Source organism: Folsomia candida, unplaced genomic scaffold (assembly GCF_002217175.1).
Source record: "Folsomia candida strain VU population unplaced genomic scaffold, ASM221717v1 Fcan01_Sc029, whole genome shotgun sequence".
Classification (NCBI taxonomy): domain Eukaryota; kingdom Metazoa; phylum Arthropoda; class Collembola; order Entomobryomorpha; family Isotomidae; genus Folsomia; species Folsomia candida.
The window spans coordinates 1,366,070-1,423,111 of NW_019091221.1; the positions used below are offsets into that span (position 1 = coordinate 1,366,070).

A 57,042-nucleotide genomic window follows, 5' to 3' on the forward strand; every position below is an offset into this window, starting at 1 on the left:
ATTAAATTTCCTAGTCCATAGATTTTCCTGTAATAAGGCAGGACTAGACATATTTTGTTAGGGCTGTATAACAAAAAGGGACTGTATTTGTGTTTAATATTTTGAAGTAATAAATCGGGATACCCTCTGTTCTTAAATTTAGAAAATACATTTACAAGTTCGGTTTCTGTGTTCTTTGCTTTTGAACATATTTTCTTAATTCTTAAATCTTGGCTAAAAGGTAATGATTCAATTAACAATTTAGGGTAGTTGGATTCATATTGTAAAAAACACTTTAAGCCCTTGGCTTTGAATATAAGGATGTTACAATTTTGTTCTGTCTGCTTAACGTGCTCGTAAAATCTAAGAAAGTGGTTGATTTGAAACTATGGTCGCCAGTAAAATTTCGGTATGCATCCTTAAATATATTTTCACACCATGTATAAATATCCGAGATGTTATCACGATTTACCAAAATAAACCGTCATCTACAAATCTTTTTCGCATATAATCTCAGGATGTTAGATAAGCGTTCCTTCCATTTCATACCACGCTGTAATTTGTGTAACCGTAACTAATGGATCGCGACAGCTATTTCTACACGTTTATTAGCCGACCAGTGAAAGTATTCATAGATTAAACTCTTTATTATGTACAAATTCAAACCATTTGTCACAATTTTTTTAACAATTTAAACAATGTAGCCATACACAAATTATGTAGTGTACTACGGTTCATTCAAAAATAATATGCAGTAAAAAATCTGAAAGGTTACTTGGCGGATGATTTTTTTCCGTGACTTCCCAGTTTCTTTAAGAATACATTATTTTCCACCTTTCACACAATTTTAAGTTGAAAAGTACAATAAATATGCATAATCAAATCGCTGTCAATGGCTATGAGCAACTTGAGCCATTTGACATTTTAAAAGATTTTTGGGGACTTTACTGCAAATTAATTTGAAAGAACAAAACAGAGTAATTTGATTTCTTTTTTTCTTTAAATGCGTAGAAGAGTTCTATACAATTTAGTAATCATTAACTTGCGAGATCAAACAATACAATACAAACCAGAATACATATTAGTGGTACTTTCGTTAATATTGCCTTGCATTTTGCATATGTGGAGTGGAGTATGTTCACATTACAAATTATGATTTTATCAACCTGATAAAAAAGATAAGAGCGAAAAAGGGCAATGCTTAAACATTGGGAACGTTTCCCTTACCCAGATCTGACACTAACCTATCATACATTAGTGTATACTTACTTTTGTCAATAATTTCATACATATAAAATCGGGTCACGAGTCGCTTTTCCAACACTTAAGGTTAATAAGCATCATCTGACAAGATAAATTCAATTTAATAAATGTTAAAACCTTAACCGAAAATATTGTACTAATTAATCAGCTCTCAACGTGTAAAGAAGTCAAAGTAATTATCAATTTGACGAAATTGAGTAATAAAACTGTTTTATAATAAAATGGATGAGTTTTGCGGGTCACTTTTTTGGGTAAAATTCTAATTTTTTATTTATTTTTTATTAAAAAAAATGTTCAATTTGACTTCAATTAATTCTTTTAGGATCGGAAGGTCACCTGGGACACGACCGACCCATATTTCACACCTTGCTTCGAAAACACCGTTCTCACCTGGCTCCCTGCAGCCTTCCTCGTTTCATTTGCCTTCTTCGATATAAACTTCTCCTTAAATTCCAGGAAAAGGGAGGGCCTGCCCTGGAACCCGATTAACATTGGGAGATCCTTATTAAGCATAGGTCTCCTCGTGGTGGGGGTGGTTCACTTAATTTTACTACAAAAATATGAGGAAACGAGTAAAGTTGAAAATGTGGCTGTGATTGTGAGATTAGTTTCTTATGTGAGTTTGTAGATAAAAATAATTTTTTTAAATGGATGCAACAATTATAATTTGAATATTTTTTTTGTATTTTTAGATTTTAGCATTATTTCTCTTAATTCTTGGCAAATTGAAAGGGATCCGGGCATCCGGGACTCAGTTTTTATTTTGGTTGTTAGTAACACTTACTGAGGGGATTTTATTTAGAACGGCAGTAAGGAAATATGACGATACGGTGGAAGAGGTGAGTTATTGAACGTTATTCTTCTCACAATGGAACCTTTTTTCAAGTTACACTGTGATCGCCTAGCGAGTTATGTCAAAAAATTTAGCTAAAAATTAGGATCACATGACAATTATCTTTCTGTTGAATGGCCTTTTGAAGAAAAATATTGACGGTTAAGCTCAATTTTGGAGAAAATTTTCTTGCTTTTTCCTCCTCGGGGCGAAACCCAGGGAGGAGTGCGACCTTTGACCCCCAATATTTTTCTTCGAAAGGGCTATTCAACGGAAAGATAAGTGTCACGTGACTCCTAATTTTTGGCTAAATTTTTTGATAAAACTCGCTAGGATATCCAGGTGTAGCTTGGAAAAAGCTGAGAGTTTCTCATGTCCATGTGACTTTAGACTATTATATTGTGAAATACATAATGATCGTCACTTCAAATGTTGAGTGCATTACATTTCCTTGTACGTTCACAGTCAATGCAACGTCACATATACCTCGTGCGGTTTGTTATCTTCCCATTGTGTGCCGGGCAGCTGATCTTCCACTGCTTTTCCGACAGAGATAAGGCCACTTGTGGAGTGGGGAAAAAGAGTCCCATGCCGTTTGAAGTGAGTAATAAGGAAAAACGTTTAAAATGTTGTCATCATTCATTAAATGAGATATTAATTTAAATGAAATGTGCATATGCATATTAGAAGAAAAAGCTACTATTTAATATGATTTTTTAGACGCCATGCCCTGAAAAAGAATCCTCTTTCATTTCCAAAATAACTTATTCTTGGTTCGATTCGATCGCCTGGACGGGGTACAAAAGACCTTTGAACTTTGAAGATTTGTGGGATTTGAACAAAGATGACAGAGCGGATGAGCAAGTTCCAATTTTTATGAAGTATTGGGATGCTGCGGTTGAAACAGCAAAGGCGTAAGATTTTAATTGATTGATCGATTGATCTATAATAATCAGTGTTTCTTTTTGTGCGCACGAAATTATTTTTATGCATGCACGGTGCATAAAAATGCATAAAAATGCATAAAAACGCATAAAAATGCACGAAAATGCACGAAAATGCATGAAAATGCATAATAATACATGAAATGCAACTTATGCAAGGAATTTCATATTTTAAGGAAATTTTATATTTTACTACTCTGTCAAGTTGGAATTTGTACACATATCGAATAACATGAAATTATTATTCGGCAAGAAAATTTCAAACAAATTACAAGTACCGTAAAACCTCTATTTATAGCCCTCTTCTAATTATAGCCGGTCTCCAAATATAGCCTGGTCTAGAAACCAAGATTTGAAAATTTTAGTCGGGTCTCTAATTATAGCCGGGTCCCCAATTATGGCCGGGTCCCCAATTATGGCCCGTCTTGTCCGCTGTGTCCCTGTTCATAGTCCATTAAAGAAAAATGTTGCACATTATGCCAATCAACGAATAAGTTGAACTACAATTTTTTCCTATTAATTTCAGGTTAATAATGGATATAATCATGACAGAACATTTAAAAAACCTGCTATACTTCGTTTCAAGATGTAGATTAAAAGTGAATGGGTTACTTATGGCTTATCGTGCTAAATTAGAAAACTCAAATTGAGTCAAAATGAATAATTTTTGATTTTGTAACATCTAAAATTTTTGGAGCAACAAAATTTAACCGGGTCTCTAATTTTAGCCGGGTCCGTGACCCTAAGTTTTGGATTTTAGCCCCGGCTATAAATAGAGGTTTTACGGTATTTGTTTTGCAAGCCCGTATTCAGCCGTACATAAAAATCGTCATGCATGTTCATTCATTTTCATTTTCAAAACTTTAATTCATTTTTCGGATTGAAAAATGAAAAATATTTTTACACTAAAATACTAAAATGATGAGGAAAATATTTTCAATATACGTCGATTCCTCAGTTAATCGAATATTTAGAAAAATTACATTATTCCAATATTATTTGCATGTAAATTATTTTCGTGCATTTTCGTGCATTTTCATGCACTTTTTCGGATTTTTAGTGGGTGTTATTAAACGTTTAAAAACATTTTCGTGCACTATTTTCGTGCAGGTGTTATTTAACAGCAGAAACACTGATAATAATAATTCTACAACAAGCTCTGTCCTCCTGCTCGATTATAAATTTGAAGATTAAACCAATAATTGGTCCTGCCCCATAATTTCGAGCCACCTGCCGTCAGTTAAGTTATTTGTAACGCCCAAGTTATAGAGATCTCTGTTTGCCCCGAATATATTAAATTATGCGCCAAAACATACCTGGCGTCACCACATTGGTACTTTACGTTTCAATAAAGTACATTGCCGTCCCATGAGCCAAAACTTTATCCAAACCTATTCCATTTGTATTCGAGGCCCGGCTAGCCGGGCTCACTTACTAGCAAGTAATAAATTTAATTCTATTCGATTGTAAATTTAGAAACATCACCAAAACCGGAAAAGCCATACAAGTTTCAATTGTTTCCATCTTGTTCAAATGTTACTGGAAAACGTTATGCGTGGCGGGACTCATGAAACTCTTACAAGATTTGTTACCCTTCATCTCACCCGAATTAATGAAGTAAATGCAAAAAAATAATACTACATAATTTGTGAAATTTGTATGTTTATACTACTGTTCAGCCGATATTAATAGTCTTTAGAAATTTTTCTGAGAGGTTATTTGGTTTTTTGAAAGTAATATCAATCATCTGCCAGGAAACCTCTCAGATTTTTTTCCGACTATTAATATCGGCTGGACAGTACTTTTGAACTGAATTTCTCCACAGATTCCTCGTCGCCCACGTGGCCCCCCAAAGCACCGAAGAATCCTGGAAAGGCTACCTCTACTCCGGCCTTCTCATCTTGTGCTCCATCCTGCAAACGATTTTCGGCGTGCAACACATGAAACGCATGATGCTTCTGGGCATGCGCATCCGTACCGTGCTATCGTCCGCCATCTACCGGAAATCCCTAATCATAACTTCCGCCTCTAAGAGGGATACCACCGCTGGGGAAATTGTCAACTTAATGAGTGTCGATACTCAGCGACTTTTAGACTTAACGGGCTTCTTCTTCATGGCGCTGACAGCCCCAATTCAAATTGGGTTGTCAATCTACTTCCTCTACAACACGCTGGGTGTTTCAGTCTTCGCCGGTTTGGCGGTAATGATCCTGCTAATCCCGTACACGGGATTTACGCAATCCCGCGTGAGAAACTTGCAAATGAAACAAATGCTCATTAAGGATCAAAGGGTTAAACTAATCAACGAAATTTTGGCGGGTATGAAAGTTCTAAAACTGTACGGGTGGGAACAATCTTATGCGGATCAAATAACAAAGTTGCGGGATCGCGAGATGATGTTATTGAGGCGCGCGGCGCTGTACGGAACGAGTACGATGTTTTCCTTTACGTGCGCCCCGTTTCTAGTTTCACTGTCAACCTTCGCGGTTTACGTGCTGACGGATGAAACGCATAATTTGAATGCGGAGAAAACGTTTGTTTCGTTAAGTTTGTTTAATATTTTGCGGATGCCGATGACCATGTTGCCGGCGGTGATTGCAATCATGATTCAAGCGATGGTTAGTGTGGAGAGGATTAATAGGTTCTTGAATGCGGAGGAACTTGAGAAGAATTTAGTGACTAAGGAGAAGAATGAAGGTTAGTTAATTGTTAGACTGTTTCAATTAGTAGCAGGGCTTCATAATTAATTATCAAATTAAATAACATGTTTAAAGAAATTATTAATTACTAATTAACCTTAACTGGTACTACCGAAGCTAATTTTGATTAATAATTAATTAGAAAATCACTAAAGATGACCAAGTAATTGGTCAATTTTCCAATTAGTTACCTAATTAATTGGCTTAATGAGCAGCCTGAGTTTAATTACTAATTACTAATTAATTAGGCGAAATATAATATTTTCCTTCTAATCATCAATTACTAATTAATTCGAAAGGTGGCTAATTAAGAAGCTCTGATTAGTAGTAACCGATTAATTATTTAATTTTTAGCTGAACCAGTTGTGATTAAAGATGCCTCATTTTCATGGACCGATGAAAGTGTGACTTTGGCCGATATCAATTTTAGCGTTAAGAAAGGGTCGTTGACGGCTGTCGGTTAGTTCATTTTATCGAAAATTTTATAGTTTTTTTATTAAAAGGTTAATCAATTTTTAGTTGGAACTGTGGGCTCGGGAAAAACGTCTTTGCTCTCAGCCCTTCTCGGAGATTTAAAGAAACATAAGGGCTCAGTAAATATTGACGGTTCAGTTTCCTACGTAGCACAAACGGCTTGGATTCAAAACGCAAGTTTAAGAGAAAACGTCCTTTTCAAAGATGGTTTCCAAGAAGGAAAATATAAAAGTGTGATTGACGCCTGTGCCCTGGGTCCTGATCTAGAATTATTGGAGAATGGAGACCAAACCGAGATTGGGGAGAAGGGAATTAATTTAAGCGGTGGCCAAAAAGTAAGCATACCTTAATTTTTAAATTTCTAATTTTTAAGGTTCCCATGGATGACGCGTTGGCGTGTAATCTCACTTTATCCCTATCCAAGTGCAATTTTTAAAATCGAATCAATTCCATGAATTTTCCGGTAAACGCAACCTCTGATATTTTAATCTATATAAAACTAATTTTTGGTACTACAAACAAGTCGATTTGAAAAAAATTGCCAGTTCGTTTGCCACTTTTTCATACTAAATTTCCTCAAAAATTAATTCGTTAATTTTTTTAAATCGACTTGTTTATAGTACCAAAAATTAGCTTAGGTTAAAATATCAAAAGTTACGCTTATCTGAAAATTCCTGGAGTTGATTCGATTCTAAAAATTGCACTTGAATACATTGGATAGGAGAAAGGTGAGATTACGCGCTAACGCGTCATCCATTGGAACCTTAATTGAAATTTCTAATTAAAATCGAAATTTTTACAGCAACGTGTTTCCTTAGCCCGGGCAGCCTATAAAGAGAGCGACATCTATCTCTGGGATGATCCACTTTCTGCGGTCGATGCGCACGTGGGAAAACACATCTTCGACAAACTCATCGGACCGCAAGGTCTCCTTAGCTCGAAAACTCGAATCCTTGTAACTCACGGGGTCTCCTTCCTTCCAAAAGTTGACAAAATCGTCGTCCTAAAAGACGGTAGGGTCAGCGAATCTGGAACATTTCAACAACTTCTAAAAAACCGCGGAAGTTTCGCCGAATTTTTAGCGCAACACTTGGACATCGGGGAAGGGGAAGAAATTGACGAAAGTTTTGTCGAAGAAATCGGAGAAATCGTTGGCATGGAGACATTACGTCGAAACAGTTCAAAGGTTGATGCCCTAAAAAGAAGGTCGACCCAGGAAAGTATTAGAAATAGAAAGAAAGGAAATTTAGTAAAATTGGAGGATGAAAAACCAAAATTGATTCAGGCTGAAACCACAGCAGAGGGAAATATTCAGGGCGGGATAATTTTTGAATATTTCAAACAAGGCGGGTTCTTAATCTTCATGGTGGGGATTATGTTCTCCATAACGTCCAATGCAGCTTCAACATATGCAAATATCTGGTTATCGCAATGGTCGAAGCAAGCCACGATCGATGAAATGGAGCGAAATGGAACGAACGATAGAGAAACGACGGACAAATATTTAGGAGTTTATGGCGGCCTAGGAGCCGCGCAGGCGGTTACGGTTCTCTTTGGGGCGGCAAGTATCGCCATGGCAACGTTGAATGCGGCGGAGAAACTGCATTTTGGCATGCTGAGAAAGGTTGTACGAGCACCGATGTGGTTCTTTGATACCACGCCGTTGGGCCGATTGATAAATAAGTTTAGTAAGGATATGGACACGGTGGATATCGTGTTACCCCAGAACTTGAGAGGGGGAAGTACGATTTTGTTTAATACGTTGAGTGCCATTGTCAGTATTGCGTACAGCACGCCGTTGTTTCTGACGTTTATTGCGCCGGTGGCAGTCTTCTATTTTTTCCTGCAGGTGAGTAATGTTTTTAATGAATTTTAACAAAAATTTTGCAAAATTTGAGATTTGGGTTAATTTTTGCAGAGATTTTACGTTGCCACATCTCGCCAACTCAAACGAATGGAATCCGTCTCAAGATCTCCAATTTATTCCAAATTTGGCGAAACAATTTCTGGTTCCACGACAATAAGGGCGTTCGGGCTGCAAGACGATTTTATAATTGAGAGCGATAAAAAGATTGATGATAACCAGCAAGCCTATTATCCCTTCATTGCTTCCAATTTGTAAGTAATAATTTAATTGGATCAAGTAATAATTGATTACAGTTTGGTCATTTGAATTAGAGACTCTTTTAGCATTTTAGAATTTTTTCCAGGGTAGCAACAAATTAGATAAAATTAAAAATCGTGAAGGGCCGTTCGTAGATTTATGGAATGAATTATTTGATAACAAATGTATTTTTTAATTGCATATAATTTGTGAACAGCACTTTTTAGATGTTTTAAATATTTTTCTTAGTTACCAGAAAATTTTAAAATTTACCAAAAGAGTCTCCAATTCAAACGACCCAACGGCAGTGGGCTATCAGTATCACTAATGAATACCTATTTAGATGGATAGCTACACGACTCGAAGCCATCGGAAGTCTAATCATATTTGCCGCCGCAATGTTTGCCGTTGCTTCAAGAGAGTCCATAGATCCAGAGATTGTCGGCCTTTCGATAAGCTCCGCCCTTCAAATCACAGCGCTGCTAAACTTTTTGGTGAGAACGGCTTCCGACTTAGAAACAAATATTGTTGCCGTGGAAAGGATTTCGGAGTTGAATTCGACACCACAAGAGGCCCCGTGGGAAACTGGGCTAAAACCTGCGAAAGAATGGCCAAGTGAGGGGAAGGTGGAATTTTCAAGGTATGAAACGCGGTACAGGGAAGGCCTCGACTTAGTTCTTAGAGGGATCAGTTGCACCTTTAAACCTGGGGAACGAATTGGGATTGGTAAATAAGTACGAAACAGAGGTCGACGCCGACAAATTTTCGGCGCAAGATTTTGGCAATTTTTCGGTGGCGTCAGCGGCGCGGCGTCGCAATATTACAGGAATAGGAAATCAAATTTTTCAGCGGCGGCGGCGCGTAAAATGCCGTACGCCGTATCGGCGGCGTACTATCGGCGGCGTCGACCTCTGCTAAAAAAACTTTTTTCGGTAGAGTTCAAATTGTAAATTGTTACTGACTTTGATTTTATTTAGTTGGGCGCACAGGCGCGGGAAAATCATCTCTAACACTTGCCCTCTTTCGGTTGATCGAACCAACTTCCGGAAAAATTTTGATTGACGGTCAAGACATTGCCGAAATCGGGTTGCACGATCTCCGCAAAAAAATAACGATAATCCCCCAAGATCCTGTCTTATTTTCAGGTATTCTGCGCACAAATTTGGATCCGTTCTCGGCGCATACGGACCAGGAGATTTGGGACTGTTTGGAGTCTGCGCATTTGAAAAGTTACGTCTCCACTTTGCCCCAAGGGTTGGAGTATGAGGTGGCGGAAGAAGGCCAGAATTTTAGTATGGGTCAGAGACAACTGGTTTGTTTGGCTAGGGCACTTTTGAGGAAAACTAAAATCCTGGTGTTGGACGAAGGTAAACAGGTTAAGGTTTCGGAAGTAATAGGGACATATTCAATTTAATTTCCGCCCGCCCTTAATGTTAATCAAATGGCCGTGATTTAGGCGCGTAGGAATTCTATCCCTCTTACTTCCGAAGTGAGCAATAGTCTCGAATTATCTCCAGTTGTATGCATACCTGTTAAATTGTTCTGCTTCATTCAAAACGCCTTCACTTTGAAATTCTATTTGAATTGTTCATTCATTCAACGAGTAATTAATTATTCATTTTTCATTCATTCAACGAATAATTCATTTATTCATTTATTCATTAACCCCATGTATTTAACATCAGGTAAAAATGAACTTATTCATATTGAAATGTTGAATTATTCATTCATTAAGTGAATTATTCACTCAATCGTTCATTCATTTCGGTATAATTGAATGAAGGTGAACAGGTATGGTTGTACTAAACTAATTTGTTTGAAATTAGCAACGGCCGCCGTGGATTTAGAGACGGATGACTTAATACAGAAAACGATAAGAGAGGAATTTGCAGAATCGACTGTGATAACGATAGCTCACAGATTAAATACTATAATGGATTCGACAAGGTATAATTATTTAAGTAGATATTTAATTACTTTTGTTAATTGTATGTAAATTGTGTTAATTCGAATTTAAACTTTTCGATTTGTTTTGTTTTTAGAATTGTCGTGTTGGATAAAGGTCAAATTGTTGAGTTTGACACTCCCGTGAATTTGATGAGCGATAAAACCACAATCTTCTACAGTATGGCTAAAGATGCAGGACTAACGCAATAAGAAAATTATTTAACAGTTAGTTGTAAAATAGATTATTTTAGCGTTTTATGTGCAAACTTAGTTGTGATAAATAGTCGAACAAAATATTTATATAAATTTCTCGATTACGTACAAATTTCCTGAAGCGTACCGGCAAATAATATAATTTTCCGAATTGTACCACACTTTTTAATATATATTAAACAAATTTCAAATATTGCAATAACTTCCTCGATAATTATATCGTGCTGTAATTTTATTCGAAAACGTCAGATATGGAGTATAAGTTGCCCCGTGTGACAAGGGAATTACATACATTAACTATATAAAATGTGCAAAATTTAAGCACATCTCGCCTGACATACAGATATTTATGCGGACAAGTATGCATCATAAATAAACGAAAACCTAAATACAAATGTCTCTTTACAGTGGAAAATTTTAAATGTAAGAAATTTAATTGTCATTTCCAAAATTTCCATTTAAGAAATGACAATTTAATTGGTTGCGAAAGTTTTGTCCTTGAAATTAACCAAAACCGATTTTTCATATTTAGTAAATAAGGTAATTTTCCTAAAATCCTTGGAGCTAATGGAAATGCACGATTTTTTCCACTGCAAAGAGACAGAAAAGCTAACCAGGATTTACATATATATACGTATGTAATTAGGTATGAAGTACAAATAACAGTAATATTCCAGCTTATCTCGCAATTACAACACAAGTTACAAATATGTATTTTACCCAAAGCCAAGTATTTACTCCTCGTTTCATTTTTTTTCATTTCAACTTTTATTCACGTGTAAATGGATATCAGTTAACAATCACTGGATTAGATAAGATTACTAGATTAACTCGTTTAGATTCAGGAGTTCAATATTATTTCTACCACGTTTCTTCACCCAAATCCAAATCTCTTTGGCAAGATGAAATCCTGGAAAAATTCCGACGACATTCACGAGTATAAAATATGCCGATGGTTTCCTATTATACGTCGAGTCAAAAATGTGATCCGTTACGTTGATAGATGCAGCTGTGAGCAAGATGAGAAGATGTAAGGTCCCAAATAGAATGCATGAAAACATCCCGTGACGTAGTTGAGTATAACTTGACACCTACAATGACCATGGGAAAGAATTTATTGTAATTGGTTATTCAATATTGGGAATGGAAGAATATTTAAAAATGAGCAGGGATGGGGGAAATACTTTGTATGTAAAAATACAGTATTTTGATCTTCGTTTTGCCCAGGGTTTGGATTTTCAGGGCTGTTACACCCACAAAAAGTTGAACATCTACCTTCAGAAGACAAATGAAAATACAGGTCTTGTGAAGAAATTAATATTTTATTACTGTCAAAATATGTACCTTATTTTCAGAAAATCAAGAAAAAAATGTGTTGACAGTGATCAAAAAATAATTTCTTCACAAGACATGTATTTTCTTGCGAATATTGTATTCTCCACCTGGATCCTCGACTTTTTGTGGCTGTCTGGGTGGGTGTCAGCCCTGAAAACCCAAACCCTGGGCAGAACGAAGATCTAAATACTAAAGTATTTTGCCCATCCCTAAAAATAAATAAATATTTACTTCCGGTCGAAGAAAGAATGTCCGAGTGAACATAAAATATCCAGCAGGTACAATTAAGGCTGTGAGGAATATGTAAATTGAAAATATTAGGTCCTGAACACAGGTCGCGAGCTGTTCTGAGCAGGGCAATCCCCGTAATTCCCTGAGAAGTTGGCGCGCACTAAAAAACTCTCCGGTGGTCGTGGATGTGTATCCTATTTTTTCAAGGTCTTTCCCCGCTATGGTTCTGAACGAATCGGTGCCCAGGACTCCAGTTTTGTTCATATTGAGTGTCAAATTTTTTATAAATAAATCAACTTCCGTTTCTATGAAAGATATGAAATATCATTAAAAAAGTGTTATTAGGATTATTATGTGAGAAACAAAGTACCAATTTTTGCGATTAAAGCTTTCCTGGAAGTTTCATCATTCTTGAAAACACTTATTGCTGTCAGGACGTGTGCGAAGGCGGTAAGCTGCAAATAAATGCAATTATAAAAAAACTAGGTTTTAAATATCTGTACAACAAATTATTTGTACTTCCGGCTAGGGGTGCAGTTTAGTTAATATTTGGAAAACTTAGGGAGGAACATGACTTTGATTTTGTGTCACTGACATCCTAATTTTCTCAAATTTTCAAGATTAAGTACTTGTAAAAGGGGTGGATAAATCATACATAATTTATGATTCTAGAGCTTTACATGCTCACATTCATTCATTTGCTATTTATTCAATATTCAAAAATTGAATGAATATTGAATGCATATTTTATTATGATTTTTGACTAAATAATTTTTAAACGAATATCTATCCAATTCGCGTGAATGAATATTTTTTCATTATTTATTTTTTACTCAATGCTTTATACAAAGAGAAAGTTGAGTAATTCATCTGATACTGTGAATTTTGAATAAAATGAATAATAAAGGAATGATGAATAATTAATAAATGTTGAATATTTTTTTTACAAATTATCAATGAGTGAATAAGGAATGAATATTTTTTTTCAAGGCTTTGAATAAATTAACTTTGAATGAATAAACATTTTTTGGACATGAATGCCTACAATGTTTCGAGGGTTGCAAGAAATGCCAATCGCACGGCACAAGTAGCCCAACAAAGTGTGGGAAACATTCGCCATCTAGCGGCGCGGTAAAATGAATTATGTATGTGTCGGCTGTGTGGCCGCGGGGAGGAGTTCTTAAACCTAACCCTTTCTTGCGGGTGAAATTGCTTCTTTCTTGCAGTTTATACATAAATTCGAATCCACTTACCATCTCAAACTTTACGATAATCTTGCAACAATTAGCATACTTAAACTTGATATGACTATTTCCCGCCGCCGGTTCAGCCCTGGAGTTAATTAGATTAGGTTCAGAGAAATTTTGAAGATCCATTTTAATACGAGGAAAATTTTTTCCGGTTTAGTGGAGATTAAAACAAGAAAATAGTATGGACAAATTGTTATTTTTGAATAAAGATTAGGTTAATCGTTTTTAATTATCACATAGTTTGTAAATATTTACGGTGTTGGAGTTACCACTTTCTCTCTGTTGCTTCGCCCACGTGTTTCTTCTCAACTGGTGAAAGTAATTTCGGGTTACGTCGGGCTGGCACATTTCCCGGAGAAAGTGCTTACGTGACTCATGTCTGCATGATTCTTGGCCTTCACCGTAACCAAGGCAACGAACAAGTTGCTTACATATGTTTAATAAATTCTTTTTCAATAAAATTAAGAAAATGCATGTTAATTAAGGTGATTTTCGCAAACGCGAAAATCATATTAACGATTGACCACCGTATTTGGACAGAGAGCAGGTGTGGTTTTTCAAATTTGAATAATCTTTCGCAATTGCCTGAGAAAAAAGATATATGACTTGTCAGGATGTAATTCTGAGGCGCTGAGAATCACACCCCCTGAGGTGGTGTTAAAAATTTCGAATGTTCTGTCATTACTTGCCTACGGGGAAATTAAATTGAAATTTTCTTCAAGACAATTTAGAAGAAGTAATGAACGGTTTGTAATTTTAGAATTGCACTCAAGTTTTTTTAGAATTGATGCGACAATATGTATTTGGTAGCCTGAATTATGTCATGAATAAGAAAATACGTACCAACCATGGGTTCATACTTGGGTTATAATTTAACCTCCAAAATTTGCGTACACTCTTAAAAATCTGGTAATGTCATATGCATGGATGGACGCATTTGTTGTCCATGCATTGAGGAAACAACATCAAAACTGTGGCAAAGAGATTTTCATGAAACTCACCACCACGCTCCCCATTCAACGCTCTATTGATCCTCATCCTTCCATCCTTTTTTCATGGAAGTGAAAAATTCAGACAAATTTCGAGAACACAACTTAAATCAGCAGTTTTGAAACATGCGAATTTCCCGGACTGAACTTTCAGGCATTTTTTTATATGGGGTTTAATTTATTTGCTGACAGATTTTGTTTAAATCTCTCTAATACTTACGATGGGATGACGCCAGCGGTCTTGCTCCGATAACTATATAGCCTTAGGTAAATCAAGCACGTTTTTCAGGATTTTTCATAATGCTCAGCTTAAAGGAAATTATGATGGAATCCGTGAGCGTGAATTGGCATTTTCTCCCTCATGAGAAAATTGTCACGGTTAAAATGCAAATTCTCGCTCACGGATTCCATCATATCTTCGTTTAAGCGGAACATAATGAAAAATCCTGAAACACGTGGTCAATTATTTATCTATCGCTAAATAATTATCGTGGTTTCGTCAAAATCGAAGCGAGATCACTGGCGTCATCGCACTGTTAGTGTATCTACAAGCTTACACTCTTGTTTTCGGACACCACATTTTTGTATCCACTATTAGACAGGTTGAGCAAGAGTACATGATTGTATTTTGCGATTGTAAACACAGCGGGAAAATCAAAATTAGTCAAACTTTTAGTCAAACTCAGGATTACAAATCTCCGTCTCCAGGCAGCATTGTATTGTACTCATATACCCAACTTGCAGGAATTTCAAATCTGCCGCCGGAAATTAATGAGAATTACAATCCTCCCATAAAATATTCTTGCTCAACCTCAAGAACATACAATCATAGATTGTGATTGTGATTCTAGCTACAATCATTTTTTTACAATATTGTACTCTTGCTCAACCTGTCTATTAAGTGGTGTATGTATGTAAGTTTATTCCTGGTGGTTTATTTATACCAAACTCTGCCCGCAGTTTAATGATGTGGATTTTTTGTAACCCATCCGTGATGGGCCAGAACTTCTGTTTATACGATATGCATACTAAACATAAGTCTAGTTATATATCATGTGTGACGAGAAATAAGTAATGCAACAAGTAATCTGCACATGACGGATACATTTTGCTATTCCGTGCTCTTATATTTTTAGACATAAGACTTGCATAGTGAATAAAACGTTGGAGAAGGAGCTCGAGCTTTTCAACTTGCCTGCATAAAGAGTAAGCTATAAATCTGTGGCTTTTGTCACTATTATTATAGCTTATTGTCAGTTAAATCCAAATTCTAAGGGAGGTAAAAAAATATGAAAATATTCAATTTTAAAATTCTGTGTATGTATCATATTCATTTGTGAGAGTTGGAGTGAGATAAGAGTTATGAATTTGCACACTGGTACAGACACTCTAAATAAACTTGGTTAAAGCATTTTTCTCAAGGTTGAATAAAATTTGTAATAACAACTATTGAGTAAAATGTAACCTAAGTTGTATACCTTGGGGTAAATTTTATTCGACAACGGGTTTATTTAGAGTGTACATTTCAAATTCTACTGAAGGAATACGTAATAATTTGCGGACTAAGAAGTTATTCCCAAGTAGGAAAATTTACAGCTTGATTTACAAATACGTAAAACTCCAAGTTTGTAAGCCCCTAATATCACCTCATGTTCATATTCTTATAATTTATCAATGGACTAATAAAATTCTCTAATTATGTAGGTCTCATTTAGCTGATTACATCGCCCTCAATTTTCTGACAAATGGGGGCTCGATGGAGTAGATGGGAGGCAAAACCTCTTCCAAATCCGACAAGATTATTCGAATCTGCCGCCACGATAGGATCAACAGCACCACCCTCCACCTTTGTTAACGAAACAATCGCAGTTTTAAATGCAATTCGGAGCGCCGCCCCACTCGCGGGCACCATAATTGGAATAAATTTGGCCAATGGTTTAAGTGTTTTGGGAGCTTTGACCGTATTATTTGGATTCTTTAAGGCACAAGTGGACGACGTCGCGAAAAAGTTGCGTCAATACGTTGACGCCGAATTGTTGGCAGGTGTCCTTACCATAATTAGGGTCAACTGGGGCAAGAGCGAGTGAATTTCATCAAACTTATCATCCATAGAGTTACAAATTATGAACAACTCAATTTCAAAAATTGCAAATTGTGATAAGGCATCGTAAATTAGGTCGTCCAAGATTGTTAGTAAAGAAAATTAAAAATATTCAAATTAGAATGAGTTATTTAAAATTAAGTATGTGAGCGCACTCGCCCCACGGTTTTGCAGAATCTGGGGCAAGTGTGATTTTTCGTGGGGCAAGAGTGCTTATATCAAAAACTAGTCCGATATTTATCCAGAAGCTGCAATAACTGTTTTTAATAACAAATAAGGCTATTACCAACAATTTGTGGAGCTATTTTATCAATTATTAAGTAGCGGAAGCTACTTATTGCGATCGTTTTGTCCGTCCGTCCGTCTGCGGTCTGTAAGCAGGATATCTCCACAACGAGTTAGCATAATCAAACACCGTTTTCGACATTGTGTTTCTAATTTTTAGTTCTCCGCCGAGTTCAAAAATTGGGTCAATCGGACCACACCCCACTGCGCCAGGGGGTGTGGTCCAGATTAAATTTAACTTTAATTTTCATATGGGTGTCATTTTAAAGGAAATTTGACGGAGATTTCAAATATGTTAATATTTTTGACCCCATGACCTTGACGACGAGGTTAAAGATCAAAAAATGCATAATTGTCATATAGGGTGTAATTTTAAAGGAAATTTTACGCGATTTCAAGGACGTTAATATTTTTGACCTCATGACCTTGAGATCAAGGTCAAGGGTCAAAGGGCAAGGGTACATAACATAACACATAATTGTCATGGGATACGGGATAAGGCTTACAATGGAGGTCTCCCAACGTATGCTCACAGATTTGGACGAAATTAGTGTCAATCGATCACAAATATAATTAGTATGAAATTTGCAAATGGAACTATCTGCCACTACAGAAGGGTTTGGCACTTACGTGGATACGAATTTGACCTCGAATAACCCTGGAACAGTTTGTCGCAGCGGGTCAAAATTTTGAACAGAGGAGCATGTTATCCTCAAATAGTTGTGTGTAAAATTTCAACTCTTTACCTTCAAAAATGCCTCCCCCACAGCCCCCAGAAGTTGAAACACTCATTTTTACTCTTTCCAAACTTAAATACTCATACAATCGAATTACTAAGCATTTTAAAAGTGAATAGAAAACAGTTTCGAAATCTACAATCAATAAGCTATTGAAAAATATAGGTGAAAAGCGATAAATTTTGAGTAAAGGGCAACCACCACCCCCTGAAAGAGGGCAAAAAAAGTGTTAATTCCGACCGTGCTTAAGAAAATTGACCTATTGACCTCCAAATACAATCCACCGACACAAAAGTAAATTTCCCGTAAGGTTGGGGTGTCTAAGTGTTCAGTGAAAAGAGAAATTAACACTCTGAAGAAACGACTTCGTCGGAAAAGTCGTGTGCATCAGCTGACCGAAAAACAGGAAAAAAATCGCGCCCGTGTTTACAAAACAAAATATTCGAATTTTCTGTGAAGGAATCAGAGTGAGTTATTAGGGACATTTGACGAAGCACTAATTTCTCTACAAGTTACTAATTAGGTTCGAAGAGCTTACTACACGACAAATGCCGGAAACAATTCACGCAAGTTGGTGCTTTTTTGTAATGAGAACTTTTTTAAACAGTTTATGGTTGTGGGTTCAATGTCGGGTCGTGGTGTCCTCCCACTTATCAAAGTCCCCCAAAAAGTGGATGAATCTTCGAAGTATTATGTGGACCATGTACTGAAACCACTTTTAGAATAACATTTTCCTAAATTGCACGGTAAAAAAATAATTAAGGTGATTTTTCATCATGACGGAGCGTCTTCCCAGACGGCAAAGTTAACCCAAGATAATGCAAAGGACCTTGAATCTAGATTGGGGATAAAAATCATTTTGAATAGTGAAATACCTGTACAATCCCCCGATAAGTCAAATGAACTTATTTGGGGTCGGATACTTGAAAACAAAAAATTTGCGGCAGAGACTAAATTTTTTAGACCGAGTTTGGAAACAGTAAAAATGAGTGTTTCAACTTCTGGGGACAGTGGGGGAGGAATTTTTGAAAGTAGAGAGTTGAATTTTTGCCCAAAACTTGTTGAGGATAACATGCTCGTCTGTTCAAAATTTTGAGCAGCTGCGATAAACCGTTCCGGAGTTATTCAAGGTCAAATTCGTATCCACGTACGTGCCAAACCCTGTACGCAGGTTGGCCGGAGATATTTGCATAAAAAGAAGAGAAAACGCACCAAAGAGCTGGCATATTTATCATTTTCCAAATTTCCTGCGCATTTTTTCTGCTTTGAATGCAAATATCTCCGCCAAACCTGCGCATTGGCAGATAGTTCCATTTGCAAATTTCATACTAATTATATTTGTGATCGATTGACACTAATTTCGTCCAAATCTGTGAGCATACGTTGGGAGACCTCCATTGTTAGTGTTGATTCTGGGACATGATGGCAATTGGCGGATTGTCGCACGGTCAACTTCTTGGTTTGGACATCTATAATAGCTTTACCCATTTGATCCTTTGTCCACCGTCCCCCTACACCCCTGTTGGTCGTCCTTATATAATTTCGCACCATTATAGGTCTGAAATTATAATTTATTTCAAACTCACACTTGCCCCACAGAAAAACACACTTGCCCCAGGTTTCGCACAACTGAGGGGCAAGAGTGAGTCTGTTTTAATTAAGTTTCAAAGCCACTACGGTAATTAAAATATTGTACACAAATTCTATAGCATATGACGATTTGTATTTAAAAATTTGAATTTTTTTTACCTTGTGGTTAAGAAGTAATCAAAATTTCAAAAGATTTCAGCAGGTTTTATTTTGGCATTTCTAAATTCGCGTTTGGGAAAATTGATTTTGCAGCAGCTCTGGGGCGAATAGATATGAAAAATTTTATGAAAAATTACAACAATTAACTGTTTAACAATGTACGCTGCACTAGTTGGCACAATTATTATGACGTCAAAGATATAAATCAAAAGAAAATTTCATCAAAAACACTCTTACCCCAAGTGACCCTAAATCCGAATTATGTCTACTTGAGTAAGCAGTTAAAAAAATAGATAACCCAAATTTCCAACGAAACTCAAAGGTTGTCGAAGCCATTTGTGCGAAAAATTCGGTGATCAAAATTTTGGACTTTTTTACGAATGAGCCCCACCTAAAGGGAAACAGTCTCCAAGTGTCATCTTTATTGTTGGGCTGTTGCCCAGTAGTTGTGGTTATATATGATTTCCTGGTGGAATCGGATCCTGAGTATGAATCGGAGAAAGGTGAACGTCAGGGTATGCTACCCCGGGTTTTTGGGGTATTGGGGTATTGCGGGTTTTGGTGGGTTTTGGGGTAGCAAATTTGGGCAATACCCACGGGTAGTCGGGGTTATCAAATTTTACAAAATATGATAACAGGGCATTGCTAATTAATTCAACATACGTAGGTGTTTTATTATTAATTTTCAAAAGGTATGTTCCGCACTGTTTCTGACCAAAATTGTGATGAAATAACAAACTTCAAATACATTTAGGAGGCTGTGATTTTTTTCAGTTCTTAAGGTTAACGTCAACACTAGCAATAAATCGGCAAACTTTACCTCGACGGAAAAAATGCTAGATTTGCAAATTAAATATCGTAATGTGATTTAATTTTTAATGCTGGATAGGCAATACGTGTCGCAGATTTATGGTTGAATGCTTAAAATGTACAATGAAAACTGCCCAACACGAAACACAAATTCAATTGGGTCAATAATTTTTAATTATGGCGAAACGAGGTCTCGGGCAAAAAGTCGCAAGGACGCTCAAAATCCGCTTCTTCCACAGAAAGGCTCCGGAAACTAGAGGAACCAATAATGAGAGATCCGCGATTGACTGTCCTATATAGCAGATGAGATGGGTGTTCCAAAACCAGCAATTTGTTCCATGTTAACTGAAGACTTAGGTATGAAAATGGTTTCCGTCCGTTGGGTACCAAAATTGCTTTCGGCATCTCACAAACAGGATCGAGTCGACTTTTGCAATGCAAATTTTAACCTATTAAATGAAAACTGGAACCTGCTCAATATTTTATTGGCTGCATATGGTACTTGGGTTTACTATTATGACCCGGTGACCAAATAATAATTCCCTCATTGGAAGCTCGAGGGGTTGCCACCGCCCGTGAATTGAAAAGTGCAAAAATCTGACAAAAAAATTGATGATGACCATTTTCAAGGATACCAAAGGTCCCCTCCTTATAAAATTTATTGCTGGAAATACTGCAATAAATGGGGCCGTGTATGCAGGAACCCCGAAGGAGCTGCGTCCTCCGGTTGAAAAGAAACGTAGGGTCAAAATAAGGAGTTGGCCTTTTTTTAGACGACAACGCGCCACCTAATACCTGGCTTTTTGCGAGGGTTAGTGCAGACGAAAATCGCTTTACCTGCACAAACCACGCCCCGTGCAGTCCAGACTTGTCCCTTAGTAATTATTATTCGTTTCGAAACTTAAAGAAAAACATCAGGGGAAAACGGTTTTCGGATGATAATGAAATCAAGTCGTAAATTTTGGCATATTTTCGAGGTAAATTTTAATGAGTTATTGCTAGTGTTAATGTTAACCCACAGAGCTGAAAAAAATCACAGCATCCTAAAAGTATTTGAAGTTTGTTATTTCATCAAAAGTTTGGTCAGAAACAGTGCGGAACATACCTTTTGAAAATTAATAATAAAACACCCACGTAATTCAACAAATTAATTACGTATTAAAATATAATTAATTAGCAGTTTTGTTGCGAAATTACTGAAAAACTGATCTTTTTCATTAATTTCTGAACTTAATACATGAGACACTGACTCAGTTTGCCCCCAAACCCCCAGTACCCGCAAAACCCAGGTAAAACCCTGGGGTATCGGTTTACAATAGCAAAACCCCGGGGTTTTCCTTACCCTGGTGAACGTTACTCCGAGTTGGTCAAGCTGCTGAGAGAATATTGTAGTTTGTGCGTCCAAGAGCGGAACAGAGTTATAAAGGATGACACCTATGAACGAGTTGGCGTTCGAAATGCGTCATTTATCGCGCAAATGGGGGAAAATATGGCGGACTATGATTCCCTGGAATATTACGCTATTCAGGATGAAAATGATCGTAACAGGGAGTGGGAATACATATTTCATTTTTTTGACACCTGGGAAGGTTTGTCGTATCATTGTTACACAGATGGCAGGTATATTAGTGAGTATAAAGAAAAGGTTAGAAATTTGTATGAAACTGTATTTAATAATGTTTTTGAGCAGGATAGATGTGAGAAGATTGAGAGAATAAAATACAGAAGAATGTAATAATATCTAAAGATTAAATACAAAGAAGCTGTACCCGTTAAGCATTCCTGTTACTTGAGCATATGCAAGTATGTATAATGGGCTTTTTGCCACGCAGCGAGCACTCAACACAATCTGTGGTTACTGATTGTTTTGGATTGCAAGATAATGCAATATGATGGAATTTTAATGAGAAGTTTCATACATAATGAGTAAGGAATCAGACAATTGGAAAGAAGCAGTGACAAATTATTACCACAAAATGGTACCGCAGTGGAGTACATAGATATATGCAAATAAATAACTGTAGTAGGAATGTCGAGGTGCAGTTTCTATCATTTTGGTACCATTTACACAAAAATGCTGGAAATATTTAAACATGCATGGTCCGCAGATGTTGTGTAGGTCGCAGATAAAAATGAGCAATATGTATAAATTTGTTACCACTTGTTTCTTGCATACCTGACTTCCAACATAACTTTACCTGATTAACATGACGTTCCTAGGTACACATGTGAACATAAATGTCTTACTTAATTAATTGTCATTTCATCTCAGGTGGCATTGTTTACGTATGTTTTAAACAAGAATTTGTAGTTGTCCTTGACGGGGTATGTATTGACTCCTTAGACTTCGTCGTATCAGTGTATGTATTTATATTAAAATATGCATGCTAATTTATCCATGTATTACATAATTTCACTAAGCATAATTTATTCAATCCTCCCTGGTTTGTATTCCAATGAGTCCGATGCCAAAGTACCAAACAATAAATTAGTACCAAAAAATCCGGTGTAAACTGTTACACCTGAGTCATGTACATAAACAGTTCGTGTATCTGTACATAAATGTGTACATATATATGTGCAACTGTGTTCTTAGCTCTCCAACTGGGCGTGCTTACCTGGACTGAAAAGTATAAAACCCAGTCTCACTTTTCACTTTATGGCACACGTTGATATTACAACTTACCCCTTGAGACCAGCCCAGTCACCCAAAATAAAACATCAATTAGAGTTTAATTTAATAACGTTCACTTGGTATAATAAAATAGGTACGTACTTACCTGAATGTGCATTAAAATATGCATTAAAATAATACAGAGGGAAAAAACTAACGTCAAGTTTGTATCGTTTTAGCTTACGCACCTTTGAGGTGAGTTGACTTTGTAAATCGTTTCGTAAAAATTTTAAAATTAACCAAAAATAAAATTTACAAACCACTAAATCGCGGTGAGCTAGACAACGCTTTTCTGTGTACCGTGCCCGCAAAAAGTTTACGAACTTTGTTACTTTTTTATACAAGGCTTAATTTGCCTTGGAAGTACTTAAGAGTTAATAAGTTTATGTTCCCTCGAGATTTGGCTAAAAGTTTTTTAAAGTTTACAAACCTTGCGCAGTTAGAAAGGTTACAAACTTTGACGTGAGTTGCCCCATAAGTTAGTACATACTACATATCGGATGCTGCCCAGTTGAAATACTTTAACTGGGTTACATTTGTCTGTAAAGTTACAAACTTTTACACTCGATGGGATCCTCCCCCTGGTGCCCTATGTATAATGCCGCAAGTCGATTTCGATTATCCTTATCCGTTCTCCCGTTACCCGGCTGACAGATACATACATAGACAGACGGACAGATAAAGTCCTCGCATAAAGTAGCTGAAGCAACTTATTAAATACAACTTGTACTTTTAGGATGGCGCACAACCGAAGATATTCCAAGGTCGAGGTGGAAGAAGCTTTTAAGAATATGCCGACCTTTTGTGGCGACCTGATTGACCTCACTGACGTACCGGTACTCTTGAAGAGATTGGACTTTTCCTGCACGGAGGACCAGATGGCGGGATATCTCACCTTTTTGCGGGACTGTCACGGCGGGAAACTTCCCCTGGAGGTGGGGATTGCTTCCTTGGGGGTCGCGGATGACGCCAGGGAAGTCATGCGGGTCCACATCCACGCCCTGGACAGGGACAGGGATGGGTTCGTGGACGAGTTCGAGTTCAAGGCTACTGTGCAACTATGCCTCCTTCATGACCCGTCCTTGGCAAAGGTGAACTTTAACAAGTTCGTTGAGGAAGCGGATACAGATAAGGATGGCAAAGTGAGCATTGCAGAGGCAACCGAGTGGTTTTGTGAACACGGACAAAATTTAAAAATGTGAATTAGTTGAAACGGACATTGTGGGTTGACTTTTTAAAACAATTTATTATCCCAATATTTCGACAATTAACTATTATCTTCTTCAGAGGAGAATGCAGAGAAATTAAAGAAGTTCAGATACATATATTTCGCGTTTACGTGTGTATATAGCATGTTTATTTGGTTCTTAATAAATGTGTGAGGGAGGATAATATGTAACGTGCTTCTATAAATTTTAAAAAATGTGGCAGAAATATTTATGTACATAAATACCAAAGGCAGCCATGAAATTGGCTTTTTCAAAAATTTAACAATTTTCTTATTTCGGAAGAAGTGCACCATGTAAGAATCTCGTCATAACGGGTAAATGGGAAATAAAAAAGTGTGGGTATTCATTACAAGTTTGCATATTTATTCGCATAGTAAAAAAATGCAAAAAAGAAATTTTTCGCAAACTACATAAATACACACTTTGATTAAATGACTTAATGCCGTGGTTGAGATGAACAAGTTGCATACATAGGGGAATTAATTTTAAAGCGAAAGAGTTTATTGTAAGGTTAATTTTTTCCCAACGTTGTTGATACATGATGCAAACTCGTATTGAATACACTCACGATCAGGGAAGTCTCATATTTGGTCGGGTTAAATAAGACGTACGTAAATACGTTTGCTGGTTATGGAGTTATAGATATGTATTGACAAAATTTAAGAAATATTTAGGTTGGTCACCTGTTATAAGGTCACGATTGACATGGCTGGATTATTTGTGGATGTGGTCACGTACCCCATTTTCTGGACATTGTTGACAAAGAATAAAGAAAAAATTAATTTATGGTGGGTCATCAAATTAGGCATAAAAATTACATAAATCCAATCTTTATGGTTCTACGGACTGTGAAAAATTAATACATTGCCGATTCGGCATACATACATAGTTTGGAGTTTTTGTCAATACCACGCAATGTAAAATACGAATCAATTCCTGCCTAAAATTTTAGAGAATCACATTTATTTCTTATTGCCAAATCCACTTCGGTAAAATAGATTTATTATTCTTTTAATAGTAATTCTCTGCCCTATTTCTGCAACATGTACCTATGTCGCGGGCAGACGGAGTGTCATTTTGCTGAAATGGTTTCATGTTTGCTTAAAAAGCTTAAATCGATATTTACATCATTTGTAGAATATGGAGCACATAAATGAATACGATATCGACATGTTCTAATTAACACGCAACTGACTGGAGTAGTAAACAATGGACAAGTTTAGGCTAATTATTTATTTTATTGGGTTTGCAATCCTCCTCGCCTTTGCTTCTTGTTCGACCTGGGGGTTTTCAAACACAAATGTAGCCCAACATACGTAACTTGTTGACGAAGGATAAATCCATATGCATTTATTAATTTTAATCGATGGGATCATACGTCGTCCAGGTTGTAATAATTGACAAGCAAATAGGGAAACACGACTGTCTAGACTTTATAAATATTTTTGACAATATACCCTACCCAGGATTATAATGTTGTCGGAATGTCAATAAAATTTGTTGGCTGTCTAAAACTAAGAAATGTGTTAGTTGAGAGACCAGTTAACAGATTAACGTAAGGATACTTTATACTCGCATTTCTTCCAGTCCGCCACCCAGAAATTGGGTGTTTCCCGTTTCTCGGAAAAATGCAGAATGCAGGATCCCTTCGTAAACACCGGGCTCGTAATTTATCCAAGGTGAGGGAAAGTTTGTGTAATTTAGTGAGGCAATTGTGCTTAAAAATCATGCATTTATTATTTCAAAAATTAGATATCCTGTCAGGGATTGCTTTCAAACAAGGATAAGGATAAATTGGTCATTCTCAATCGGTAGGTGAGGAGTTAAGGGGAAACTATATACAGGGTGGTTTAAATGTTATGTTACAATGGAAAATTTTTCAATGGGAAAAATCCGTAAATTTCCATTACTTCCCGAAATTTTGAGAATTTAGCGAATGGTTCTGTCAAAACTTATGGAACACTGATGACAAAATTCTTAAGATATTGAATTTAAGAGGCAAAATTTCGGTAACTAATGGAGTTTTGTGAATTTTTCCCGTTGACAAATTTTCCATTATAACCCAACATTTAAAATACCCTGTATATATTTAGCCATCCATAAATTACTTAATAAAAAAATCCGGATTTCTTAGACCTTCTCCCAAGCTCCCCTTATAACGTGTCTAGGTACGAAGCCTAGAACTCATTGTAGATCCATCTCCTCCCTTTCGCAGTACATAATTTATGGACGCCCCTTTACAAATTGAGGAGTCTTAAGGTAACAAATTATTATCTTTGCAGGGGAGCTAGTGGTTTGACCAAGGCAGAATTTGTGGCCGTAGAAACTTCCGGCTTGCCAGAAAGTCCTCCAATAAATGATCGAGATCCAACCGAAACTCGACCATATTTACTGAGCAGCGGTGTAATTTGGCGTCTCAAAACGATCCTTACCCTGGGACGGGCTGTATTCATATTTCCCTGGAGCTGGGGTTAATTTCTGGGGGAAGATAAGATCTCTAATTTCGAGATCACGGCCTGGAGCCAGACTTGGGAAAGGATTTGGCTGCTGGGGTCACTCGTGATTTTGTCCTGTTCCAGCGTCCTGACTCTTTTTCAGTCCTCTTTGTTAATCAGGATTGTCCAAAGTTCTCCAGACTCGTATCGGCTCCCGTTCAAGTTATACACGAGCATTTGTTGGCATCTCCACTCCGTCATGCTTGGCGGGCTTTTCTTGATCTACAGTGAGGAGATGAGGAGCTACACGAATACTTTGTTCGCCTTCAATAGGAGACTGGTTGGTGAGTTGGGATCATAGATTTAGAGTAGAATAGATCTGGCTACTTTAAAAAATGCGTCTCAGCATGGAGAAGAATTTGGGGATAACGCATGGTTGCACGTTAGCGCATGGAGTGCTTAGCACGTCTGCGTATCATTAAAAAGATTCACAAAAACTGCGAAAATAATTGTATTAGTTTGAGTTTCTCTCTTCTAATCACAAGCAAATCCAGGTTTTTGGAATGTAATAAAACTTAATAGTGAGGCTTAATTAATTAAAACTGAAAATGTCGGCTTCACATGAGCTGAAATTTTGTCGTTATTGTTTTTTTCGTTTAACAAGCTTAGACCGTAGACACAGACAGGGTTTAGCTCCACCTCAAAAAAATTGCCGAATTTTTACCATTGACTATATGGAAGTGGCCTGATCTATTCTACATACTCTAAATCTATGGGAAACTTAATACATTTCTTACAAGAATTTTGTATCTTTTTAAAACAGCGCGGTACGTCGTGAGTATGACTGATTGGAGGAAAAAAGGTGGGCTCTTTATGAATGTTACACTCCCAATACTTTGTACCCAAATCGTCCTCTCCGCTATGAGATACTGCTCCAGCTACAAGTTGCCGCTCTACCTGACTCATTTCTGGGGAGGAGAAAATGGGGGTGACACTCCCCTCTGGCTCATTGCCTTGGGGGCCGTGCAGGATGTCTACACATCCGGACAACTCGTGGCTGGGACTTTGTTTCTAGGCTGGGCCACAGTCGCTCATGCGACGTCCTTGGAGTTTTGGATGGAAGAAGCGCAGTAAGATAAATATTTGCGTTGTTCAATTAAATCCTAGAATTGACAAGGGAATATGGCGAGGTGTCAGATGAGCTAAAGGTTTCTTAAGAAAATAGGCAAAAGTAAGGGAGTCTTGGGGTCAAATTTAATTCTCATGAAGTTATGAGGATAGATATATTCTTGCGAAGAATGTAGTAGGTCAATTTTACGCGAAGTCTGGAGAAGTAAATATTCATCCAGCACTGTTCTGAACTAGTTTTACACCTCGGAATGTTCCCTCGTGAACCTTTAAAGATGAATTCCACATAGAATTCGGGCGATTTTATCTCAGAATTCGTCCACCATTCGCACAGATGGACAGAACCTGCTGTTACCTCTTAACAAAATATTTATAATTTGTCCTAGTTGCAACAACGAGAGCGACATGACGCGGGAAGATTTACGAGAGCACGACCAGTCCATGGAGCTCTACCGGATGGCGCAACTCCTCTCAAACCTCTTCAACCACACCGTCGGAAAAGTGGCCATCCCGATGTGCGCCTTTTTGAATTTTTCCGCCGCCATTGGCCTCGGCTACCTCACCGTGCGAAGTATGAACCACTTTTTCATCGAGGAGTTCCCGTCCTCCTTCTTCTTCCCGTTCGGCGCAGTGCTCACCCTCTGCTCGGCCTTTGCACAATTCCAAATTGCGACAGTGTTGCATGACATGTCGGCAAGTTTTCTGGACTCCTGGTCCAACACGGAGGACCTCGCGGAGAGAAGATTTCTCGTGTCGTGCGGATTTATTAAGACCACGGCGGTCGGATTCACCTCGGTTACGAGGAAAAGTCTGGTTGGCTATTTTCAAACGGTGTCGAATTATATTATTGATGCAGTCATTACATTTCCGTAGTCGGTTGCGACAACAGAGTTTGTTAGTCGAGTTCGTTATCATATAAGTTTCGCTATTGTAAGCATGCACGTATTCGTTTAATAATTATAATTTGAATATTATGAATACTATTACGTTGGAATTGGACAATGACTTGAAAAATTCATGACGGCGCTAACAACAGGAAACATGTATAGCAGGAAATTCCTGTTATAAAGCATTTGTTTAAAACAATGATCGATTGTTCACAGCAATTTGATAAAACTAACCTCATATCCTGTGTTTAATACGCATTCAAAAAATTCATTTGGTGTATGTGAGTAGTAGATATCCATGCAAGTTTCAATGTGTCCCAAGATACAGGTCCTAGTCTTTCTTGTGGTGCTGATTTCAGGTAAAATACACCAATTTCCGCATTTAATAATAAAACGGCTAAATAAATATGTGGGGAAATATAAATAAATTAAAGAATTTTAATGGACGCAATTTACATTAAATTGTGATCACTTTCATATCGATATCTTTTATGATATTATCCGTGCAGACAGGAATAGACGAATTGCAGACAATTTTACTATTTATGTAAATATGTAAATACAAGTTTCGTCTTAATGTTACAGCTTCCCAAGCAAGTCCTGGGGCAAAGTGCGTGTGTAAAAAGGATGACAACGTATTAACCGGGCGGCAGTGTGGCAAAGAAATCAACAGATTGCAAGGCGCCCCTCCAGTCAGGAAACGAAGGGTGGGTTTCCCGAATTTCTGTCGTTTAACCGTTCTGGAGTTTGTTTTGCGAGACATCTCAAGATTGCTAAAAGCATTTAGTGGCTCATGTATTGAAACTTTTGTTCATAAAACCGGGAGATCTAAAAACCCCGCGTGGAAGATTCATACATGTTCACATTCATTCATATAATGATGAATGAATAAATTATTCATTCAATATTCAAAAATTGAATGAATATTTTATTCTGATTTTTGAATAAATAAATGTTAAATAATATCTATTCAATTCGTTTGAACGAATATTTTTTTTCATCTTTCGTTTTTTTACTGAATGCTTAATGCACAGGGAAAGTTGAGAAATTCATTTAATACTTTTGATTTTGAATAAAATGAATAATTAATAAATGTTGAATAAGTAATGAATATTTTTTTACAACTTAGGAATTAGGAACAAATTTTTTCAAGGCTTTCAATGAATGAACTTTGAATGAATAAATATTTTTTGAACATGTATGTAGGCACTATTAGAAATGGGTTCATGACTATAACTAAAAAGTATTCATATATGACTCTACCGCCGTGGTTATGAATTTATCACCGCCTGGTTATAAATTTATTAGCTCTGGTTACAATTTAACACCAAGTCGGTGAAACTTTATAGTTTGTCGGTGAAAATTGTAACCACTCGATGACAAATTTATAACCACGCCGTTAAAGTCACATACGTTTACTTTTTGGCTATAATCGTAATCCTATTTCTAAGAGTGTGATGAGATTTACAGAATACGCTACAGTATTTATAAGTACAAATATCGTAATATCAAAATTGTTACATACAGGAAGTCGATGTGTCCACGCTTTACGATGGTGAGGAATGCCACCTCGATTTCATTTACGAGTGCCCAGATCCACCAGACGCAACAACACCAGCGAAACCTAAGGAAAATTGTATCCAGCTCATTGACAATCATTACACATGCTCGGACCAGGATGGAAATGGATTCTGCCAATTTAATTCATCTCAAGGCTAAATTTTCGGCTTAAATGAAGACTCTAGAATATGTGTTACCGGTTTTGGGCAAACGGAATAAATTGTATAATAAGATAAACGAAATTTAAAGCTACAAAAAAATGAACTTTCACCATTTTTAAAGTAGCTTGGAATTTGCCTTATGTAATTATTTAAATTAATATTTCAACATATGAAGTCATTTCAAGCTTACAATTAGCCTACTGTTGGAAATTGGTTGTCATATTCTTAGTTGAGTAAGGGCATTTCATGACTTTCCTAAGAATTTCTTAATGTTGCTAACGAATATTTTAATTGTTTTTTTTTCAACGTTGCTAAGGAATTTTTTTAACGATGCTATGTAATTTTTTAACGTTGCTAAGGATTGTTTTAAAGGTCGCTAAGGAATTTTTTTAACGTTGCTAAGGAATTTTTTAACCTTGGAAGGGAATTATTTTAACGTTGCCAAGGATTTTTTTAAAGTTGCTAAGGAAAGTCATAATCAAAATGATCACAACCATAATCATAATATTAATTCGTGTCCCTTCCTTGATTGGTTGACGCAGAAATCCGGGAGCCAATCAGAATACAGGGATGTGATGGAAAATTTAACGGGCGGACTTTCCTTGAAATCAAGGTACGAATAAAATTGTTGCCACGCGATAATAGTGGCTAAAATCACTGTGATCCAACAATGTTGCAGCAGCGTGAGTGCATCGAAAAATTTCTGGTTGAGATACTATAGTGTGACACTCTTACCCAAGGTGAACTGTATTCATTCACCTTGGTTAGCAGTGTCCTTATAAATATTTTTCTATGAATATTTAATACAGCCGAGTTCTTGGCTAGCTTCCAAGAGTTCGATTCAACATGGATAGAAATAGGGACGAGTAGTCCAATCTTTACACTCTTAGGCAACTGGTATTGAATTTTTATGAATCATTACCGGACGGAGTACATATGTGACTCTACCGGCATCGGTAATATCGATCGTTACGGCGTAGTAATGAGGTGGTATTGAAATCTGTACCGCTCAGAATCAAACTATAACCAATCCAGTAATGAATTATTACCAAATCAATACCAACCTGGAGTACATATTTGACTCTACCGGATGCTTTACAATGTAGTGATAAGAGCCTTCTCCACAGGATGTGTAGGAGACACGATAATTAGATTAAGTTTGGATGCAGAGCTATGTACTCTTCAACCTCGGCGAGGGAAAAACTAGTTAGTTTGTACACAAATTTCCGAGGTACATTTAATAAAAATGTATAATTTGACGAGTTTCCGCTCGTAGCTCCGGCACAAATTATGAGCATATTTCACGGCACACCCATTCTGCTTAAGGACAGAATCAGGTTACAATAGCCAATGCTAATTAAGAGAGGTTAGTTCTTATCAAAAACATAGCTTTCAACGTAACGATTGTGAAAGAGTTTGGCGAATATGTAGGTACCTTGATTTCTGACAGCGGACACGTATCCATACCGTCTCCAATCCCAACTTGTTGGCAGTGAGGATGGAGCGTTCCGCTCATTTGTAAAAGGTGGAATGGTATCATTCATTCCTAATTCTGAGTTTAGACCGTGGTGAGTTTCATGGAAGTCAACCGGGTCTTCATACGCAAATTCGTTAATTGCTAAAATCAGCAGACGCCAAATGCTGATGAATTTAATAAAAAATGTGCAGACAAGTCCTCGTCCGTCCCGAAGATGCAAACCTGCAAAGAATTGTGTGGAGAGAGAACAGCAACGAACCAATCAAGCATTTCATGTTGCGTACCGTTACCTATGGTACTGCAGCTGCCTCCTTTCAAGCCACCAGGGCCCTACAAGAAGTTGGACAACTCAAGAAAGAAGAGTTACCAAAAGCTGCTGCCGTCATTTGCCGCGACTTCTATATGGATGACCTCATCAGTGGAGATGCGAATGAAGAAGATGCACTCATCACTCAATCTCAACTCCTCGAGGCTATGGAATCAGGCGGATTCAAACTCCGCAAATGGTCCTCAAATTGTGAAACCCTGCTCAACGCACTACCCGAAGACCTACGAGAGTCAAAGTCAACTCTGCCCCTTGACGTGGATCCCACTATCAAGACGCTGGGAATCTGCTGGAACCCCAAAGAAGATGTCTTTGTATTCAAGATACAACCCCCTGCCCACGACGATACACCTCTAACAAAGAGGAAAGTTCTCTCAGAACTCGCCAAAATATTTGACCCTCCCGGCTGGTTATCACCCGTCATCATCAACGCTAAACTACTGATGCAATCCCTTCACACTCTCCAAGTTGGATGGGATACTACGCTACCTGAATCCATTCAACAACAATGGATATCCCTGGTCCGTGACATGTCAACCCTAGCAAGACTCCAGTTACCACGACACTATCTACACGACTCCACGATCGCCAGTCCCACGCTGGATGTTCCGGTGGTCACAAATATGTCTGGTCTCTGTGGTCAATCAAGTCAGTTAAACCCCGCGATCTCCAGTACCATGCTGGGCGTTCCGGTGGTGGACACTGACTCTTCGAAACAAAGACATGGTCACACTCTCCGATCAAGTACTCATTCCGACGCATCAGAACGAGCCTACTCAGCCGTGGTCTACCTTTGTGCATACCAAGAAGATAAGATTTCGACAAGTCTCATCACTTCGAAAACTAGAGTTGCTCCAGTCAAGACCGTTTCTCTTCCCCGACTCGAATTATGTGGAGCACTCCTCCTCTCTGAACTCATGTCGTCAGTCCAATCAGCCCTTCGGATTCCACTACATTCCGTCACAGCTTGGACCGACTCCTCCGTTACCCTCTCGTGGATTAAGTCACACCCCTCTCGATGGAAGACCTTTGTTGCAAACCGTCTCACAAAGATCCAAGCTCTTGTTCCCCTTGAACGCTGGGGTCATGTCCGCTCCGAGGACAATCCTGCCGACTGCGCATCCCGTGGCATAAGTTCATCCAAACTTATCAATCACTCTCTATGGTGGAAAGGTCCACACTGGCTCAAGCATGGAATTCCAATTCCACATGGAGTTATTGGACCCCATGATGATCAGTGCAAAAATGAAGAACGGAATCAAACAATTTGCCATGCAGTAATCTCGTCTCCAAATCAAGTCCTACTTAACAAGTACTCGTCGTTGGATAAATTGCTACGAGTAACAGCAATTTTACTCCGATTCGCTACCAATTGTCGAGCCAAGGTCAGATCCAGTAACCCGACCATGCTCCCTCTCACCCCAGTGGAACTCAACCGTTCTCTACTCTGCTGGGTCCGAATCACTCAAGCTGAAGCATTCGCATTGGAGATTAAATGCCTGCAACAAGATAAGAACATCCCTCTTTCAAGTAAAATTGTCACCTTGAAACCGTTCATGGATCAAGACTCTGTCCTACGTGTTGGTGGTCGCTTACGCCACTCTCTACTGTCCCCAGAAGAGAAGAACCCCATCCTCCTCCCACGCCACGGAAGACTCGTTGAACTCCTCCTCCTGCGAGAACATCTCAACCACTTCCATGCTGGTCCACAACTCATGATGTCCATAATTCATCGCCAATTCTGGATTATCCGTGCGAAGGATGTAATTCGCCAATTTGTTAAGAAATGTGTCACCTGTGCTCGCCACAAGCCAGTCACCCTTCAACCAATGATGGGAGACCTCCCTTCCTTCCGCGTGACCCCAAGTCGTCCGTTCCAGAAAACCGGGGTCGACTATGCAGGTCTCTTCCTAATCAAACCAATCCAACCAAGAAGCACTACAACAATCAAAGCCTACCTTGCCCTCTTCATATGCTGCTGTACCCGTGCAGTTCACTTGGAAATTGTCAGCTCCCTGTCAACTGACGCATTCCTGGCAGCACTCTGGCGCTTTGTGTCGCGACGTGGACTTCCCTCCGACATGTACAGCGATTGTGGCACCAACTTCGTTGGAGCCGACCGAGAACTCAAGGAGATGCTGACCTTGTTCCTGTCTGCAAAACACAACCAAACCATAGCCGACCACATCTCAACCAAGGGGATTCGATGGCACTTCAACGTACCAGCAAGTCCTCACTTCGGTGGCCTATGGGAAGCAGGAGTCAAGAGTGTCAAGTTTCACTTAAAACGAGTGATTGGATCTCAACGCCTCACATTCGACGAATTTACGACAACAAGTGCGAGAATCGAAGCAATACTCAACTCCCGTCCCCTTTGTCCTGAATCGAGCGATCCCAGTGATCTCACTACGTTAACCCCCGGACATTTCCTTATTGGTACCGCTCTCACCTCCATCCCTGAACCACATCTCCAAGATTTGCAAATAAGTCGCCTCTCCCGATGGCAACTCCTCCAGAGAATAACTCAAGATTTCTGGAAGCGGCGGTCTTCCGAATATCTCACCAGAATCCAACAACGACCTAAATGGATCTACGGTGACCACAAGATATCAATTGGTGACCTAGTCCTCATCAAACATGAAAATTTACCCCCCATGCAATGGCAACTCGGACGAATCACGCAACTCCACCCTGGACCAGACTCCGTTGTTCGTGTCGCAACAGTGAAGACAGCAACCGGAGAACTTAAGCGTCCCTTGGTGAAGTTGTCCCCACTTCCCATCACTTCCGAATCGGATCAAGCCATCTCATCCACACCACAATAAAATTGAAAATTGGCATTTCAAGGCCGGCGGAATGTTTCGTCTTAACATGATTAATGCATTAAGAATTTGACTTATTATTTGTATGTATTTTAACTTATGATTTCTTATGCATTTTACTTTATGATGATTGAACTAATCTCAATTCCATGATTTGACTAATATAATTAGCTATCTTTTTATGTAAACTTACCTTTTTCCTCTTTACTCAAGTCAGTATATGTACGTTACACAAGAATTGTGTCTCAAGTCGCCAGTTTGTCGCTGGACTTTTGAATGTATAATATCGTTTTATCAGTTCATTGTCGTGTCCTTTAAAGTTCAAATATTTTCCTCTCTTTGCGTTTCTTCTCTACATTTCTATTGGTTAACTGACTATTTAAGTGTGACGTACATAAACTTATAAATACACCTCGAACTCAAGTTCACCGGGTCAGTCGCTCAGTATCAATCGGTCATTTTCCATGTAATAAGTATTTCTAAATGTAGTAAATTATCTGACCCAAGAAAGTAACCAAGTCTCAATTCACCTCCTCATTTACTTCAACTTTGTCGACAACTTGTGCATCTTACCATCCCTGCATAAAGTTGTAAAATAGTGTTGCACTCACGAACAGTATACATGACAACGTACTGTTTAACATGCGTAGTAAACGTTGGAGCCGTGCGCCGAGTCAGGATTCATTGGGAAGCCGCGTATGCAACCGGATTTCAGATTCAGTCCTCCCTGGATGAAGAATCTTGGACCACAGTGCATGAAAATTACAACGGGAGTGGAGGAGTCAATGATATCAACTTGGCTTCAATCATATCAAGATACATGAAAGTGTTCATGTTTACAAAAGCTACAGAGTTCGGTTACTCGATTAGAGAGATTGAGATTTATTGAAGCGAACAAAATCCTGACTTTTACCAGAATTGATGATCAAAAAATAAACACCACTTGTTACGCATTACTTAATCTGACTTGCGTTAATAAACAAGCTGTAATTCATCTTCCCTTGCTCACTACACTTTCCTTTTCATTGCATATTGTCAAGTTTCATACATACCTGTTCAAAAAAACTTTTTTCATTCAAAGTTCAGTCATCCCGATTTCTGACTGCAGATTTTCATTCACACTCAGTCATTTTCTCTCAAATCATGCATTCATTCGTTTCACTACTCACTTCATTTTACTTCATTTCACCTGACTTCATTTCTTACTTCGCTCCATGTATTAAGCATGGGGTGAAAAATGAAGGGAGTGAGAAATCCTTTCATTCATAGTCATTCATCAGAAATGGCTGAATCTTTCACTCATTTTCATTCAAATCATACGAAATTCATTTTCATTCACTATCATAATCAGTCATATGAATTAAACTGAACTGGTATGGTTGTATAAGTACCTCTACCTTCACTAGGGCTGGTGAACCGGTTGCTCGTCACTAATCCCAAATAATAATCCAATTAAATATCCTTCTTAAACATTTTTTGCCAAATTTCTCACCTTCTCGCAAACGTTTAAAGATGAGTCGCTGAGCAAAAAAAGTTGGCTGGGTTTAAGTTGCTCCATTCTTCAACACTATATGCAAATCGTTTGTCGGAATATGCATACATACACAGACAGGAGGCCGGACATAAAGGGTGTGCCCAATTTTCAGAGAATCTTGGCTTTCACCGGACCATGTGATCTACAGTTACTCAAATTATTGATGGCACCATTCCCAGTCATGACACAAACCGCAAGGTTTTTGCAATCTGGAAATATGTAATTAATGTGAAATACATCGATTCTACAGGAAATTTAAGAATGACAATAATGAAAAACGGAATCAATTCACACATCCAAAATTTTTATTTGGACAAGATTTTCAGGGTTTGTACAGCTAATTTGTCTGAGTTGAACGGTCGAAGTCCGGTGTTCCCACCCATCCCCCTCGCAGAGTGGGAGGAGCTTAAAGTTGAGATAATAGGCTCCGTCTGCGATTTTTAGCTCAACGGCGGGTCAATATTTTTAAAAACTATTTTCGCCAAAAGTTTCCTAATTTTGTTCTCTATAACCGTTTTCGAGCGTTTTTCGAAATTCTCAAAACGAATTTCACGATTTCAAGCATCCATAACCTAACACAGCGGTAGATTGGGAGCTAACATAGCAATAGAGGGTGTTCCGGAAGTAATGCAACTTTGGTCAAATGCACATATAAACTCAACGAATGAATTTTTTAAAGCGAAATTTTGGTCAGAAAGGGACAAAGGTTAAAGCTAATTAAGTTTTGCTTCCAATGGTCCGTACACCCCTTCCGCCAAATTTGGAGACGTTTTTGTTGGGCGCTCACAATTAGTGCTTCGCCACTGTTTTTGGTCACCTTTTTTGAGATTTTTGACCACTTGTGTTGAAATAAGTTCAAATTTTTGACTGAAGTTTTTCGATTACAATATTTTTTATAGGATAGGAACTAAAATTTTTCAATAGGTCTTGTATTTGGCAAATTTGGGAACGTTCACCTCTCCCATGTTAATTGCATTTGATCCGTTTTAAGGCGGAGCGTGATACTTTGGCTTATATTTAATTTCCAGTTTTGCATAAATGGTTTTCTTGAAGGTGGGAGAGTTGTACTATGTGTAAATAAAAGCATTTTGATAATCTGAGCAGTAAATCGTCTTGTACAGGACGATCAATTTTGGTTAATTTTAATTACTTCAGGTCAAGGATTTTTTCTGCCCTCCTGCTTGCTACTTTTATTTTACTCTTGACTATATTTATAAGCTTCTAGAACCTTCTAGGATTTGATGTCCAACTTCTAAGCTTTCAAATAATGTATGGTGTTCGGTGAGAACTTGAAGTACTTCAGCGAATTTCGCTCCGACATAACAAATTTCTATCTACACGAAGTTTATTACTTTCGGGGCTGCCACACGAATGTACCGACCAGATATTTTTTGAGATTAGTCGTTTTTTGCAGCTCATACCTTAGTATAACACAACAAATCGTCACTTTTGGAATTTCTTATTTTTTAAAGTGAACACAGCTCAATTTCTTGGAGCGCGTAACCACTTTTTCGAGGTAGTGGCAGACGATGGTTGCGAGTTGCTTGGTGGTATTTGACCTCATTTTGGAACGGATAGAGATATCGACTTCTGGTTTTCGGATTCTACTAGATAAATGTGTGGACTACAATATTATCCCAATTTCTAATTTGGGGCAAATTGATACCCTTGCATATATGCATTTTACCAAAGTTGCATTACTTCCGGAACACCCTCTAGATTGGAAAGAACTCAAAAATATTCTTACGTCTGGAGCATCGAGGAGTTGTCATACACCAGACAAAGTATATATATTCTGAACCCTCCCGCCGAGATCTTTCCAACGATACCCCACTTATGGGGTAATGTGAGATTTGGCCTTTCGATAGGTTTATTTTGAAATCCTGAAATTCGTTTTGAGAATTTCGAAAAACGCTCGAAAACTGTTGTAGAGAACAAAATTAGGAAACTTCTGGCGAAAACCGTTTTAAAAAATATTGACCCGCCGTTGAGCTAAAAATCGCGGACGGAGGCTATTTTCGCAACTTTAAGCTCCTAACCACTCTAAAAGGGGAGGGGTAGGGACACCGGACTTCGACCGTTGAACTCAGAAAAATTAGCTCTACAAACCCTGAGAATCTTGTCCAAGTAAAAATTTTGGATGTGTGAATTGATTCCGTTTTTCATTATTGTCACTCTTAAAATGTAGATTTCAAAAATCAAAGCAGCTTAATGCTAACTTTAACGGTTTCCAAAATATTCTCATTTTAACCACAAAACTTCTAAAATTCATGCAAAACAATTAAAGGCACCTTTATCATTTTTCGACCTTGCTGTTGGTTTACAAAGTCCAAACTAAAAACCACCACATAAGTTTGAGTTGTAATTGGTTTTAAATGTGCCAAACGCAATTTGACAATTTCAAATATTGACAAGGTCGAGTACAATTGGCAGGAAAGGCTTGAGGATTTAGCTAAGAAAAAATGTCATCGCTTCGCACAATAAAGGGTTAGTATAATCCAAGAAGTGCTCCAAAACTAAATTTTCGAAGTGTATTTTGCGAAACATTGTTAAAAATGGAAGGAAACTGGAATAGCCAGGAGTTTACCAGGCGGGGAACCGAAAAGGACAACCATCGCGTGGAATGGTCCAAATATAGTCCGTACAATTTTGACCCACAGAGGACCTTCAATCCTAAAATCACTTCTGACATTCACCAACAATTCAAAGTATATTTTACATCTCAAACGAATTGCAACAAAATTCGAGAAATTGTATTTAAGGGCCACGTGGCGCCGAAGAAACCATTCATCTATATTTAGAATATGAAGGGTTCCCTCGGATGGGAAAAAGAAAGCACAGAGTGATTGGACTTTCAACGGCTGTAAACGAACTATTTGGAGTGATTATATCATATTTAACCTATTTGGGTCCAATGGGACTGTTAAAATCTTGTGGAAACCGTGGAAAGCCCTGAAATCGCAGTGCATGAGGAAGACCGTGAAACAAGGTGACGGAAATGTCATGATTTTGGGCCCTTAACCATTGGGTTAAGTTGAAACATTGCACTTAAGTGTTTTAATTATAACTGAGGAAGTACAAAAGACCATTTTGTGGGACAATTTGGTCACTTTATTCAGACACCTGCGTCTTCGGAAGAACTTTTCCTCCACGTAATATGGGGACCCCCAGCATTAGGCGCATATCATGAAGCGGTACTTTGAGGAAAGTACGATGAACGATCTTTATTGGGATGCCAAATGTCCAGGACTAAACCACATTGACTATTGATGGGCCGAATTGGAGCAAAGAATTTTTAACAGTACTCCAAAACCAGTAAAATTAGTTATAAGTAATCATCAGCAAAAAATGGGGGAATCTGGGACCGAAAGTGGTCAGAAACTTGGTGAATTCTATTTCACGTCACAACGAAGCAGTTATTGATGCAAAAGGGGGCTTGATAAAGTAGTAATAAAAATTTACAAGTATATTTCAATTAAAAATTAGAACGGTGCCTTCAATAATTTTGCATGCATTTTGGAAGTTTCGTGGCTCCATTTAAAATATTTTGAAAACCGTTAAAGCTAGCAATAAACTGCTTTGATTTTTGAAATCCCCATTAAATTTCCTATCGAATCGATATATTTTACAATAATGACATATTCCCAGAACGTGAAAACACTAAGGTTTGTGTCATGACTGCGCATGGTGCCATCAATAATTTGAGTAACTGTATGTATTCAAATTTGTGCAGTACTTTATATGAGAAGGGTATTAAAATACATCCCGTGTCGAATCAACCACATAATTTTTGCACGGCACCTAAAAGAGTAATAGAATATTACTTTTCACAATACATAGAAGTAAATACACCCCAAGTGGCAATATTTCTCCCCCATCTTGCATTTGGCTTAAATTACGTAAGTTTCTTGTCTATGTATGTGTGTATTTTAATACAAGCGACATTTTGTCAGGATGATTGAATTGGTTAAGAATCGTATCAAATACACAACAAATTTAAGACAATTTCATTTATGCAACACACAGCTTTGGAAGCATTGATGGGAAAATTAGACGTGGAGTATGATATGCAATTGTTACGTGTGTATGGAAGAAAGTTGAGCCATCATCATCTAAAATATGTATGCATCAATGGTAAGTAATTCTCGACCTAACTAACTAAGGATAAACCAAACCTGTGTATGTATACTATCCAAGTCAGTGGTAATTCCAGTCAAGGTTGCCCTGGAAAAAGTAGCAGCCACGTACATACATATGTTTATCTGCGTCTCGGACTAGTTTCATAACAAAAACATGGACAGCCAAATCTACGTGTGCAAACATATGTATGTACATATTTAATATTTACATATATCATACTCTGCTCCACATATAAATAATTTCGGTGAAACGTTTGTTATTAAATATTTAAGTACGACGTAATAAATTCGTTTGGTAACTTTTTATGTTCAGTGTTGTTTTGAAAATTACACAATCAAGTGGAGGAGAGATTTTAAAGGAGAACATATATTTCAAAGGGATGGAAACGAGAGGGGATGATGATAAGGAGAGGGTTATCGGACTCATAGACATGGACTGCTTCGAGTGCCAAGTTTATCAGAGGGATAAGCCCAAGTTGAAGGGAAGCCCGTGCGTCGTGGCTAATTCGAAGGGACGGTGAGTTAATTGTTTTATTGCAATTGATAATTACTAATTGAAATAATATATATGAATATTATGAAAAGTATGTACACTCGCCACACAAATGGAATTTTTTATACTATTTTGCAATTAGTATTAAAAATTCCTACCTTTGCTTTACATGTGTTTTTAGAAATTTCGTACTTTTGACTATAAAGTTTTGAGTAGTTTAAAGCCAAATTTTTATGCCAATTCATCCAATTATTTAACATTTATTTGGTCCTAGGGGTCTGGTTAACTAGGATTAAACATGTAAATATCCAAATTTATGGAAATATTTATTTTTTCCAGAATTGTCTCTGTAAACTACGAAGCACGTCCTAGTGGTATATCCAGATCTCTGTGCGTGTCCGATGCAAAGAAGAAATGTGAGAACTTGACTGTCTTCAAAATCCCCGACGTGCTTGGAAAACCGGATAATTCAAAGCTACGCCACGCCTCGCAAGAAGTACTCGACATAATTAAGGATTACATTGGAAAGAATGGACTGTAAATAAAATTCATAAAATATGTATAGGAAGTTAGCCCAGCCTGGAATTTGAAATTTTTAAGCTCGTCTGCTACAACCGGGAATAAATTTGATGACTGAAATATGTTCCCTAACACTTGGTAATACATTATTCCCCGAAAATTGCAACCAAATCGTAATTTGGAAACTTTAGAAAAATACAAAAATGTTTTTTTTGCTCTCTAACTTTGATTACTAATCAGAACGCGCCCGCAAGCAAATTTGAAATCATCAAAATTAATTAAAAATTAAAATCAGGAAGTATAAAAAGACATTTATGTATTTTTAAAAGTTCCCCACGTACGATTTTTTGAAATTGTCAGGGAATTATAAATAAGTGTAGGGGAACATATCACGGTCATCAAATCGTGCCCCGTTGTAGCGGGAAAGCTTAAAAATTATAAATTCCGGGCCAACTTCCTATACATGCCTAAAATTCAAAATTCCTAAACCTGATCTTGACCTATGTATAAAACATTTTAAGGGATCAAATCGTCCTCGAGTACAGCCCGACCGACGAATTTTACTTGGATTTGACAAACCAGGTGGATCATGAGCTACAAAACGTATTCAAAAAAGCGTACTATGGGATGATCGCGAGTTCCCAAATATTTCCCCACTTGATCGCCATTCTATTGTTCCTTTGTACGTTACTCCAACACAACTCGTTAGCTGCCTTGTTTGTATGTCTCCTCATCATGCCCAAATTCTTGAAGGAATTAAAATCTACCCGAGAGAGGATGCGGTTACACTGTGGGGCCTCCCTGATTCGCCGTGTCTGTAACGAGATAGAATCCAAAAGCAGAATGACCGCGTCTGGAGGGGTCTCCGGTAACAAATTTCGCGCAAAACTAGCCTCTTCAGAGAATAAGCCGAATGGGGTCGCAATAATAGAAGGGAACGATTTTAACGACATTTTGTCTTCCAAAAAGATCAGGGATGTTCCCGGGTTGAAGAGTGGTTTAGGAGAGAAAGTGAGCTCCACGTGGGGGATTAGGGAAATCCAGGAATTAAAGAAATACTCACGGGATGAGTTGCAGCGGTACCTGGAAGCTGACGAGGTGGATAAAATCCTTAACATTTTGACAGGGATTGACCCCAGCCCAGTTATTGCGAAGGAATTCTCGGCAGCTATTCATTGCAGGTGTACATACGTGTTCAAAAAATATTTATTTAGTCAAAGCCTTGACAAAAATATTCATTCCTTATTCAGTCATTCATAATTTGTAAAACAAATACTCGTTAATTATTTAACATTTATTCATTATTCAACATTCCTTCATTATTCATGTTATATAAAATTTACAGTCTTATATAAATTTCTCAACTTTCCCTATGTATTAAGCATTGAGTTAAAAATGAATGATGAAAAAATATTCATTCGTTCATTATTCATTCACACGAATTGAATAGATATTCACTCAATATTCATTTAAATATTCAAAAATCAAAATAAAATATTTGTCCAATATTATTTCAACTTTTGAATATTGAATGAATAATTCATTCATTCATTATTAAATTAATGAATGTGAACATGTGTGATTGCAGGAAGACGATCTTCGCTGCTCGTCAGACTGGGCATGGGGAGACCTACGGAGCTGGAAAGGGTTGGCTAAACTGATCTGGCTGCTATTAATGTGGTCCATGTCTTTTTTGAGGGAGGGTAGATCATCATCGCGTAAGGAAGGTTAAGGTTCTCATGGATGACGCGTAATCTCACTCTGCCCCTATCCAATGTCTTCAATTGCAATTTCTAAAATTGAATCATCTCCATGAGTTTTGAGGTAAATGCAAGTTTTGATATTTCAATGTAAAGCTAATTTTTGGTACTACAAACAAGTCGATTTGGAAAAAATCAGTGAATTCATTTGTGAAGAAATTTAAAAAATTGCAAACCAATTAGCTAATTTTTTTCAAATATTTGTAGTATCAAAAATTAGCTTTACATTGAAATATCAAAAGTTGCATTTATCTTAAAACTCTTTGAAAGAATTCGAGGGGAAGGACACTTTAACTAATGAATGTATATTTATTCACCACAATCTGCGACCGGTTTCAAAAATTTTCTTCAGGCTAGTGTGAAAGCAAGTGACTCCATAATATCAAAAAATGAGTGTGTAGTATTGTGAGTTTCTGGTTTAATTAGGCTCCTTGTATTAAATAAATAAATACATTTAAAATCACAGTTTTCTTTAAAATGGGATAAATATTCTTAATTGGAGGCGAAAATATTGGTTGTAAAGAGAGAACAGAAACTGTGGAGAAACTATGGAGTTGATTCAATTGTAGAAATTGCATTTGAAGACATTGGGTAGGGGCAGAGTCAGATTACACGTCATCCATGGGAACCTTAAGGTTGCACAATTTCCTCCTGGTTTTAAAGTGACGATTACTCTCGATTTGCAGGGAAGCCAAATTTGCAAAAATTGTTTACTGATCGGTGCACCGAGTTGCTGGAACGCTTGGAAGAAGAGAAAAAACGAAATGGAAGAAGGGCAAAGAATATTTCCGTGGAAATTTCCTACCTGACCAACCCAAGTGATGAATCATCTGCTAAAGGAAATGTTAGAACTTTCACACCAAAATGGGTCCAAGGTGCGGCTCGAATGGCGAAAGAAGGGGTCCGACTGGAAATATGGACATATTTTGAAAAAAAGGACACATAAAGAAATGAAATACATGACTTATAAATGTTGATACACTAGAATTTAGATTTTACTATTTCAAAGAATAAATCTCTGTAACTGTACGAATCGATTGAGAATTTTAAATGTTTTTTGTTTCCTTCTTTGAACGTAAAAGAGATTTACATACATATGTGCATAAATAACATTTTGGTCTAATTAAGCTGAATTTATTCATCTTGAAAATATACAACACTCACTACAGTAATACCTTATAGACCACCTTCTAGTCCTAGAAATCGCATTTTTTAAATTCAAATTTGAAACTTCTTAATCCTTCTTTTCTTAAGATATCCAAACTTTTTTTCCACGACTTTCTTTACGGTCAATAATGGTTTTCATACATACGCACTGGATCGACCCGAATATTTACGTCGTCTAAATTGGTGCAAAAAACCAGGATTAAATATGGTGGAAAATATGACTGCTCATATATGACTGCTCATCCTATCAGAAATGTACTTTGGCCACTTTTTCCCAAAAATCTTACCTTGCCCCAATGACATATTTGACCTCGACAGGCTAAGGGTTGACCGCGACAGGTCAAGGGTTGACCTTTGACTCAAGTATGGTGTATATTCGGACTGGTGTGGTCCGTAGCTTTCCAAAAATATATGGTTTGTGGGGTTTCGAGCGAGAAAGTGCGCTGACCTTTGACCTCAGTTTCCGGTCGAACGAGGTCACTTAGGGCTTAGGGACCAATACATTTTTTGTTCGGCACGTCGAAATGTACATCATATCAAAAATTGAGCCCAATATCACGGTGGGGCATTTCACGTAAGGAGGGTGCCTGCTCCTTCGATATATTTTTGTCGTATTTCAAAGTTGGTCCCCAAAAGACTAAATATGTACGTCAAAAAATTGTTTATTTCAATCAACTGTTTTTTGTTTCATAAAAAACCTAAAACTTGGAAACTTAGTGAAATAAATATTGGCCTTTTATAGGAATAGAGCAAGGCCAAGTGTACTGTGCAAATCCTTTTCGCGTCGATGTCACCGAATTCAATTTAAAAAATTGTAAATTGAATTCCTGGTGCAAGGATTTATATAACATTACGATTTTTGAAATATGTGCATCTAACCCCCCTTCAAAAACGGGGGAAGAAAATTTGGAAAAATGAGAAAGTCAATGTACACTCCGTACAACAAGAGTGAGACATCAACTTGCATTTGACATTCGAATTCCCTCTTGAATACGAGCATTTTTATGTATCAAGAGTTTCAAAATTTGAAAATTTGCGGTTTTTTTACGTACATACAAATCCTCAAAAAACTCCTGGTTCCCACACTTTGCAGTCTGACAACCTAATGCCAGATTTTTCTCCTTCGCAAGACGAATATTTTAAGCTTTTGTTGTCAGACTGCAAAGTGTGGGAACCAGGAGTTTTTTGGGGTCAAAGTTTCTGGGGAGGGGCTTATTTTTGCAACAGCCGTAACAAACTATTGTCACTAATGCGAAAATGAGACGTATAATTGCAATTAAAGAACTTATTCAAATTTGTAATATCTGAATTACAAATTCGGTCCAAATTTAAAACTTAAGCTTTTTGGAATTTATAATCCCGGTGAACAATTTGCAGAGAATGAGAAGTGGGACAGACCACCATACGGCACTGTCACAACGACAGTGAGCGGTGGTGGTGGATACCCACCAGAATCCGATTCTCACTCTGCCTCACGCAAAATAAGGAAAAGAGTTTTGTAGTACGCTTGGTCTGGTTCTATTGAATAGATAATTATTTGCCACCACATGTAGGCATGAAATCAGTAAATCAGTACACTCTTAGAAAACTGGTATTAAATCATTACCGACTGGAGTACATATGTACATATGCGACTCTACCGTCACTGGTATTAATGGTTAGTAATGTTGTAGCAATGAAAAATTTACCACTCAGGAACAATTTACCACCAATCCGGAAGGAACTTATTACCAAATCTTTACCAGCACGAAGCTACTCTACCAGATTTTTAATAGTGTATCATACCAAAGGGAGATTTAAAAAGGAACTATGTTTTGGGGCCATCTAAAAAGGATTTTTTTCCCATTTAAATGGATAAAATTCCTGAAGCTACTTTTGGCCATTAACAAATTTTTTTGGACCCATCTAAATTTCCATATGGCCACTTAATTAGATATTCATATTTATAGTACAAAGTTTTGTTAAAGCATGATAACCAAACAAGAAAGTACATTTTTGTTAAATTTTGAGCACCTTTGCCTAAGTTAGGCACACTCATTCAGTTTGTGCACTCAACGGAACCTAATTCAAGCCTCTCCAATACGCTACGCCGCTTATGTTTTTCTTCCAAGACGACCTTGCAATGGATAAGTATCATGCAATCCTAACTATTGGCCAGATTTTAATATAACTCGGTAAACAATACCGGTGTAGCCTGAAGGTTTTATTTCAGTTACTCATACATGCATGCATTCATACTTTTTTATATTTTTATAAAATGTTTAAAAATTTTAATTGCCAGAGTGGGCAAAACATTGCTAGATGATAGTGACAATGGAACCTCTGCACCGGGATTTTGCAACTAGTTATATTAAAAATCGATCCAAAAATTCGTAATCAAATAAAGCTCTTTTGAGGCAAAATACTGTGGACCAAGTTCAAGTTTTTAGTAAATTTTATCTTCTTTACACTCTTAGAAATCCAGGATTAAAACAATACGGGCGGTATTCATATATGACTCTTCCAAAGTGTTATTGATTTGATAGGTACATAATACAGTGTAGTAATAACTCGGTATTAACATTTTACCATTTCGGTATCAAACTTTTACGGATCATAATAATTTTAATAGCAAGGGGTAGCAACTTTAATACCGGTGTGAGATTTCTAACCGTGTATCGTCCATGAGTGACGGGGAGAAAAAAAGGCGCTCGTGTCACCCCAATATATTTTTTATTCAAAGGGGCTATTCAAAGGAAATATGAGGCTCGTGTGATTCCTAATTTTTGGCTCGATTTTTTGATGTAACTCGTTGCGAAGAATGTTCCAATAGGCAGTGACTGGGCCATGGCCGGCCTAGAAAAGCTGCAAAGGCATTGTTAATCATGTGACAATGCAAAATTATCGAAATAAATTTGAATATAAAAATTATACATTAATTATATGGCGGACCATTTAAATGGCCAACATAGGTTATTTAAATGGAAATCTAAGCATAGTTGATGGCAAAAGTATCCAATGGTAAATTTAATCCATTTAAATGGGAAATGTAGCCTTTCCTAGTGGCCCCTACATCCGATGCCGTTTAAAAAAATGTAAATATGGTGACAATTGGGTTAAGCCCACGTTTCTGCCCATTGCCCCGTAAATTTAGTAACAGTACAAATTTATTTAGATATGAAAATGGACCATGCAAAACGCATGTGATCGACTCGAGGGGGGGGGAGGAGGATAGGGTCCATGTATTACTCTTCCAAGGGAATTATTTATGCCATTTGTCGCGCTAGGTTAAACATTTTCTGAAAATTGATCGCACCCTTTATGCCCGGCCCCACAACTGGCAGCCTGACGTTCTGGTCAGTATGTTCGTGCCTGGGATGCATGGATAAATTTATTATTGGGAAACCTTGACATTGACCTTGCTGCGAGAGTCATATGAATGACAGATTTATTATCATACGTCGGATATGAATGAAAAATAACTTTTTCCATTTATTGACCTACAGTCGCCAAACTTTCTGAGAATGTTTACGGTCACTAGTAGGTCACGTGGGTCAAAGCATGTTTTCTCATATTTGTCATATTTTCGGGTTTTAGGACATATTCATATTCCCGATCAGATTTCGTGATTTTTTTTGTTCATTTTATCATTTTTGGCAAAATTTTAAGATTTGGCAACCAAATCGACAGAAAATGATAAAAAATTCAGTTTTCTCACAATTATTCATTGCGAGAAACTTTCACAAATTTACGTTCACTTTCGCCTAAGGTGATTTAATTCATTGGGAATGAATTAAATCACCCCAGATCTTGTTTAATTGATAAAAATTGAGCATTACAAGAAAATATATGAAACAATTAAGCCATAAATTTGAAAAATAAAGACATTTTTTGGTCATATTTTGGGGATTTTTACGGTCATTTTTCATTCATATTTTGAGGTTTTATCATTCATTCATATCCGACGTCTGTGTATTACCAAGTAAGGTATGTAGTGAGTAATAAATAATATTCCATGCTTATTTCTTAATTTAAGCCAACTTCGCGATCTCCTTCCATTTCAAGTCAATCCACGAACTTGGCATGTTGTTTGTGCAAAAATATATAGATTGAAATTGTAAATAAATACTAATTAACATGGGATCAAATCGTACATCTGGCAAATTTAGGAAACTTGGGGAGGAAGAATTACCCAAGTTGGAGTCTGCTTTGATGAAGTACCTGCCAAAATCTAGTCAGGTAATAAATTATGTATATACATATTTTCTAACAAAAAGTAATATCGGTTAATAAAAAGTGAGATTAAATATAATATTTATCATGCCAAATTGAATTGTAAAGCTTAATTTTTAATAAACGATTTTCAATCGAGGTCACTATTTCTCTAAAAATGGAGGTCTCGCAGCGTATGCTCTCCTATTTTGAGCGAATTAATTAGAGCCAATCAATCACAAATTTAATTAAAATGAAATTTTGCAGAGATATTTGCATCAGAAGAGTACAAAGAGCGGAGTAAATTAGGAAAATATATCTTTATATTTAATGATACATTTTCTCCCGTTTTAATGCAACTTTGCCAAACCTACGAATTCATAAATCGTCCCAGATTTCACATTAATGAATTAAGTTCTCTATCGAGTGTCCCGAATTTTAGCATAATTTGAATGCATAGGCCTCTGATAATTTTATCTTTACTTTTATTCACCAGTTTTTGAACATTGTGAGACAAAAGATCCTTCAACTCATCAAAGAACCCACGATTTCGGACTTATTTCTCTACGAGGATGATGACGAAACTCAAGATTTTGATGAGTGGGCCGACCCTTTCATTGTTTGCGTTCAAAATAATGTAAGATCCGAATTTTTATAAACTGGACTAAGAAAGTAAATATTTTCCACGGTAATTAATTAGATCCACAGTGAATACTGCATCCTACCGCGTCCACCAGAATTAATTCCTATCAATTCCGGAATGATGCAATCCTTCGAGGAATTAATTGACTGGGATCGCACCCACATTTTTGGATCGGTTCCGCAAACCTTTCTAGACTCGTATTTGCGACCCATGTTGGAAAAGAGAGGGATTCAATATAAAGATTTTCCATGCGATGCGCATGTCCTGGATGTGGACACGGCATTAAATTATGAGAAAGGTGGGTTTTTTCCAATTTGTAACAATAAAGGTGTTCTCTCCGATTTTGATTAAACTATCCTTAATCGATAGAAATTTTAGTTAATTGGAGATGTCACGATCTGCAAATTCTCTAGTTTGACGGAGATAAGTATTTCTATGAAAGGAAGAGAAATCTCTCCTAAATGGTGTAAAATTTGACACTTTCCACACTCTAAAAAACCCGGTAACTAATTTATTACCAGTCGGAGTATCTGTGACTCTACCGCATGGTAATTTATTTATTATTGAGTGGTAGAAAATTAGTTACCAATTGGTAATATTTTCAAATTTCGCGACCGGGATTATTACCTATTTGATAACTAATTTTCTACCACTGAATAATAAATAAATTACCATGCGGTAGAGTCACATAGATACTCCGACTGGTAATAAATTAGTTACCGGGTTTCTTAGAGTGCATATTTACTCTGCGTTTTCTTCTCTTCGGATGCAAATATTCATAGCAAATATGCCACTGGGACATGGTGGCATTTGACAATTCTATATTGAGTAAATGCAGATCGAGCTTGGTCAAAATCTGATAGCATAAGATGTTCGACGTGCGTAGGAAGTATTTTTGTTTCACAATTTAATTCACGCCGTTAATAAATAAATTAATTGCAGAATACACTTATCAAGACAACGGAATTTCAATGAGGGTTTCCTCCATTCGACAAATTGATGCGGATTTTGACCAAATTTTGCAAAATTGGGCTTGGACACTTCCTCACTCAAAAGGGATTTTATCCGCAACGACTCGCAACCTGGGATCCGTTGGGGTGTATGCGAATCCGAACCTGGCCAGCTACGCGGTCCACTCCCCGGTCGGACTGCTCCAAGTTCTGCACACGGAGGACGCCTTTCGTCGCCGCGGGTTGGGGATCATCGTGATGAAGGCGCTCGCGAGGAAGGTCGCGGACCTCGGGCTGATTCCGAGGGCGGAGTGCATCGTGGATAACGCGTCCCGACAAGTCCAGCTCAAAGCGGGAATGGTTTTTGTGGACAGGACCAACTGGATATTGTGCCGGCAGGAGTATGATGTCAAAAAGTGGAATAAAATGAACTCAATTGAGTAAATACTTAGGGATGAAGAAAGATCAAAGAATAGATAATCAGGAATAAAAAAAATACTAATTACTTTCTGGCATGCAGATGCCAAGATTGGTTTTGATTGCACAGGAATAAATCTTTCTTTATTCTACACAGAATTTGTTGTAGAAATTTATTTTAATGTGCACTCTCAGCAAAATTGGCACCAAAATCGTCTCCTCGTGTAGGTACTATGTGAGTCTACCGGAGGGTAATAATTTACCTCCGTCCGTTGACAAGTGTGTCTTGTCTCCCGAGCGGAGATAAATATTATTGTCACCTACCGGGATACAATTTGTTACTGTCGATTACAGAATGTATTCAACGGAGATAAGCTGTGCTCCCAGTGTAAATAATTTACCTACATGGGGTGATAATATGGGTGACAAGTTATCACCGTCTTGCGCATATATTTATCTCCTTGCGGTAATAGATTGAACCCGGGGGAAGCAAATATAGTTTCTAAAATATGTATTTATTTATTTAAATACGGTTTGGTCAGAGATTAAATTTCTTCACATGTCTCCACATACTACATACATACGCATACATAAATATAAAAATTAAATTGTCATGCTTATATTTATACAAATATATATATATACTTACATTACTTATAATGTTAGTGAAAATTTATTCTAGCTGACTCGAGTTTATTATTCTGGTGAAGATTTTCCTGCTATCCGTAAATCAAATAGAACTTAAAATATTATCCTGCAGTACTCAACTAAATAAATCGCTAATTAACAGAAATAGAAATGAAATGAGGGTCCACCTGTTCATAATATGACATTTCCACCAGCTCTTTGAATTTGACGCTGGGAATGAATTTGGTCTAATTGCGGCCAAAAGAAATGAAGTGTCACTTGTATAAATTTTAAAAACACACTAAAAGAGAAATTAAACTTACCACTACTTTACATGGAGTTTTATTTTACCATAAAAACGTCTTCCACGAAGAGTTTCGTGGAACACGCAACTTTGGAGATGGAATGTCATTCCAATAAAATTGGAAAATGTCATCTCAATCTGCGCCATATCGTTGAACGAAATTTGCGCATCCGGATCTAGAAAAGCTTGTTTTAGTGTAAATATTTATAGGACAAAAAACAATAAAATTACACCATAAGCATGAAGTATGAATTTGAATTATTTACCTGAAATGTAGAGTAATCCATAAGTTGAACCTCTCATTACTAATTTTTTCCTCTGGCAAGATGCGAAACTCGAACAATTTTCGTTATTCTGCCAGGTGAGGGAGAAACGTTTGTGAGAGAAAACTTAATTGCCACTAAACTTTAGTGACTAAAGTTTGCGCTGGGCTTTAAGGAGACAAATTGTCACCTACAGGAAATGTTTTTGAGACGAAATTATTTCCACGAGGAAATAAATTATCTCTGGATAGGATACACTGTTTGTCACTTCCAATGTTGACAATTTTGGTGATAAATTTATTACCTAATCGGAGACAGAGATTGTTACTTTCTAAGGGTAGTAAAAATGGTAATAATTTTGCTTCTAAATTATTGAGAGTGTGTTTGATCTATTTGCAAAAATTGAAGCTTAAAAGTACTTCAGTTTTTGTAAAATTATGCATTTAAATATGTACACCCTGTGGCTTAATTGGGTATTTAATTGGATTATGTAGACAAGAACTAATTCAACAAAATCCCAAATTTCCTGGTCTTTATTTAGGTATATAATTTATGATATTCTAATTCATAGCAAATATTTCATCCATGGTGCTCAAAATTAATCTCGGCATTACTAATTATCAAAAAGTTACACTTAACTGGTGAAATTATTTATATTATTTAAGCCCAACAAGTACGATCCATACGGATTGAAAAGTGCAAATGCATTTTATTTAAGTAACGTGATAACAGAACCTGTTTTTACATGAATTGAAGAAGCTTAGAATAATTAATTCGGTAAATTCAGATACAAATTTTTCTCGTTTTGAACACGAGAACTTTAATTAGTAAATTAACAATTCAAGTCGATTAAGTGAATAAAACGTTAAAAAATGTTATGTTAAACTAGAACTTGTCACCCTTTTACATTTTGTCCCGTCGGCTTAGTCAAAACTGGAGTTACATCCGGCTTAAAACTTTCACCGAGAAACATGTTGGGAATATTATTTCCAAAATACATCTTCGTATTTGTCGTTATGGCTTCGATTCGCTTGAGTTCGAGGTATTCCGGCGTTAAAATTATGGCATTTCCTTCACCCAACTTTTCTTTTCTGTAACGCTCGGCATCCGCGTGCATTTTTTCACGATTAAAAAACATCTCGTCTTCAATGGCGGCCATAGTTTTGAGGGATTCTTTCTCCAGGACGCGCTGTTCTAATTGGATTTTGGCGACTTGTGCGTTCCGCTCGGCCTCAATGACGGCTTTCTTCCGGTCCGTTTCGGCATCTTTTTCGACGACCTTTTGTTTCTGAGTGGATATCAGGAGCCTATGAATTTGTGGGAGAAAAGAAGTTTCAGTTGGGCTTGAGATGAGCGAGGGAAATGATAAATTCTTATTTATAAGCTAAATAAATCCGTTATTCCAAGTGCAGGGTGGTTAAAATGTCACACTACAATCGAACATTTTTCAATTGAAAAAAATCGGTAATGGAAATTTACGATTTTTTTCCCGAAATTCAGCATTTTAAGAGTCTTGGCATCAGTGCTCCATCAGTTTTAATAATATTAATAAACATCTCCAATCAAAACCCTGTAACTAACGGAGATTTAGGGACTTTTCCCGTTGAAAAATTTTTCATTGTAGCGTGACATTTTTTGACCACCCTGTATTTATTGACGGGCGAGGATTTAAAGGTCTTACTTTGTTTTTTCAGCCTCCATCAACTCATAATTCCTTTGAATCTCGGGTGGAATTCTGGGCTAAATTTTAGCAAAATTATGAAGTATTTTAACTAATTTTTAATTATGTATCTACTGAGCTTCTCGCATTTTACGTACCTTTGTCACCCGAACTGCTTGGATGTGCAAGCCTGGTGCCATTACATTCAAATCATTTTGCAACGTGTTTTTCAAATTTTCATCAATTTTGTCAAAAAGATCTATATAAACCTCTTGTAAAGTGTGAATCGAACAAAATTGGTTTAGTTCATGGTGAACTTTGTTGAAGATAAGGGCCTTATCGTAATCAGCCGTATAATTCTTGACAACATCCCACGCATACCGGGCCGAGAGGAGGTTCACTACTTCAATCCGATCAAAGTAAATCATCGCACCGCCGGAAGTCCCGCAAGGAACGTCTCTGACTTGATCGGTTTGAAGGGTGATTTGAATCGAGCGGTACGTCGTGAGCAATGGGATCATCACTTGGAAGCCGGGGGTTGACGTGGATTCCAACAGTGCTCCGGCCCGGTAATATACCCCGATATGACCTACTCGTGAGAAGATAAGACAGATTTTACTGGATTAAATAACTAACAATGCGATGGTGTGAAGTGTAACCGTTCGATTTGGTTGAAATTTTGAAATTGCGTGGTCCATGTCAATACAAGCAACGTTTTTTTCAGGCAATTTGTGCGATGGTCAGAACTGGATAAAATGTTTGAGGGCAAAGTTGAAAAACGGGCGATTTTTACCAGGAAGAAAATGCAAACTCGACTTCCATTCTCTTCCCGTACTACAGATAAAAATTGCACACTGTGTAACTTTACCGTCAAATATTTTGGCAAATTCTGACCATCGCACAAACTCCCTGAAGAAACGTTGGTTGGTTTGACATGCACCACATAATTTCAAAATTTCAACCAAATCGGAGGGTTACACCTCATACCATCGCATTGTAAGTGAAAGCGTATTTTTAAGACGGGAATCTATTATGGTAGAGGCATTATAATTAAAGACATGTTTACATAAGAAATGTATGTAAAAATGTCTTTAATTTTAATTCCTCGACCATAGTTAAGGGCTGTTTGATACTAACAATGGAGGTCTTCCAACGTATGCTCACAGATTTGAAACAAACTGGTGTCAATCGATCACAAATATAATTAGTATGAAATTACAAATGGAACTATCTGCCAATGCTCAGGTTTGGCGGAGATATTTGCATAAAAATAGGAGAAAACGCACCCTCAAGGCTGGCGAATTTTTCATTTTCCAAATTTCCTGCGCATTTTTCCCGCTTTCTATGCAAATATCTCCGCCAAACCTGCGCATTGGCAGATAGTTCCACTTACAAATTTCATACTAATTATATTTGTGATCGATTGACACCAGTTTGATCCAAATCTTGGAGCATACGTTGGAAGACCTCCATTGTTAGTTTAATTGTAAAATATGTATGACCTTCTTCAATTTCGTGGCAACTGGCGACGATCAGACCGACGAAGATGGCAACGCCGATGACGAAAATGCCAATCCCGATTCCTTGCCGAGCACTTTGTACGTACAAAAAAACATTTAAACATAAGAATCAAAGCAATCCGGTAGTAAAGGAGTTACCACCACTGGCTTGTAAATAGACCTGGGATAATTCTGATTAAGGATTATGAATTTTAATCCCGGATTATGGATTAAGATTATAGTTTTTTTTTAGATTAATCCTAATCCATAATCCCAATTTTCTGGAATTAGAATTTATGCGGGAATAATCCCATTAGATGTGATTAATCCATAATCTTGATCATGAATTACTTATCCAGGTTGATCCCAATCATGATTACTTATTCATGATTATTCCTCAATCTGGATTACTCGATTCAATTCTTCTCGTTCTATTGCATCACACTATGTAACTTCAAGTCTCAAGATCTCACAACTTTGTCCTAACCGCTACCATTTGTAGATTCAACATTCTCTCGCTGTTTCATACTTGTTTTTAAAAAAAAATTGTTTAAAAAATCATTAATCACAAAATTAATCCGGGTTATTAATCCATAATCTCGAAATTACCACAATTTATGTATTAATTCAGATTAATCTCGACATGAATTAACCGTAAGAAAATAATTTAATACTAATGCATATTATTCTGTGGTTAATCCATAATCTTTAATCCACGCTAAAAATCTAATAATCACGCAGCTCTGCTTGTAGCTACATACGTATTTATATGTATTTAACAGTACCACCATATGGTGGTAACATAACAGTACCACCACCAATCAAATTGTAGTAAATTTTTTACCAGGCTGGTTCTACATACATACGTTTTACACTGTAGTTGTAGTCACTAACTGGGGAATAAAACATTTATTATCTAGTTCATACATATATTGCCACGGTTGTGGTAGAACCATATGATAACAGCCAGAACTGGTAATACTTTTGTTACCGGATTATTTTCGGTGTAATGGTTGGTAAGATTATAGTACAATGAAGTTTAAGTTGTAGACTATGTACCTGATTGCGATTGGCAACACATTCTCCGTATCGTCCGGCATTTTGAGATTTATTCAGTCGAGCAGTCGTCTTGTATGTAATTTGCAACAAGTTGACACAGGACGGGAAGAATTCGCTTGTTTTATTCATTAAATAGTAAAATTTCAAAAATGGAAAAATTAGAATTATGAAAATGTACTCGATTTCTCAGTTTTTTTGTTTGATGATAATATGAATCCTAATTTCATGCAGTTACATAATTTGTGATTTTACCTCTTTATCTGCTGTTTAGTTGATTTGATAAGAATCCGAATTTCATCTTCATTACATTTCCAGCTTTTGCCTCATCTGAAGCAAATTCTGCGAAATAGTTTCCCGATTAGGGTGAAAATTCGATTCTGAAAATATAAATGTAAAAATTATGTACATATTTCACTGAACTAACATGATTTATCGCAAGTTTCCACAAGGTTACAAATTTCTTTGTTATTGGTTACTAACCTTAATTATCTAAGCAATTGGCAAGTGCTTTGTTGAAGATGTTATTTTTCATACCAAATTATCTCCCTAGTTTTATATTAATGCGTAATATTTAGTTCCATGACCCCTTTCACTCACTCGCCGAATTTAATTAAGTCCAATTTATTATATTATACACACAAAATTACGTAAAAGACAGGATTTAACCCGAAACAGGAAAAACCAGCCGGAAGATGGGTAGATATTTATAGGAGAGCTTGTCCATGTGCAAGCCAAGTATATGTATATACCTTTGTATAATAAATATGTATGTATGATTGTCCGTTAGAAAGAGAAAGTATCCTATCTGCTCGTCTCCTTTGTCCTGGTCTGATCCGGGTAAGGGATCGAGTACTAAAGCTCATGCATTTGTCACATTATGCACAAACATGTTACATTTTCATGATTTTGTACAGTGGCCGAGGAAATTGCTTTTACATATTTTTCGTTTCCCTCGATCTCGTATTCCTAAATGCGGCACTATATTTTGTGAAATCTTAACAAATCTGTACAGAGCATGATGAAATGATGCAGGCTCAACAATTCCTTATTAAGAGGCGAAAGCCCTTTATAAGATCGTTACATATGCCCGTCTGTCCGTGAAGCACAGAGGGAGCTATTTTGTAGGAAACGAAAGCATTAAATTGATACAAAATATTTTAAAATTTCTGGTCAACTT

At 37.2% G+C, this 57,042-nt stretch overlaps 8 protein-coding genes across 11 annotated transcripts; 6 read left to right on the forward strand and 2 right to left on the reverse strand.

Annotated features, from left to right (window-relative positions):
* Positions 1 to 1,262: 1,262 nt before the first annotated feature.
* LOC110860091 (multidrug resistance-associated protein 1) lies at positions 1,263 to 10,656 on the forward strand. 2 transcript variants are annotated; one of them, XM_035860003.1, is made up of 16 exons: positions 1,263 to 1,493; positions 1,565 to 1,858; positions 1,935 to 2,081; positions 2,540 to 2,674; positions 2,795 to 2,988; positions 4,495 to 4,635; positions 4,844 to 5,715; positions 6,072 to 6,176; positions 6,237 to 6,526; positions 6,994 to 8,040; positions 8,110 to 8,309; positions 8,639 to 9,021; positions 9,273 to 9,359; positions 9,441 to 9,662; positions 10,122 to 10,242; positions 10,338 to 10,656. In XM_035860003.1, the coding sequence occupies exons 1-16, from the start codon at positions 1,464 to 1,466 to the stop codon at positions 10,450 to 10,452; spliced, it is 4,383 nt and encodes a 1,460-aa protein (XP_035715896.1). In that variant the 5' UTR covers positions 1,263 to 1,463; the 3' UTR covers positions 10,453 to 10,656. The 2 variants fall into 2 exon arrangements, with proteins under 2 accessions (XP_035715896.1, XP_021964848.1); XM_022109156.2 differs by having other exon boundaries at positions 1,265 to 1,493; positions 9,273 to 9,662.
* A 592-nt stretch (positions 10,657 to 11,248) lies between these two features.
* On the reverse strand, positions 11,249 to 12,298 carry LOC118439030. The gene is made up of 2 exons (XM_035860044.1): positions 12,022 to 12,298; positions 11,249 to 11,546 (listed from the first exon to the last, which is right to left on the reverse strand). Exons 1-2 carry the CDS (start codon positions 12,283 to 12,285, stop codon positions 11,277 to 11,279), a joined length of 534 nt encoding a protein of 177 aa, XP_035715937.1. The 5' UTR covers positions 12,286 to 12,298; the 3' UTR covers positions 11,249 to 11,276.
* Positions 12,299 to 22,609: 10,311 nt separating this feature from the next.
* On the forward strand, positions 22,610 to 24,194 carry LOC110860162 (caltractin). Its single transcript, XM_035859969.1, has 3 exons — positions 22,610 to 22,710; positions 22,796 to 22,811; positions 23,353 to 24,194. Exon 3 carries the CDS (start codon positions 23,354 to 23,356, stop codon positions 23,816 to 23,818), a length of 465 nt encoding a protein of 154 aa, XP_035715862.1. The 5' UTR covers positions 22,610 to 22,710; positions 22,796 to 22,811; position 23,353; the 3' UTR covers positions 23,819 to 24,194.
* A 708-nt stretch (positions 24,195 to 24,902) lies between these two features.
* On the forward strand, positions 24,903 to 30,004 carry LOC110860092. Its single transcript, XM_035860004.1, has 6 exons — positions 24,903 to 25,524; positions 25,598 to 25,656; positions 26,128 to 26,624; positions 27,104 to 27,410; positions 27,795 to 29,002; positions 29,823 to 30,004. The coding sequence occupies exons 3-5, from the start codon at positions 26,540 to 26,542 to the stop codon at positions 28,279 to 28,281; spliced, it is 879 nt and encodes a 292-aa protein (XP_035715897.1). The 5' UTR covers positions 24,903 to 25,524; positions 25,598 to 25,656; positions 26,128 to 26,539; the 3' UTR covers positions 28,282 to 29,002; positions 29,823 to 30,004.
* Positions 30,005 to 31,676: 1,672 nt separating this feature from the next.
* Positions 31,677 to 34,643, forward strand: LOC110860093. Its single transcript, XM_022109159.1, has one exon. The coding sequence runs from the start codon at positions 31,677 to 31,679 to the stop codon at positions 34,641 to 34,643; it is 2,967 nt and encodes a 988-aa protein (XP_021964851.1).
* Positions 34,644 to 40,471: 5,828 nt separating this feature from the next.
* On the forward strand, positions 40,472 to 44,129 carry LOC110860129 (DNA polymerase eta). Of its 3 annotated transcripts, XR_004837187.1 has the most exons (6): positions 40,477 to 40,830; positions 41,146 to 41,343; positions 41,847 to 42,007; positions 42,079 to 42,506; positions 42,914 to 43,043; positions 43,772 to 44,129. XR_004837187.1 is itself a non-coding variant. In XM_035860008.1 (5 exons), the coding sequence occupies exons 1-4, from the start codon at positions 40,619 to 40,621 to the stop codon at positions 42,984 to 42,986; spliced, it is 1,143 nt and encodes a 380-aa protein (XP_035715901.1). In that variant the 5' UTR covers positions 40,472 to 40,618; the 3' UTR covers positions 42,987 to 43,149; positions 43,356 to 44,129. The 3 variants fall into 3 exon arrangements, 2 of the variants coding, with proteins under 2 accessions (XP_035715901.1, XP_021964884.1); XM_035860008.1 differs by having other exon boundaries at positions 40,472 to 40,830; positions 41,847 to 42,506; positions 42,914 to 43,149; positions 43,356 to 44,129; XM_022109192.2 differs by having other exon boundaries at positions 40,474 to 40,830; positions 41,847 to 42,506.
* A 4,171-nt stretch (positions 44,130 to 48,300) lies between these two features.
* Positions 48,301 to 50,612, forward strand: LOC110860165. Its single transcript, XM_022109227.2, has 4 exons — positions 48,301 to 48,470; positions 48,940 to 49,080; positions 49,144 to 49,384; positions 50,029 to 50,612. The coding sequence occupies exons 1-4, from the start codon at positions 48,369 to 48,371 to the stop codon at positions 50,478 to 50,480; spliced, it is 936 nt and encodes a 311-aa protein (XP_021964919.1). The 5' UTR covers positions 48,301 to 48,368; the 3' UTR covers positions 50,481 to 50,612.
* A 1,540-nt stretch (positions 50,613 to 52,152) lies between these two features.
* LOC110860094 (erlin-2-B) lies at positions 52,153 to 56,594 on the reverse strand. Its single transcript, XM_022109160.2, has 7 exons — positions 56,346 to 56,594; positions 56,118 to 56,242; positions 55,866 to 55,980; positions 54,810 to 54,901; positions 53,466 to 53,896; positions 53,329 to 53,387; positions 52,153 to 52,954 (listed from the first exon to the last, which is right to left on the reverse strand). Exons 3-7 carry the CDS (start codon positions 55,904 to 55,906, stop codon positions 52,543 to 52,545), a joined length of 1,035 nt encoding a protein of 344 aa, XP_021964852.1. The 5' UTR covers positions 55,907 to 55,980; positions 56,118 to 56,242; positions 56,346 to 56,594; the 3' UTR covers positions 52,153 to 52,542.
* Between the last annotated feature and the right edge of the window lie 448 nt (positions 56,595 to 57,042).

Coding starts and splice junctions, on each gene's coding strand:
- LOC110860165 (XM_022109227.2), top strand. CDS start 48,369: ATGGGATCAAATCGTACATCTGGCAAATTTAGGAAACTTGGGGAGGAA. Junction 49,081..49,143: donor TTGTTTGCGTTCAAAATAAT/GTAAGATCCGAA, acceptor GTAATTAATTAG/ATCCACAGTGAATACTGCAT. Junction 49,385..50,028: donor GGCATTAAATTATGAGAAAG/GTGGGTTTTTTC, acceptor AATTAATTGCAG/AATACACTTATCAAGACAAC.
- LOC110860162 (XM_035859969.1), top strand. CDS start 23,354: ATGGCGCACAACCGAAGATATTCCAAGGTCGAGGTGGAAGAAGCTTTT.
- LOC110860129 (XM_035860008.1), top strand. CDS start 40,619: ATGTTCAGTGTTGTTTTGAAAATTACACAATCAAGTGGAGGAGAGATT. Junction 40,831..41,145: donor GTGGCTAATTCGAAGGGACG/GTGAGTTAATTG, acceptor TATTTTTTCCAG/AATTGTCTCTGTAAACTACG. Junction 42,507..42,913: donor TCGGCAGCTATTCATTGCAG/GTGTACATACGT, acceptor GTGTGATTGCAG/GAAGACGATCTTCGCTGCTC.
- LOC110860092 (XM_035860004.1), top strand. CDS start 26,540: ATGCTTGGCGGGCTTTTCTTGATCTACAGTGAGGAGATGAGGAGCTAC. Junction 26,625..27,103: donor CTTCAATAGGAGACTGGTTG/GTGAGTTGGGAT, acceptor TTTTTAAAACAG/CGCGGTACGTCGTGAGTATG. Junction 27,411..27,794: donor TTTTGGATGGAAGAAGCGCA/GTAAGATAAATA, acceptor AATTTGTCCTAG/TTGCAACAACGAGAGCGACA.
- LOC110860094 (XM_022109160.2), bottom strand. CDS start 55,906: ATGCCGGACGATACGGAGAATGTGTTGCCAATCGCAATCAG. Junction 54,902..55,865: donor GTGTTGCCAATCGCAATCAG/GTACATAGTCTA, acceptor GTACGTACAAAG/TGCTCGGCAAGGAATCGGGA. Junction 53,897..54,809: donor TTGCCACGAAATTGAAGAAG/GTCATACATATT, acceptor TCTCACGAGTAG/GTCATATCGGGGTATATTAC.
- LOC118439030 (XM_035860044.1), bottom strand. CDS start 12,285: ATGAACAAAACTGGAGTCCTGGGCACCGATTCGTTCAGAACCATAGCG. Junction 11,547..12,021: donor CATTCTTTCTTCGACCGGAA/GTAAATATTTAT, acceptor TGGTCATTGTAG/GTGTCAAGTTATACTCAACT.
- LOC110860093 (XM_022109159.1), top strand. CDS start 31,677: ATGTGCAGACAAGTCCTCGTCCGTCCCGAAGATGCAAACCTGCAAAGA.
- LOC110860091 (XM_022109156.2), top strand. CDS start 1,464: ATGGATGAGTTTTGCGGGTCACTTTTTTGG. Junction 5,716..6,071: donor GACTAAGGAGAAGAATGAAG/GTTAGTTAATTG, acceptor TTTAATTTTTAG/CTGAACCAGTTGTGATTAAA. Junction 6,527..6,993: donor ATTTAAGCGGTGGCCAAAAA/GTAAGCATACCT, acceptor AAATTTTTACAG/CAACGTGTTTCCTTAGCCCG.